The sequence below is a fragment of the Rana temporaria genome, chromosome 11 (assembly GCF_905171775.1).
Source record: "Rana temporaria chromosome 11, aRanTem1.1, whole genome shotgun sequence".
Lineage (NCBI taxonomy): Eukaryota > Metazoa > Chordata > Amphibia > Anura > Ranidae > Rana > Rana temporaria.
The window spans coordinates 160,452,543-160,524,631 of NC_053499.1; the positions used below are offsets into that span (position 1 = coordinate 160,452,543).

General features: G+C 47.4%; 2 protein-coding genes across 2 annotated transcripts; one reads left to right on the top strand and one right to left on the bottom strand.

Annotated features, from left to right (window-relative positions):
- Nucleotides 1–1,249: 1,249 nt before the first annotated feature.
- Nucleotides 1,250–12,169, top strand: LOC120917951 (arylamine N-acetyltransferase, pineal gland isozyme NAT-10-like). The gene is made up of 2 exons (XM_040329590.1): nt 1,250–1,347; nt 10,053–12,169. Exon 2 carries the CDS (start codon nt 10,062–10,064, stop codon nt 10,932–10,934), a length of 873 nt encoding a protein of 290 aa, XP_040185524.1. The 5' UTR covers nt 1,250–1,347; nt 10,053–10,061; the 3' UTR covers nt 10,935–12,169.
- A 15,151-nt stretch (nt 12,170–27,320) lies between these two features.
- On the bottom strand, nt 27,321–50,430 carry MPHOSPH6 (M-phase phosphoprotein 6). Its single transcript, XM_040329591.1, is given in 6 exon segments — nt 27,321–27,855; nt 30,388–30,455; nt 30,457–30,486; nt 31,793–31,883; nt 38,222–38,334; nt 50,212–50,430. Coding segments are annotated over 6 exon segments (495 nt in total). The 5' UTR covers nt 50,260–50,430; the 3' UTR covers nt 27,321–27,710.
- Between the last annotated feature and the right edge of the window lie 21,659 nt (nt 50,431–72,089).

Here is a 72,089-nt window from a genome sequence, read left to right on the forward strand (position 1 = left end):
ACTCAGTAATAGACGGTTTGTTCAGCTATTAAAGGAAAATGGCATTGTCACAGCTTTGGTGTCTGGAGAAAAAAAAAAGAGAGAAAAGGAAAAAGAAAAGTAAAAGAAAAATAAGCAAAGAAAAAAGAATAGAAGAGTAATAAAAGAAAAAAAAGAAAAAAAAGAAAAAAGAAAAGAGAAAAGGAAAACAAAAAAAAAGAAAAGTAGTAAAAAAAGAAGAGAAGACACATAGGTTGGACTTGTGTCTTTTTTTCAACCTCACCTACTATGTTAATATGTAAGAAGGAAAAAATTCAAATAAAAAAAAAGAGAGAAAAGGAAAAGAAAAGAAAAAAAAAGAAGGAAAAGAAAAACAAGAAGAGAAGGAAAAGATAAAAGAAAAGAAGTAAAATAGAAAAAAGTAAAGAGAAGGAAAAGAAAAAATGAGAAAAAGAAAAAGTAAAAGAAGCAAAGAAAAAAGGAAAGAAAATAATAGAGTAGTAAAAGAGAGAGAGAGAAAAAAATAAGAGAAGACACAGAGGTTGGACTTGATGGACTTGTGTCTTTTTTCCAACCTCACCTACTATGTAACTATGTAAGAAGGAAAACATTTAAATAAAAGAAAAGAGAAGAGAAAAGGAAAAGAAAAAAGAAAAAGAAATTGAAAAAAGAAAAGTAGTAAAAAAGAAAAAAAAAGAGAAAGGGAAAAGAAAAAAAGGAAAAAGACGCAAAGAAAAATGAAAAGAAGAGAAGGAAAAGAAAAAAGAAAAAGAAGCAAAGAAAAAAGAAAAGAAAATAATAGCGTAGTAAAAGAGAAAAAAAAAAGACACAGAGGTTGGACTTGTGTCTTTTTTTCAACCTCACCTACTATGTATCTATGCAAGAAGGAAAAAATAAAAATAAGAAAAAAGAAAAAGAAAAGAAAAAAAGATAAGTAGTAAAAGAGAAAAAAAAAGAGAAAGAAAATGAAAAGAAAAAAAAAAGAGAACATGTGAAAAAAAAGAAAAAGAAGCAAAGAAAAAAGTAAAGAAGAGAAGGAAAAGAAAAAAAGAGAAAAAGAAAAGAAAAAAGTAAAAGAAAAAGAAGCAAAGGAAAAAGAAAAGAAAATAATAGAGTAGTAAAAGAAATAATATACAGCTTTTTTTCATATTCTTTATGCACATAAAACCCCAATGCGATCCGCCTCCCACCTGTTATTTATTGTTGTTTATTATGTTTTTACCATACTGCCTCAGTTAATAGGTTGTCAAGACCTGGCGGCTCATGCGCTGCCTCGTGCCAAGTCCTCCAGGTAATCCGAGTGTGGAAAACTTCACAGCACACGGAGCGCAGCCCGGCACGGAGCAACAAATCAGGGACGACAAGCAGGTACCTATACAGCGATGATTAACAATAATCACCATGGCTTGGTATGACACATGCCAATCTCATTTCTTTAATAATATTATAAAAAATATAATAACAACAAATAAAATAAAAATAATTACAGAAATTGACAAACATACAATTATTACATTTAATATTAATTTAAATGCAATTATTAAATCTTACACGATATATATTTGGATAAATGTAACTTTACAATGAAACTCTTATTCATAGAAGACAGTCATGTTTAATCGGATCACCTCACAGGGGGCAAAGGTCGGTAGAGAGGGCAAGAGGGCAATTATTATCATTTATGAGGTCCATGTAACAAGCCTAAAACTTTTTTTTCTCCCACAAATAATTGTATTAAATGAAGGAAGAAGAAAGGTTCCATGAAGAAATGCATTGATTACATTTGCGCATTGTATCTCCGCAGTTTGTAGGTAGACAAGATCCCCTCCCCCCCCGTGTATTTACATTCCTATGTGTGTGTATATGGGGGCTTGGAATTATCTGCGGGGGTTCAAGTGCTTGGGTGTAACTTTATTTTTGGACACTTATGCCGCGTACACACGATCGGAAATTCCGACACGAAAAGTCCGAAGTGACCTTTTATGTCGGAATTTCCAACAGCAAAAATTTGAGAGCTGGTTCTCAATTTTTCCGACAAGAAAAATTCTTGTCGGAAATTTCGACAAGGAGATACTACCCTATGTATTACTCCAAAGAGATACTACCCAATGTATTACTCCAAGGAGATACTGCCCAATGTATTACTCCAAGGAGATACTGCCCAATGTATTACTCCAAGGAGATACTGCCCAATGTGTCACTCCAAGGAGATACTGCCCAATGTATTACTCCAGTGAGATACTGCCCAATGTATTACTCCAAGGAGATACTGCCCAATGTGTCACTCCAAGGAGATACTGCCCAATGTGTTACTCCAAGGAGATACTGCCCAATGTATTACTCCAAAAAGATACTACCCAATGTATTACTCCAAGGAGATACTGCCCAATGTATTACTCCAAGGAGATACTGCCCAATGTGTTACTCCAAGGAGATACTGCCCAATGTATTACTCCAAAAAGATATTGCCCAATGTATTGTCCCAATTAGATACTGCCCAATGTATTACTCCAAAGAGATACTACCCAATGTATTACTCCAAAGAGATACTGCCCAATGTATTACTCCAAAGAGATACTGCCCAATGTATTACTCCAAAGAGATACTGCCCAATGTATTACTCCAGTGAGATACTGCCCAATGTATTACTCCAAGGAGATACTGCCCAATGTATTACTCCAAGGAGATACTACCCAATGTATTACTCCAGTGAGATACTACCCAATGTATTACTCCAAGGAGATACTGCCCAATGTATTACTCCAAGGAGATACTGCCCAATGTATTACTCCAGTGAGATACTACCCAATGTATTACTCCAAGGAGATACTGCCCAATGTGTTACTCCAAAGAGATACTGCCCAATGTATTACTCCAAGGAGAAACTACCCAATGTATTACTCCAAGGAGATACTGCCCAATGTGTTACTCCAAATTGATACTGCCCAATGTATTACTCCAAGGAGATACTGCCCAATGTGTTACTCCAAATTGATACTACCCAATGTGTTACTCCAAGGAGATACTGCCCAATGTGTTACTCCAGTGAGATACTACCCAATGTATTACTCCAAGGAGATACTGCCCAATGTATTACTCCAAGGAGATACTGCCCAATGTATTACTCCAAGGAGATACTGCCCAATGTATTACTCCAAAGAGATACTACCCAATGTATTACTCCAAGGAGATACTGCCCAATGTATTACTCCAGTGAGATACTGCCCAATGTATTACTCCAAAGAGATACTACCCAATGTATTACTCCAAGGAGATACTGTCCAATGTATTACTCCAAGGAGATACTGCCCAATGTATTACTCCAAGGAGATACTGCCCAATGTATTACTCCAAGGAGATACTGCCCAATGTATTACTCCAAGGAGATACTGCCCAATGTATTACTCCAAGGAGATACTGCCCAATGTATTACTCCAAGGAGATGCTGCCCAATGTATTACTCCAAGGAGATACTGCCCAATGTATTACTCCAAAGAGATACTACCCAATGTATTACTCCAAGGAGATACTGCCCAATGTATTACTCCAAGGAGATACTGCCCAATGTATTACTCCTAGGAGATACTGCCCAATGTATTACTCCAAGGAGATACTGCCCAATGTATTACTCCAGTGAGATACTGCCCAATGTATTACTCCAAAGAGATACTACCCAATATATTACTCCAAAAATATACTACCCAATGTATTACTCCAAGGAGATACTGCCCAATGTATTACTCCCATGGTTCTCTTATGAAAGATGCAAACAAGGATAAAACCCCTGTGTCCTATAAACTCAAGGCACATAGTACTTGGCAGGGTTTGTGGATAAACTCAGGGGGTCAAATCAGGTCACCAACCTGGACAAAGCGACACGTCTGTCCGGACTAGTTCCCCAGGAGCTCTATCCTCACAGAACCCGGCACAGCACCAGGAAATCCGGGAGAGTTTGGCGGGGTGGATGAAGTGAGAAGCTGGAAGGCGTCCAATATCATGAATTCAACAAGTAGGAAGGTGAACTCCCTGTACAGTAACATTCCATGTGCAGTACGAAGATCCACGAGGGACGCTCAGGTCAGAATTACGCAGATATCCATCCTTTAGATGTTGTCTGGGGGCCTCAGATGGAAAGGATCTATAATTTTAAATAGTTTTAGGTTTATAACTCTAAAAGTATTTTTTTTTGTATCCTAATACAGATATGTGATTATTATGTTGTGGTTGGTTTTGTTTCCATGTATAGTTTATAATTATATGTTGTATGTAGATGAGGTCAACCCTACATGGTCTTTACCAAGTACCAATATAAGAAGGATCAGATAATTACTAACAATGCTCCCAATTTTCGAGCTTCACTTGCAATTTTCGATTTGTTTCCGAATTTGCAACAACAAATGGCTCCGGAATCGGAGATTCTCATTATCACACGGGGACAGTTCAGCTGGATGATCAATGGACGGGAGGTGCTCCACCATCTCCATTGGGCAGGTTTCCTCTTTTGAAGATTTGTTGGTATCTCAGAAAAATATTTGAGGGTCATGGTAAAGGACAAAAGCAGCAAATCTTGTTCCTGGAGGAAAAGCATTTCCCCCTCTGCCCACAGGAAGGTTTCTCTGCGGTAAGAGCTGTGCATAGACTTCCATAGGAGACCATTCAAGCCAACCTTGTAGATTGTTTCCAAGAAAAGGTTTGTTGTGTTTATAAATGCATAAAATACACCAAGTGCTCTCAATGTAGAAAATGAGGTTAATTATTATATTAGCAATGCGTGAAGGTAAACAATTTATTTTTAGGGTGCCGCTATCTGTTCACTGAGGTGGGAAAGTTATGCGCCTCCATAATGGTAAATGGCAATTTGCATGTGAGCTCAGCAGTATTTATGTGACCATACTAATGTGTATGGAAGCATAGAAATATTATGTGAGCTTACCATTATGTATATGAGCACCGACCACTGACACAGGAGTACCTTTCCTTCCACTGACACAGGAGTACCTTTCCTTCCACTGATACAGGAGTATTGTTCCTCCCACTGACCACTGATATAGGAGTACCTTTCCTTCCACTGACACAGGAGTACCATTCCTTCCACTGACACAGGAGTACCATTCCTTCCACTGACACAGGAGTACCATTCCTTCCACTGACACAGGAGTATCGTTCCTCCCACTGATAGAGGAGTACCATTCCTTCCACTGGCCACTGACACAGGAGTACCATTCCTCCCACTGACCACAGAAGTACCATTCCTTCCACTGACACAGGAGTACCATTTCTTTCACTGACACAGGAGTACCTTTCCTTCCACTGATACAGGAGTATTGTTCCTCCCACTGACCACTGATATAGGAGTACCATTCCTTCCACTGACACAGGAGTACCATTCCTTCCACTGACATAGGAGTACCATTCCTTCCACTGACACAGGAGTACCATTCCTTCCACTGACACAGGAGTACCATTCCTTCCACTGATACAGGAGTATTGTTCCTCCCACTGACCACTGATATAGGAGTACCTTTCCTTCCACTGACACAGGAGTACCATTCCTCCCACTGACCACTGATATGGGAGTACCATTCCTTCCATTGACCACTGACACAGGAGTACCATTCCTCCCACTGACCACAGAAGTACCATTCCTTCCACTGACACAGGAGTATCGTTCCTCCCACTGACTACAGAAGTACCATTCCTTCCACTGACCACAGAAGTACCGTTCCTCCCTCTGACCACAGAAGTACCGTTCCTCCCTCTGACCACAGAAGTACCGTTCCTCCCACTGACCACAGAAGTACCGTTCCTCCCACTGACACAGGAGTACCATTCCTCCCTCTGACCACAGAAGTACCGTTCCTTCCACTGACCACAGAAGTACCATTCCTCCCACTGACACAGAAGTACCATTCCTCCCACTGACCACAGAAGTACCGTTCCTCCCACTGACCACAGAAGTACTTTTCTTCCACTAAACCCCTTTCTAAATAAAATTTGTTCCCATTTAACCCTTTGATTAATCCTTAGTTTACCCTTATTGACCCTAATTAACCCCGTATTCTCCTTTTCCCCTTAACTGTTATTTTTCAGTTTTTCATTTCTATTTGTCCAACCATTAATATTTACATTTTGTTCATTTTCATTTGTTTTGCTTCACAATTTTTAGTTTTTTACATTAAAATCAAGCACAATTGTAGTGCCATTTTATTGGGATAAACGTTTATACTTTTCATATATCGAAACTCTCATCAAAGTAGAGAAAAGTTCTTTGTTTTAGTTTTGTTACTTCTTTTTTTTTGTTAAAGTGTATTTTGTGCGTGTACTCGAGAGAGGAGTTGGGAGTAGGCAGGCCTCCCCCAGAGGCAATCTGCCACCTTTCTCTATGCCCCGGGTGGCAATGGCGGGTGTGTGAGGGGGTCCTCCCACACAGCCCACCCTACCTGCTCCGCTTTGAAGCCCAACGGGGCAGAGGGACTCCCTATTAGGGAGTGAGAGGATCTAGCCCGCTCAACCACCCCGTTAGTCCTTCGCCTCTCTTTTTAGAGACCGCGTGGTCAAAGTGCGTGCACGTTAACCCAAATTCGAGTGCGTGTAAGTGTGGTGGTTTTTGTGGGAGGAGGGTGGGGGGCGTACTAAGCGCAGACTTACCTCGCATAGCACACCCACCGGGAGCCGGGCTGAGACCACCAAACTCAATTCACATTTAGCCGAGACCGGGATCCGAACCCCTAGCTGCAGAGGTGAATGGCTTGTCAGCGCAGTGCCAATCGCGTTGAGCCACCGCAGCTCCTAGTTTTGTTACTTCTAAGGGCCACTGAGTGGTACGTGTCCTCCTCTGACCTTCACTTCGATCCTTCTGACACTCGAGGTTCAGACATAAGTTGTTGCCACACTTAATGCCAAGTAAAATATAAAGGCAATAAACATGGACTTCAGTCTGTTGTATTGATTACTTCAGAGTAGTTCAGGTTGATAATAGAAAACAATCAGTTTGCAGCAGAACTCAGTCAGATGTTAGAAAAGTAGGCAACTGAACCTAATACAAGTAACAAATGGAGCACGGGGTGGGAGCAGCAAAGACAGTAACAGAATCCTCCGTGTGATGGATAATATGGTTCCCAGTCACGATCTTATGTGTAGAGAAAATCACAGGCAAGCAACTTTGCAACAAGCGGCACTCCTCACCCACAGGCACAGCTCCACTGGCAGATCCAGGGGCGTGTGAAACCCGAGGGTCGTGTCCCGATACATGTTGTCAAGATTGCAACCAGATTGATTTTTCTCCAGCCACCTCTGTTCATCCACCCAGCCCGATCGCATCCAGCCGCTCTGCACATTGCCAGCACATACCCTCCCATTGGTTTGTCACATCCAACCCTCTCCGCTGTCTCCAAGCCTCGTCCTCGCAGTGCTGTCCTGATTAGACGTGACGTCCCGACCAGGAAGCGCCCGGCGTACACGAGAGTGGAGCAAAACAACACCGCGGACACACCGCATCCACACCGTCGAGCCTTCCTCTGCTCCGGGGGCCTTCATTCCATCAATACCGCCTGGCCATCCGTTCCCTCCAGACCGGGTAAGATCGTTACAGCACGCCCGTGCGGTTGCCTCTGGGTTTCACACGCCCCTATCTGCCAGTGGAGCTAGCCCTATATATTTTAATGATCTAGCGCTTCCTTTATGGATTCTTTGTTTTGCTCACCATTTTTCACATCTCTCCTGATGTGTCACACCATTCAGCTGCTGATCTAACGTTTGGTAGAATTTTCTATTCACAGCCAATCATTTACTTATCTATGTTATATTTTTTAATCTAATTTCCACCTTTCCAGTCACTAGGCGCCAAAACTTGTTTTGTTGTTTGTTGGACCCCCATTTATTAGATCCACCTTGCTAGTCCCGGGTTGGACCCCCTTTATTGGGTCCACCTTGCTAGTAGCGGGTTGGACCCCCTTTATTAGGTCCTCCTTGCTAGTAGCGGGTTGGACCCCCTTTATTAGGTCCCCCTTGCTAGTAGCGGGTTGGACCCCCTTTATTAGGTTCCCCTTGCTAGTAGTGGGTTGGACTCCCTTTATTAGGTTCCCCTTGCTAGTAGTGGGTTGGACCCCCTTTATTAGGTACACCTTGCTAGTAGCGGGTTAGACCCCATTTATTAGGTGCCCCTTGCTAGTAGCAGGTTGGACCCCCTTTTATTAGGTCCCCCTTGCTAGTAGTGGGTTGGACCCCCTTGCTAGTCCCGGGTTGGACCCCCTTTATTAGGTCCACCTTGCTAGTCCCAGGTTGGACCCCCTTTATTAGGTCCACCTTGCTAGTAGCGGGTTGGACCCCCTGTATTAGGTCCCCCTTGCTAGTAGCGGGTTGGACCCCCTTTATTAGGTCCCCCTTGCTAGTAGCGGGTTGGACCCCCTTTATTAGGTCCACCTTGCTAGTAGCGGGTTGGACCTCGTTTATTAGGTCCCCCTTGCTAGTAGTGCGTTGGACCCCCTTTATTAGGTCCAGCTTGCTAGTAGAGGGTTGGACCCCCTTTATTAGGCCCACCTTGCTAGTCTCGGGTTGGACACCCTTTATTAAGTCCCCCTAGCTAGTAGAGGGTTGGACCCCCTTTATAAGGCCCACCTTGCTAGTCTCGGGTTGGACACCCTTTATTAGGTTCACCTTGCTAGGAGCGGGTTGGACCCCTTTATTAGGGCCCCCTTGCTAGTAGTGAGTTGGACCCCCTTTATTAGGTCCCCCTTGCTAGTAGCGGGTTGGATCCCCTTTATTAGATCCAGCTTGCTAGTCTCAGATTGGACCCCCTTTATTAGGTCCACCTTACTAGTCCCGGGTTGGACCCCATTTATTAGATCCAGCTTGCTAATCCCGGGTTGGACCCCCTTTATTAGGTCCCCCTTGCTAGTAGTTGGTTGGACCCCCTTTATTAGGTCCACCTTGCAATACATTTATTCCATCTGCTTTACTGAATCCCCTTTCATTGCTTCTCCGGGTGAAAGATCTCGGGGTAAAAGATCTCCGAGTGAAAGCTCTCCGGGTAAAAGATCTCCGGGTGAAAGGTCTCCGGGTGAAAGGTCTCCGGGTGAAAGGTCTCCGGGTGAAAGGTCTCCGGGTGAAAGGTCTCCGGGTGAAAGATCTCCGGGTGAAAGATCTCCGGGTGAAAGATCTCCGGGAGAATTAAACGTCTCGCACTTGTAATGAATCTGCAGATTGGCGGCTCCATTGGCTTTGTAATGACGGAATCTGAATACATGCGCCGGCACCTCCTAAGACTTTATTACTTCCAGCGCCGATCCGTTATCACCGAGCGGTGAAGTCATTCCTCCTCGCTGTTTATCTTTCCATCGGTCGCTCTGCTGTGACTTCGCGGCTCCATCCCGCCAATGACATCATTGCAGCCAACGTACCGGATATTAAAAACTTTCCCGACTGCTTCATGAATCACAATAGATGAGATCGGGAAAAATAAAACTCCTCGGGGGGGGGGGGGGGGGGGGGGGGGGGGGGGAGAGATCATTCACTGTGTCTTTTCAGAAACGGAAAGTGGTGACAGGAAGTGGTTTGAATGATGCAGGCCAGGGCTGGACAATGGTGTGTTGAGTCAGTGGGGGGACAACGCCAGATAGGAGGCGAGTTGCTCCTTTTTTTCCTGTTTGTAACTTGCTGTCCTAAACATCAAAATTAAGTCAAAATAGGAGCTCTGCCATTGCGTTCCTCTTACATTTTTATAGAAGGAGTTCACAAAGCACAAGGGGTTAACCACTAGGGGGCGGGGAAGGGGTTAAGTGTGTCCTAGGGAGTGATTCTAACTGTGTGGGGGGGCGGGGCTTACTGTGACATGACACTGATCGCTGCTCCCGATCACAGGGAGCAGATGATCAGTGTCATGTCACTAGGCAGAACAGGGAAATGCCTTGTTCAGGCTGGCCTCTCCCCGTTCAGCAGCTCCGTGACACGATCGCGGGACACCGGCGGATATGGAGTCCGCGGGTCCCGCAGGCACGGATAATGTGGCTTTTAATTATGAATATAAATATTCAAACAATACAACTGGTAAGAAGTATTTTTTGTGTGTGTTTTAGGGTACAAGAATGGACATCGAGAAATACTTCTCCAGGCTGGGATACAAGGGTTCCTGTAAACCGGCCAACAAGGAAACCCTTTGTGAGATAATGTACCACCACCTCATGGCGATCCCCTTCGAGAACCTGAGCGTGCATTGCGGAGAACCCATCTCTCTCGACATAGAAAGCACTTTCCAAAAGCTTGTGATGAAGCAAAGAGGTGGTTGGTGTTCCGAACAAAACCACCTCCTCTTCTGGGCTCTGAAGACGATTGGCTACGACGTGGTCATGCTGGCAGCCCACGTTTACCAGCCCCATCTGGACAAATACAACCCAATCCCTACTCATCTTCTTCTCAAGGTGACAATAGATAGCAAGACGTACATTGCTGACACCGGCTATGGATCTTCTCTTCAACCTTGGCAGCCTCTAGAGTTAACGAGTGGGGTGGACCAGCTGCAAACTCCCGGCATCTTTCGTCTCACGGAAAGCAAGGGAATGTGGTTCTTGGACAAGATAAGAAGAACCCAGATGGTTCCCGATGGATCGTTTTCAGAAACCGAACTGCTTGATAAATCGAGTTATAGGAAGATCCATTATTTTACTCTACAGGAGAAGACTATAGACTGCTTCCTTGAATCCTGCAAGTTCCACCAAACATCTCCACAATCGGCCTTTTTCAACAAGTCCGTGGTTTCTCTCCAATTCAGCCACGGCGTCCGAACGCTCGTCGGCTGGACGTACACGGAAACCAAATACAACTATGGAAAGGACGTGGATCTGGTGGAACTCAAAACTCTACAAAACGATGAAGTGGAAAAAGTTTTAAAAGAGAAGTTCGGCATTGTTTTAGAGTCTCGGCTTGTCGTAGTTAATAAATCTGGCAATTATACAATTTAAAGGCCAAAAGATACTTGCCAATCACCGAACATCAACCATAGATAGTAATTAGTAGGGAAGGGGTCATCACACCCTAAATTCCATCCAATCACTTTCTTGGGAAAGATATGATTGTGCAATTTGGACCAATCAGGAATCCCTCAATGAGAGTGAATAGAAGGACCTAGTATAGATGGAAAGGAGACCTTGACTTGAGGAGAGACCACATCTGACCAGAGAGACATCTGGGGGGACACTTGGGCAGGCACATTTTGGTTTGTTCCCCGACTACGTTTCTGCTTGACCTCAAATATGCAACCACTTGTTACCGACCTTTGGCTTGTTCCTTGACTACGTTTCTGCTTGATCTCAAAGATGCAACCACTTGTTACCGACCTTTGGCTTGTTCCTTGACTACGTTTCGGCTTCATCTTAAGTATTCAACCACTTGTTACCGACCTTTGGTTTGATCCATGACTACACTTCAGCTTGATCTCAAAGATGTAACCACCCGTTACCGACCTTTGGCTTCCTCCTTGACTACGTTTCTGCTTGACCTCAAATATGCAACCACTTGTTACCGACCTTTGGCTTGTTCATTGACTACACTTCTGCTTGACCTCAAATATGCAACCACTTGTTACCAACCTTTGGTTTGTTCCTTGACTACGCTTCCGCTTGATCTTAAAGATGCAACCACTTGTTACCGACCTTTGGTTTGTTCCTTGACTACATATTTGCTTGATCTCAAAGATGCAACCGCTTGTTACTGACCTTTGGCTTGTTCCTTGACTATGCTTCTACTTGATCTCAAAGATGTAACCGCTTGTTACGACCTTTGGTTTGTTCCTTTACTATGCTTCTACTAGATCTTAAAGATGCAACCGCTTGTTACGACCTTTGGTTTGTTCCTTGACTACGCTTCCGCTTGATCTTAAAGATGCAACTGCTTGTTACGACCTTTGGCTTGTTCCTTGACTACTCTTTCGCTTGATCCTTATCTGCTACTGGACCTCAGACTGCTTACCTCCTGGTGGCGCCATCCTGAGTACCATGACCTGGTACTAACACACAGCAAAACCCATCCCCACCATAACGACCTCTGGTGGACACAACGGTTAGTGTTTAGACCCCACACCTCAGATGAGCCGCATTCCTCCACCAAGGTGACCTTGCCTATCCTTCTGGTTGATGGGAGCCTCTCTACTGCTATAGTTACCAGTCCCTGAGCCTGACCGGGACACCGGGCTAATGCAAGAATCATGTAGGTAGATTCAGTAAGAGTTAGGCCGGCTTATCAGTAGATAAGCCGACCTAACTCAGAATCTACGCCGACCTATGTTTAAGCGTATGCTCAAACAGAGATACGCTTAAACATATCTAAGATAAGACGGCTTGCGCCGTCCTATCTTAGGTTGCAATTTTTTGGATGGCCGCTAGGTGGCGCTTCCATTGCGGTCGGCGTAGAATATGTAAATGAGTTGATACGCCGATTCACGAACGTACGCCCGGCCGCCGCAGTAGTTTTACGCCATTTCTGTAAGGCATTAGCAGGCCTAAAGTTATTCCATCTATTGGGTGGAATAACAATGTTAAAGTATGGCCGCCATTCCTGCCGCGAGATTCAAATTTTTTACGTCGTTTGCGTAAGTCGTCCGCGAATCGGGATTTACGTCGTTTACGTCCAAATCAATAGGCCCGTGCGGCGTACTTAGCCGCAATGCACACTGGGATATGTAGGCGCCCGGCGCATGCGTATAAAAAAAAAAAAGTCAAAAACGTGAGGTCAAGCCTCATTACCATAAAAAAAAAAGCCCCCCTCCAACACATTTGAATTCGGCGCCCTTACGCCTGCCCGCTTTAGGCTACGCCGCCGAATATTAGCAGGCAAGTACATTGAGAATCATGTACTTGCCTAGCTAACTTACGGCGGCGTAGCCTAAACACGCTAAGCTACGCCGCCGTATCTATAGGCTTCTCTACCTGAATCTACCTATAAATATTCAGCATTAAATAATGATGATTTTTTAGACTCCGGTTTTGGAATCAAAGTCGTCATTCTTTAATTATGATGACGTTACGGGCTTACTAGAGAAAGGTTCAAATGTAGAAATCCTATAATAGTTTCTAAATTGCTTTGCGTTTGTTTTGTGTCCAGAGTTCAGATGCAACCAATGCTTGACAAATCAATCAAATTAAATTGATGGCGGACAATAATCTACGGTGTCTTTAAATGAAAATAAGAGTGTTTGGAATTGTGGGAAAAGCGTTAAAGTGCGATTACTTGTTAGGAAAGTGAAGCCGTACTTTATGGCGGATGAGTAAAAGTTTGGAACCCCCCCTCTCTCTAATCTCAGGATGTCCTCGGGTCACCGGGGACGATGTATTTATAGCTTCAGGAACAATCGAGGATCGCTGCGAAACTCCGCGCCAAACGTCTTCTAACCCGCTAGATGTTGTCTCGTTGTTTTGACCTTTTTGGAAGGTATCAGACTCAGGAGACGCTCCTCTCGTACTCTAATGGTTCGTACATTGTGTATCTCTTATAAATAAAATCCGGAGGGGTGGGGGATACAACACAGCCGCTTACTCTCCGAGAACAAAATGGTAAAAGTAAGAAGAGATACCGATCCTTTCCATGGAAATTTAAAGCGATTGTAAAAGGTAACATCTAGTAACGGTTTTGCACAGAGCAGCCCAGATCCTCCTCTTCTCTGGTCCCTTACCAGCGCTCCTGGCTCCTCCCCCATTGCAAACCACTTAATATGGGGAGTCGTTGGGTCAATATCTTCAACCCATCAGAAGCTTCAACCACCTCACTTCCGGTTGATTTAAAACTTTAGTAATCAGAGATTTTGATTTTGGACACAGACAACCGAATAGAGTCCGGTACAGGAAGACTGCGCTGTATTGACAGCACAGCGGCTAACGAGGACAAAGTTGTCGCCGCCTCGGAGGCGGGCATCTTTTTGGTAAGTATCGGAACATTGTAAGAATCTCCGCTCATAATATCCTGCACCGGACTCTATTTGTGGTGCCAGTGTTGTGTCCAACCACCAATTCGTCAAAAAACTGGTTGGAGAACTTGACAGAACAGGGGGCACACATGTGGGCTCACTCCCGAGCCACGCTCTGCTTCCATTACACAAAGGGTGGGGCTTGGCCCTGCCCCCCCCACTATGATAGACAGCAGCAGGAGATAATAACTCCCGCTGATGTGTCTGAGCTGCCGCTGTCATGCGTGGCAATGGATTGAGATCACGATGAGGTAAAGTATAAGGCGGGACTGGGGGGAGGGGCTTAAGCTGCACTCAGATTTTTTTATTTTACCTTAGGGCCGGTTCACACCATAGAAACGCAGTTCAGGTGCTTTTCTGCATGTGCGTTTAACCTTGAGGGCCGATTCACACCACAAAAATGCACTGCTGATCCGTTCGATGCGTTTCTGCATGCAATTTTTTTTTAGGGCGTTTTTGATGGGTTCCAGTGTGTTTGATGCGTTCTGGATGCATTCCAGGTGTATTTTTCTTTTTTGTTTGTTTACTATACTATCAATGCATTTTTTATGTGTTTTACAGCGTTCCAGTACAATAAAAATGCAGCAAATTCTACGTTTTTTTCTGGAACTGGAAATTTGGTAATTTTTGCTTCGGTTTCATTTTCATTTTTTTTTCTCTTTTGGGTTAAGATTACAATTTGTATTATTGCATTTTTTGGTTTCACCCCTGTTTTTTGTATTTTGTTTTTTCAGTGCTCTCATTTGCCAGACCAACCATAGATAGGGGCGGTTCTATGTTGCTTTCTGCTCCCTGTCTATTAATTAGCACACCTGGGTTCCTCCTTTGGAGGCCTTAAAAATCACAGTTAGGACTGCAGTTACACAGAGTGCCGTGACGTGGCCTGCAGCTTCCCAGACATTTGCAAATGACTGCAACTGAACCTCTGTTTTAATTACATACAGTTAGACAGACTAATTTGGTTTTGTGCTTCTTTGGTTTGGTATTTTTGAGCCTGGTCTTTATGGTAAGAATTTTTACATTTGCCATTATATATATATATTTATACTTAATCGCATATTGCTAATCGCATCTCATTTAAAGTCCCAACCGTCCATATTTTATCCTTACAGGGATGGAGGCCTGTGGTGACCCAAACCACATGCCTCATATAAAGTCCCAACCCCATTTTTTACAAGATTACAATTTGTATTTAGAAAATTTGTAAAATCGGAAAATTGGAAATGAAAAAATGTGTCATTTCATAAATTAAAAAATTTGTGAAATCAAAAATTCGTAACTGCGTAAAATTATAAAATTCAAACATACGAAAATAAGAAACAAAATCCGAAAATTCAAAATAATAACAATAACTAAATATTAAAATTATAAGTATAGGTTTCAAATGTGGCTGTTAGTGAACGTTTCGAATACAAATTTATCTGGTTACAAATTATCCAAAATAACGAATGCCGTATCTAAACGACTGGAATGGAAGGAATAAATAATAAAACGTTTTTATTATTAATTTGTTACATTCTATTCGTTTAGATACGGCATTCGTTATTTTGGATAATTTGTAACTTCGGATAAATTTGAAAAAAAATTCCAATATAATATAATTTAAGAGTTAGTTAGTTATTTCAGATTTTTGAATTTTCAAAATTTATGAATTTACAAAAATGTTCTACTTTTTGAATTTCCAATTTACGAATTACAAATTTATGAATTCACTATTTTTAGAAATTAAAAATTTAGTAAATTAAAAAAATTCTAAATTCCAAAATGGGAAATTTTTTAATTTACAAATATTTGAATTTTTCGAATTTGTCAAAATTCATTAAAAAGAAACAAATTCGGAACAAAGCGAATTGCACATGTCTACCGATTAGGGCACTTGCACACTGGAGGCGCTGGGGTGTCAGCGGTAAAGCGGCACTATTTTTAGCAGTGCTTCACCGTCGTTTTAGCGGGGGGCTTTAAAGTGGAGGTTCACCCTAAAAACACATTTTTAACATTAGAGGCAGCATAGTAAGGGCATATACTTTCGGCAGGTTTTTTTTTTTCTCCGTACTTACCTTTATATTCTGATTTTGTCCAGGGCTTCCGCGTTCTGATGACTCCGGGACTGGGCGTTCCTATCCCAGCCTTAGGGTTCCGATGACCCCGGGACTGGGCGTTCCTATCCCTGCCTCAGGGTTCCAATGACTGCAGGACTGGGCGTTCCTATCCCAGCCTCAGGGTTCCGATGACTGTGGGAATGGGCGTTCCTATCCCAGCCTCAGGGTTCCGATGACTCCGGGACTGGGCGTTCCTATCCCAGCCTCAGGGTTCCGATGACTGCGGGACTGGGCATTCCTATCCTTCGGTTCAATGATTGACGGCTTCTGAAACAGGTCCCCTGTCGCACAACGCGCGTCACCAGATTTCCGGAAACAGCCGAGCTGCGAGTCGGCACTATACTGCGCCTGCGGTGTAGAGCTGACTGCGCAGGCGCCGTATAGTGCCGACTCGCATGCTTGGCTATTTCCCGACATCTGGTGACGCGCGTTGTGCGACAGGTCACCTGTTTCACAAGCCGTCAATCATCGAACGCAAGGATAGGAACGCCCAGTCCCGCAGTCATCAGAACCCCTGGACAAAAACAGAATATAAAAGGTAAGTACGGAGAAAAAAAAAATAACCCGCCGAAAGTAAATGTCCTTACTATGCTGGCTCTGCTAGATGTAATATTAAAAAAACATTTTTGGGGGTGAACCCCCGCTAGCAGCCGAAAAAGGGTTAAAAGCACCCACAAAGCGCCGCTGCATCGGTTTCAATGGGCAGGGGCACTTTAGCGCCTCGAAGATGCTGCTTGCAGGACTTTTTTTCACTGTCCTGCCAGCGCAGCGCCGCCGGTTGGAAAACACTCGGGCTTTCCCATTGGAGTGAGAGGAGCTTTATGGTCGCTTTGCAGGCATTATTTTTAGTGCTATAGCGCCTGTAAAGCTCCTCAGTGTGAAAGCAGCTTTAGCGTCTCACTTCGGCATCTTCTCAGAAGATGTGACATTTTGTTCATAATTTGCACTTTATCGCCGTCCTCGTCTTTCACCGTATTGATTGCAGACGGTCGGCAGCTTTCCCGGGACAGAGAGCCGAATATCTTTGCCCCCCCCGGGAGAATTGTGAATGGGAGACCCCGGGGTCAGGAGAGGAATAATCGGATTGTCATAGAAGGCGATGAGAAGGGATTATACGAGCCGGACACATTAATCCCGGAGCGAAGATGACACCTTCCTATAAAGGGATTAGCGCTACACGGAATCCGATCCCGCCAGACGCACGTTTACAGCGAGAAAAAGTCTGTTAACACTAAATGGATCCTTTAAAATATTCAACGTTTTCCCGTGAAATGCGTCTCGCGAAATACAGATTGTCTTATAAATACTGGATGGGAACAGGAACCCAAATTCAATCTTCAAATCCCATTCATTTTTTAAAAGCTTTAAAAGGAAAAACTCCACTTTGTTGCAAAAAAAAACCCCCTCCCCCTCTCTATATAAATCCAGGAACTGATAGCATTGCAGCTCATCTGTCCTCAGATGTGGCGGCTGCATTTGTTTTATTTTTGCCTTATTTTCATTTGGTAAATCTGCTATTAATACCCTTCATATCTCAGGGTGACAAATGTACTGAGCAGCATTGTGACCCCAAGAAAGGGAGTGTGACAGGATACTGTGCAGGCCAATGACCACAATAATAACCCCCAGCATTGGTCTTGGTGAATTTAATAAAAACCCTGGGGCACAAATCCTCCCACTGACACCAATGATGGGGCACAAATCCTCCCACTGACACCAATGATGGGGCACAATTCCTCCCACTGACACCAATGGTGGGGGACTATTCCTCCCACTGACACCAATGATGGGGGACTATTCCTCCCACTGACACCAATGATGGGGGACTATTCCTCCCACTGAAACCAATGATGGGACACTATTCCTCCCACTGAAACCAATGATGGAGCACAATTCCTCCCACTGACACCAATGATGGGACACTATTCCTCCCACTGACACCAATGATGGGGGACTATTCCTCCCACTGACACCAATGATGGGACACTATTCCTCCCACTGACATCAATGATGGGACACTATTCCTCCCACCGACACCAATGATGGGACACTATTCCTCCCACCGACACCAATGATGGGACACTATTCCTCCCACCGACACCAATGATGGGGCACAATTCCTCCCACCGACACCAATGACGGGACGCCATTCCTCCCACCGACACCAATGACGGGGCACAATTCCTCCCACCGACACCAATGACGGGGCACAATTCCTCCCACCGACACCAATGACGGGGCACAATTCCTCCCACCGACACCAATGACGGGGCACAATTCCTCCCACCGACACCAATGACGGGACGCCATTCCTCCCACCGACACCAATGACGGGGCGCCATTCCTCCCACCGACACCAATGACGGGACGCCATTCCTCCCACCGACACCAATGACGGGACGCCATTCCTCCCACCGACACCAATGACGGGACGCCATTCCTCCCACCGACACCAATGACGGGACGCCATTCCTCCCACCGACACCAATGACGGGACGCCATTCCTCCCACCGACACCAATGACGGGACGCCATTCCTCCCACCGACACCAATGACGGGACGCCATTCCTCCCACCGACACCAATGACGGGACGCCATTCCTCCCACCGACACCAATGACGGGACGCCATTCCTCCCACCGACACCAATGACGGGACGCCATTCCTCCCACCGACACCAATGACGGGACGCCATTCCTCCCACCGACACCAATGACGGGACGCCATTCCTCCCACCGACACCAATGACGGGACGCCATTCCTCCCACCGACACCAATGACGGGACGCCATTCCTCCCACCGACACCAATGACGGGACGCCATTCCTCCCACCGACACCAATGACGGGACGCCATTCCTCCCACCGACACCAATGACGGGACGCCATTCCTCCCACCGACACCAATGACGGGACGCCATTCCTCCCACCGACACCAATGACGGGACGCCATTCCTCCCACCGACACCAATGACGGGACGCCATTCCTCCCACCGACACCAATGACGGGACGCCATTCCTCCCACCGACACCAATGACGGGACGCCATTCCTCCCACCGACACCAATGACGGGACGCCATTCCTCCCACCGACACCAATGACGGGACGCCATTCCTCCCACCGACACCAATGACGGGACGCCATTCCTCCCACCGACACCAATGACGGGACGCCATTCCTCCCACCGACACCAATGACGGGACGCCATTCCTCCCACCGACACCAATGACGGGACGCCATTCCCCCCACTGATACCAATGATGGGGCACTATCCCTCCCACTGACACCAATGATGGGGCACTATTCCTCCCACTGACACCAATGATGGGGGACAAATAAGAGAGGAGAGGGACATTGCTCGAAATCCGGGACAGTCCCTCAAAATCCAGTCAGACCATAATGAGGGACAAATGAGGAAGAAAGAGGGACATTGCTCAACATCTGGGACAGTCCCTCAAAATGAGGGACAAATGAGGAAAGTGGGACATTGCTCGAAATCCAGCACAGTCCCTCGAAATTCGGGACAGTCGGGAGATATGAAACAAGCATCTCCATTGAAAACTTCCCCTCTATTCTTGTTCTGAGGACAGTCTCCCTCCCCCCGGGGGACACCAACTGCAATAAGAACCTAATAGAGTTCTATTCTATCCACAACTAAAAAGATTTGTCTTTAGATACACCAAGTTTTTTCTACATATCGTATGTCCCACGCTTGTAGATACGACTTCCTGCTCCTATGTATAGACGTGTTTTTTTTTTGCACGTGTTAATAAAGCTATTGGATCACTTTCAGCCCACTGAATCGGAAGCCCCGCCCCCCCCAGCACGTTTATAGATGGATTCATCACGTGAGGACCAGAAAACCTCATTGTGCGTCACGTTAGGCTTTGACACGTTCCAGATGGTTTCACTTCTCCGTGTTCGGGCTTAATAGAACAATTTCAGGATTTTGCCGATTTCAGCGTTTTCTTCTTCCGCTTCTTTTTTTTTTTCTTAAGCGATATAAAAAAAAAAATTTTTGCAAGAAAGCTTTAACTCAGCATCTAGATGAACTGTCCCAATACCGGCAACTCAAAGACGGGAGGGATGGCGGGATTTTATGCGCTTCTGGGTCAATATTTCATATAATTTTTACTCTTCAGCAGAAAATAAAAGCGATATCACATTCGGGAAGAAGGGGGTCTTCTACGACTCGGAGGCGAGGAATCTCGTGTGCAGAGAAGGACCTGCATTATCAAAACACAAAGTGGGGGGCCGGTGATCTAATATACACCAGATTACCAAAAGTATTGGGACGCCGGCCTTTACACGCACATTAACTTTAATGGCATCCCAGTCTTACTCTGTAGGGTTCAATATTGAGTTGGCTCCGCCCTTTGCAGCTATAACACCTTCACCTGTATTCTATGCATCAGGGTGAAAAAACATCCGACGATTAGCGGCCCCCCATCCAGTTTACTTACCTGAGCCCTCAAAAAGTCCTGTGTTGTGAACACGCCGTCTTCTCGGCTCATTCATTGGATGATTGATGATAGCAGCGCAGCCATTGGCTCCCGCCACTGTCAATCAAATCAATGACGCGGCGCACCGGGGCCGAGCGATAAAGTCGGTGGCTATAGCCGCCGACTATCACGGGAGCACACCCGCAAGCTAACCCCCTTGGGAGAGCGCTTCCCAGAACGGGGGTTTGCTGATGCGGGGAGAAGCCGAGAACCGCCAAGGGGTCCCCCCAGCCCCCCCGTTTACTTACCTGAGCCCTCGAAAGTCCCGGTCGTGAACGCGCTGGCTTCTTGGCTTATTCATTGGATGATTGATAACAGTGCAGCCATTGGCTGTCAATCAAATCAATGACGCGGGGCTGAGTAAAACAGTCGGTGGCTATAGCCGCGTACTGCATCACTGGTGCGCACCCGCAAGCTAACCCCCTTGGGAGAGCGCTTCCCAGAACGGGGGTTAGCTGATGTGGAGAGGAGCCGCGAAAGCCGCCGTGGGACTCCAGAAGAGGAGGATCGGGGCCACTCTGTGCAAAACAAACTGCACAGTGGAGTAAAGTACGACACCTTTAGTGTCACTTTAAAAGGGAAAGTTCCGCTTTAAACACAAAATTACATAAAAGTGGAAATTGAGTTTGAAATAAAATGTTTCAAAACAATAAAAAAAACAATAAAAAAAACAATAAAAAAAAACCAAATCTGACTTCATCTTTAGCGTGCTTGGGGAAATTTCCGACCAGGTGTGTGCATTACAATCCGATATCATAAAGAAGCCACTTGTAGGAGGTTCAGATGTTCTCATCATCTCCCAGCGTTACCCCACCTGAAACAAAGGCGCCCGTCAGAACAATAGACCGATATCAGCGCAACAAAGAACTCGCAATTAGATCCTCGCCTGCCAATCATCCCGGCACTTCACTCTGCCAAGCAGTCGCTCGCTTTTGTAGAACGTCGCATCGGTTACTAAATACAGTTCATTCCCGAAAGCTCATCATTAAAACTTTCTAAAAAAAAAAAAAAACTCCAGAACAAAAAAAAAAAAAAAAAAAAAGCGAGAGACAAAAGCCGAACACATTTATTGTTTCATAAAAAAATAAAAAAAGAAGTGTCTATCTGTTCTAAAGGGAGAATGTCGCTGTTATTAGGCTCATAAGAGAAGGAGCCGCTAGCTTGCCGCGTGCCTGAGAAAATAATATAAAAATATGAATTTATTGTGTGCAATTACCGTATTTATCGGGGTAAAGCACGCACCCCAAACCTAGAAGGGAATTTTAAGAAAAAATAAAATAAAAATACTTACAGTTTGAATGCCCCTCGTCGGTGTCTTGCCCGGTGTCCATCGGCGGCCTTGTCCGGTTCGGCGTCCGTCTGCGGCCTTGGTGGGGTCCTCCCCGCTTCTCACGCGATGTCTGAGTGCCGCCGTCAACATATACCGAGTGCAGTACACTCGGCTAGGATCGGCCACGCTCGGCTCCTCTCGCATAAAGGCTAGGAGGTGGGACAGGGCGCGACTGCGAGCGGAGCAGAGCATGGCCAAGTGTACTGCGTTCGGTATATGTCGGCGCTCAGACAGAGCGGATCGGCGTATAACGCGCACACGATTTCCCCCTGATTTTAAGGGGAAAAAAGTGCGCGTTATACGCCGGTAAATACTATAATAGAGGTTTACAATAGAGATCAGGAGACAAGAAATTGAATAGGTTTTGAGGGAGTTCGGAGGTGTTCGAACTTATGCGGTAAAAAAAAAAAATAATAATAATAAAAAAAAAAAAAAAAAAATAGAACCAGTCCGTGGCGGCTGGTGCTCAAAATTTTTGGGGGTGCGCAAACTAAATGGAAAAAAAACCCTATCAATTGCCGCCACTGTGCCCACCAAACCCAGCCACTGTGCCCGCCAAATGCAGCCACTGAGCCCATAAATTGCTGCTACTGTGCATCCCCCTGCCTGGCACATACCTGTCTCGTGGGGCAGCAGGGCACGGTGGCGATGTCCTCCACGCTCCTCGATGTCTTCTCTTCCCAACCTCCGCTATGATTGGACGCCCGATAGGCAGCATCCAATCACAGCGCCTGTCATTTCAACCAATCGGGTGACAGGTAACAGACCCGATTCAGTGTTAGGAAAGCGATTCAGTCACTTTCCTAATACAATGCTGATTGAACAGTGAGCGCCCAGCATGGCGCCCGCTGTTCACCATTTTGGACGAGATTTGGGGACTTTGTAGACCCCTGATGTCTCCATAAAGAAGACCTGTCATGCACTATTCCTTTTACAAGGGATGTTTACATTGCGTGCAATAGGAAAAAAAGGAACAGATACAAATGTAAAAAGGGAAACGTGTAAAAATATATATATATTTTTTTTAAAGTGTCCCCATCCTCTTGTGCTTTCATTGCAGAACGAACACATACGCAGGTCGCGCCCGCATATGTAAACGGCGTTTAAACCAAAACATGTGAGGTATCACCGCAAACATTACAGCGAGAGCAATAATTCTAGCGCAAGACCTCCTCTAACTCTAAACTGGTGAGGTGAAGCCGATGAAGGTTCTTATGTACCAGAGTTTGGCGCCATTTCATGAGTGTGCGCAATTTTAAAAGTGCGACATGTTGGGTATCTATTTACTCGGCATAACATCATCCTGCACATCATGCAAAGAAATTGGGGAAGATTTTTTTTTTTTTAAATTACATTTAAAAAAAAAAATAGCAACAACTGCCATTTTATACCCTAGGGTCTCATTCATTCATTCATTCATACATACCAACATATATATATATTTATAAGTAATTTTCTAATTGGCTTGGGTGGCACGTGGTTAAAGCAAGAGTTCACCCGAAAAAAAATTAACATTAGATTGAGGCTCATTTTGTCAAGGGGAATCGGCTACATTCGGAAAATCGTGACGCACTTTATGCAACCGTCTGAAGCCTGTCAATCAAATAGGAACGCCCAGTCCCACAGCCCATACCCGGAAGCGGTGGAGAAGATCGCTCTCTAAAACGGTAAGTACAGCTTCGATTTTTAAAAAAACACCCGATTCCCCTTCACAAAATGAGCCTCAATCTAATGTTAAAAATTGAGGGCCAGATTCTCAAAGGCATTACGACGGCGCAACACCATTAGCGCGTCGTAACACCTCATCTGGCCCCGGGTATCTATGCGACTGATTCTCAGAATCAGTTGCGCATAGGTACCCATTAGATCTGACACGCTGTCAGATCTTAAAAGTAATTTTTTTTCCCGCCGCTAGGTGTCGCATCGCTGCTTTTCCCCGTCGTCTATGCAAATTAGGTAAGTACGGCGATTCCCGAACATACGCGAGGTCGACGCAGCGAATTAACGTCGTTTGCGTAGTGTACCCGACGCGCAAGGTTGCCCCTGCCAATTAGCAAGCGCAACCAATGTTAACGATGGCCGTCGTTCCCGCGTCGAATTAAAAAAAAATTACGTTGTTTGCGTAAGACGTCCGTGAATGGCGCTGGACGCCATTTACGTATACATCTAGGCAAATGACGTCGGGGCGACGTCATTTAGCGCAATGCACGTCGGGTAATTTACCCGACGGAGCATGCGCAGTACGCTCTGCGCGGGAGCGCGCCTAATTTAAATGGTGCCCTCCCCATTTGAATTGGGCGGGCTAGCGACGAGCAATCTAACGCTACACCGCCGCAAGTTTACAGGTAAGTGTTCTGAGAATCAGGATGTAAACCTGTAGACCTGCGGCGGTGTAATGTAGATCTCATATATTACGCTGCCCAGGAGCAGCGCGAATGTATGAGAATCTGGCCCTAAGTTTTCAGGTGAACCTCCACTTTAAGAAAAACTGTCCATTTTGGTTTTCGGCCAGGTGCATCCTAAATTTTCAGTCCAGAATTTTAATTTAAAAAAAATATATATATATACATACATACACACACACACACACACACACACACACACACACACAGAAACAAGTAAACCGACAGGAAATGTGATACGTGAAGTTATAAACAAAACAGACAACTTTTCTTGAAAAAATATCTTTTTTATGAGATGAAATGAGCTCATTACACTCCGCACATACAACGGGCTTTTAAATAAAATTATTTTAAAAAAAGCGCAGACATTTTTTTTCCCCCAACATTCATTATGAAATGCCCCAAGACTGATGAAGCCGTTTGGTGAACATTTAAAAAAATGACAAATAATCTTTCACTTTGTATTATGTGAACACATTCTCAAAATACACAGGCTTCTGTGAATGGGCAGCAGAGAGGACGGGGGCGGGCATAGCCGTGTGCCTCTCTCCTCTGAGATCTTGGAGTGTCCAGCAGAGGAATAAACTTGTCAGATATAAAAAAAAAACAGAAATAAGCCCAGGGGATATCATGCACCTCCTTGGACATAAAGTGGAGTTCCACTCATTTTTTCAGTTTATTAAAAGTCAGCAGTTACAAAAAAGTGTAGCTGGTGACTTGTAATAAAAACACACACTCGCCTGTCCCACCATCCAGCCATGCTTCCGCCTGAACCCTTGGTTCCTCTCCCCCGCCTCTCCTCTGTGGGCATCCGGCTGTGTGAACACTGCGCATGCACGATTCGTGTTGCACTGTCCCGAATGGTGCAGGGAGAGGGAAGAAAAGTCATCGCCTAGGTGGCAGTGGGAGTTGGGTACTGGTAAAAACTGGGTCCCCCCCCAACAAATGACATGCCAAAATGGGGCATGCCAGGGGGTTAGGACTCAGAAAAAGCTAAAGTTCCACTTCCGTTTTAACTCTGTGTGCCTTCATTCTTTTTTTTTTTTTTTACAAAAGTGGCTGGATTTCCAGAATTCCGCTTTAAATTTTTTAAAGTGTCGAAACGATGCCCATTCACAGAAGCCTCTGTATTTTGTGAATGCCCGATGCCCATTCACAGAAGCCTCTGTATTTTGTGAATGCCCCATGTCCATTCACAGAAGCCTCTGTATTTTGTGAATGAGTTTACATACTATAAAGGCTTCTGTGAATGAGCAGGAGGAGGGGGGAGGGGTGAAGCATAGCAATTTCAGCTTCTACAGTTGGAGCTCCGGAAGTTATCTTTTTGGAGCACAACAAACTTGTCAGATGAAAACAGAGATAAATCCAGAAGGCGGCAGGCACCCCGTTAGACTTGACTCATGGTATGCTAGCGGTTTTTACAAAGTAACTGAATTCTTGGATATCAGCTTTAACATATGACAGTGATAAAGATCGTTATAAAAAGTCTCTCCCCTCTTGTAGGGTGCACACAAGTGGTACTTCAGCCTTCCTGAAAGTATATGTAAAGGTTTGCGTTTTAAAACAAACAGGTCATACTTGCCTTCTCTGTGCAGTTGGTTTTGCAGGGTGGCCCAGATCCTCCTCCTCTGGGGTCCCTTCCGTGGTGCTCCTGCTCGTCTCGAGTGCCCCGTTGGAGAGCCGCTCTCCCTCAGGACACTCACGTGGGCACGCTCCCGCTGCTGCGTCTATTGACACAGACAGCAGGACACGGCTTCCGCATCATTGGATTCGATTGACAGCAGCCTGAGCCAATGGCTGCGCTGCTACCAATCAGGACCCCAGACACCGGCTGGAGCTAGTGTGCTTGTCCCCGGTGCTGGAAAGACCGGGTACAGGCAAGTAAAGGAGGGGGGGCTGCTGCATCACAGGAGGTTTTTCACCTTAATACCTTGAATGAGAGACCTGAGGGGTGTTGTAGGTCTGCCCCCGGCACCGCAACCAGCTACACATTGTAGGTCTGCCCCCGGCACCGCAACCAGCTACACATTGTAGGTCTGCACCAGGCACCGCAACCAGCTACACAGGGCAGAGGCCGCAGCCGGCACCGCAACCAGCTACACATTGTAGGTCTGCACCCGGCACCGCAACCAGCTACACAGGGAAGAGGCCGCAGCCGGCACCGCAACCAGCTACACATTGTAGGTCTGCACCCGGCAACGCAACCAGCTACACAGGGCAGAGGCCGCACCGCAACCAGCTACACAGGGCAGAGGCCGCAGCCGGCACCGCAACCAGCTACACATTGTAGGTCTGCACCCGGCACCGCAACCAGCTACACAGGGAAGAGGCCGCAGCCGGCACCGCAACCAGCTACACATTGTAGGTCTGCACCCGGCAACGCAACCAGCTACACAGGGCAGAGGCCGCACCGCAACCAGCTACACAGGGCAGAGGCCGCAGCCGGCACCGCAACCAGCTACACATTGTAGGTCTGCACCCGGCACCGCAACCAGCTACACAGGGCAGAGGCCGCAGCCGGCACCGCAACCAGCTACACATTGTAGGTCTGCACCCGGCACCGCAACCAGCTACACAGGGCGGAGGCCGCAGCCGGCACCGCAACCAGCTACACATTGTAGGTCTGCACCCGGCACCGCAACCAGCTACACAGGGCGGAGGCCGCAGCCAGGTTCTCCACCATTTAATGTCGATCAGGCAAAGCCCAACTTAGACTTCCATAGACACCCATTCTATCAGAGGGCAGTTCTATGCTTTACCATCTCAAAGAAATAAAAACATTTCATTTAGGAAAATATTTCTTCTATACATTCCGACATAATATTATCTTTGTATTTTTATAAATCAGAAAAGAAAAAAAAAAGTTCTGCAAGACAAAAAAATGCTAAAATAAAGGGTAACACGCCATGCTAAAAAGGGTCCTTACACTCAGTTCACACCATAACTTATTTTTTTGGCAGGCCCGCGTTTGCACGGACATGGCAGACATTCAAATGAATGGGCCGCGGTGTCTGCGTTTCCGCGAAAAAAACGTGCATGTACCTTTTAAAAAAAAACAGAGCCGTAGGGAAAGCACGTGGTCTCAGACCATGCAATATCCCTGCACCCACGCTGGGGGGGGGGGTTTACCATTCAGAATGAACAGCATTTGGCGGTGGGAACAGATGATGCGACTTCCTCCATCATTTCAGTCATCCAATGAGAATTCAGAGTTATGAAGCAATTCCACAATCAGCCAACGGTCTCTGCGTCTTCCACAACCACTCCCCAAATGGGCGGCGGCCAAACCGGTATTTAAGGCATCAAGATCCTGGAAGGTTTTCCAAAATAACTTTTTTTTTTTTTTACAATCATAAAAATAAAACCCCCCCAACCCAATAAAAATCCCTCCAGGAAATAAAATAATTATTGATCATACAATCTTAGAGAAGCGTCTCTTGGCACAGAGTTCAGTCCTGAGGTTTCATGAAGCCTTTCTTCACTTTGCTGCTTCTTATATTACAATTTTCATCTTCAACTTCAACTTCTTTTATAGCTTTGTGGTCTCTCTTCTTTGCAAATTTCTTTTTGATCGTTCCCACCAACGACTCGTACCTGCGGAGGGGAGAAAAAAAAAAAATACAGGGGGAGGTTAGCTCGTCAAGGGCCCAACAAGACGCCCACAAAACCTACAAGAAAAAACGAAGGCACCACGTACGAAAATGGCGCGTTCACTCGTCTCTTTAACCCCTTCCAGACCGCCGCACGACTATAAATGTCGGCACTTTGAAGAGGGACATCTGTTATGGCAGCAGCTAGCTACCATAACCCCGGTATCCATCTCTTTAGGCGGCGGTCCGGTTTACGATAATGGTGGTCTCTGTGGCGGAGTCGCTGCAAGATCACCATTATAGGCAGCGGGAGAGGGCCCCCTCCCGCGCCCTCTGCCGCTTATGCCGTCTCCCCTTTGGTATGGAGACGAGTGAGGGGGGGAAGATGCTCCCCACCTGTCTCCATACCACAGCAGGGCGGAAGCATCACTTCCGCCCATAGTTCTTAAAAGGGCCATTTTTTTGGTTATTTTTTTTTTAAATTACTTTTTTTTTTATTGCATTTTAGTGTAAATATGAGATGTGAGGTCTTTTTGACCCCCAGATCTCACATATAAGAGGACCTGTCATGCTTTTTTTCTATTACAAGGGATGTTTACATTCCCTTTAATAGGAATAAAACTGACACCATTTAAAAAAAAAAAAAAAAAAAAAAAAAAAAAAAAAAAAAAAAAAAACATAAAAAATAAAAATAAAAGAAGGTAAAATAAATTAGAAAAAGCGTTTTTTTTTAAATGTCCCGTCGAGCTCGCGCGCAGAAGCAAACGCATACGTGAGCAGCGCCCGCATTTGAAAATGTGTTCAAACCACACATGTGAGGCATCGCTGCGATCGTTAGAGCGAGAGCAATAATTCTAGCCCTAGACCTCCTCTAACTCAAAACATGCAACCTGTAGAATTTTTTTAAACGTCGCCTATGGAGATTAAGGGTAAAAGATTGTCGCCATTCCACGAGCGGGGGCAATTTTGAAGCGTGACATGTTAGGTATCAATTTACTCGGCATAACATTATCTATCACCATATAAAAAAAAAAAAATTGGGCAAGTATTTCTTTGCTAAAAAAAAGTGTGCTTGTGAGACCGCTGCGCAAATATAGTGGGACAAAAAGTATTGCAATGACCGCCATTTCATTCGCTAGGGTGTATAAGGTTGGGGGGGTTCAAAGTAATTTTCTAGCAAAAAAAAATTAATAAAAAAAACAACATATCTGAAAAAGAGGCTCGGCCCTTAAGTGGTTAACCCCTTCAATGCCTGACATTTTTTAAAAGGGGAAAGTAAAAAAAATATATATTATATAATACATTTTTTTTAAATGTACATTCTTTTTTTTTTTTAAACAAACGCTCAAAAAAATACCACCAGAAGAGGCTCCATTTGTGAAGGGGGGGGGGGGGGGGGGGGGGGGGGGGTCGTGACTTTTTTTTTTGGATACAGCGTTGCAAACGCAGAATTGACAGTTGAAGTAACGCAGTGCTGTATTTAAAAAAATGACCTGTCATGAAGGGGGGGGGGGGGTGTAAATCTTCAGGAGCCAATGTGGTTAAAGGGGTTTCCAGCCATTTTTTGAGTTTATTAAAAGTCAGCAGCTACAAAAAGTGTAGCTGCTGGCTTTTAATAAACTGACACTTACCTGCTCCACGGCTCCCGCTCCTCGCCCCCCCTCGCAGGCCGGCGTCTTCATTCTTACTGTGGGCACCCGGCAGTGACAGCTTTCGGCTTCACAGCTGGGCACCCACTGCGCATCCTTGAGCGGCGCCGTCCGATTGGACAGGCGCTCGCCTACAGGGAGGGGCTGTGAAAAGGCGATTAAGCTAAGCGATTAAGCCTTTCCAGCCCCTCGGCGGAAGGAGGAAGTGGGACAGGAAGTGCCCTTCTCCTGAAGCCCCCACTCCCCCCCCCCAAAAAAATGACATGCCAAATGTGGCATGTAAGGGGGCGAGGAGTGGGTTAAGCGGAGGTCCATTTTTAGGGTGGAACTCCTCTTTAAAGGTAGCACAGCTACTGACCCCTACTGGCCATCAGATGGTACTGCACCCCACATAAGCCACCCTCCTTTCTTTAGGCAGTTTGAATGGATTGCAAAGAAAGAAGATGAAAAAAGTGATAACTGGTTACATTTAGTAACAGTGAGAACTCCTCAGTATAAAGACCTCACACCCGGTTCCCTCATTACACTGAAGTATTGCTTCCAATAAACCTCCGAGTAGTTATAAATGGCTACAACTGTCTTACAGATGAGTTCCTTTCACCGGATTTACAAACACTACTCTATCACAGCGCTCCCATGTGGCAGCTCTCTTCCCAGCATGCCTTTCTGTGGACGGAATCCCAGTGATCTATAGTGAGCGTTGCTGAATATGATAATTATGTAGCATATGGCTGTCCCCCCCCCCCCCCCCCCCTCACACTACGGCCTTGGAAAGTATTCCTGGGAAGATGGATTGTGGTGATAATGGATTCTGCAGAGAATGTATATATATTAATGATAAGCTCTCTTCTAATTTCCTGACCAGCAAGTGGGAAGATAAATCTCACCTGCGAGCCATTTCTTCATCTGACACATCGGCTTCCATTTTACTCTCGTCAAGGTCCTCGTCTGTCCCCCCGGGGGGAGTTCATCTCCACCATCAGCTTCTGCCAATCCAAAGAGAGCAAAGAGTATCAGTATCAGCCGACAGCTTGTATCAATAAGAGGATTTACACTATTAATAGGAGGTTATACTGTGTGTGTGTGTGTGTGTGTGTGTGTGTGTGTGTGTAATGTATATATTACACACACACCAGTGTTTCTCAACGCCAGTCTTCAAGGCGCCCCAACAGGTCATGTTTTCAGGATTTCCCTCAGATGAAACGGCTGTGGTAATTACTAAAGACAGTGAAACTGATCAAATCACCTGTGCAAAATAATGGAAAGCCTGAAAACATGACCTGTTGGGGCGCCTTGAGGACTGGAGTTGAGAAACATTGATATAGGCTCAGTGGTTAGCACTTCTATCTGGCAGCACTGAGGTCATTGGTTCAAATCCCAAACGTGACACCACCTGCATGGAGTTTGCACGTTCTCCTTATGCCTGTGTGCGTTTCCTCCCACACTCCAAAGATGATGTTCTAGAAGGGCGGTTATGGATGTCCTGCCAGAACCACGGCCCCCGGGGAACCCATCTGGCGCACTCTGATCGCCGTGTCCTTTAGATGCAGCTGATCACAAGTCATGGATAAAAAAGGGCCAATCACAGCGGCCTTTTACCATGTGATCAGTTGCACAGAGCAGCCCGGAGCCTCCTTTTCTTGGATCCCCCGATGGGGTTCCAGGCACCTTGCTCTACCGAATGCCCCCATGAAAAGACACTTTCTATGGGGGGGGGGCGTGCATACGTGCTCGTTTTTTTTTTAGCCCCACTCTCTGTATCCATAAGACAGAGCACAGCTCGGCCTGCCCCCAGCCCCCTCCTCACTGGCTGTGACTGACAGCAGTGGGAGCCAATGGGTGAGAGGGATGGTGTACACTGACTATTTTTTACCCGCATGCATGGAATGCAACCTTCAGCCTTTACAAACCCCTTCCATATACCCAGCGAAATGACTGGCCTCAAGTTATACACAGATGAAAGAAAGCTTCCTACATAAGTTCTATCCGTTTATCTGCAGCATTCTCCTCTACATCCGTTTAACATGCAAAATTTAAAAAGCTTGTCTGATATGTCAGAAGAGAAAAAAAAGGGAAGGGGGGCAGAGAAGCTGAAATTACACTAATGGAAAGAGAGAGAAGGGAGGAGGGACAGGTGGGAGGAGGGACAGGTGGGAGGAGGGACAGGGAGGGAGGAGGGACAGGTAAGTTTCCTTTCTATAATAGACCCATCTTGTATAAAGTGCCCATATGGCTGCAGTAGGGTCTGTAGGTTCCACCGTAGAGGAATAGTTTCCATCATTCAGGACTCACCTCAACCTCCGGGTTAAAGCCTTTAAAGGACATCCGTCCATACGTGAAATCTATACAGGGATGGAGGCTTCTTTCTTCAATAATAAAATTCCTAAAAAATAAATATATATAAAAAATCATTCAATGTAGACACAATTTTATCTACCCAGGCAAGCTACATCTCTATGGGTGCCACTCCATGCCCTGCCTGAAATCCAGGGTGCTCTATATTATCCAAATAGTGACCAAAGCTTGCATGGACACAATATTACCCAACTCCCTAATGGCCACTAGGACCTTTTTTACCTAGACAGCTGTCTCTGCCGCCCCTCTGAAACGCGTTGGGTGGTGGATCACTTTTTCAGAAGCAGCCTAAAGCCTTTTTACAAGAATCCGGAAGATCCTCTGGAATGCGCATTTTCTCTCCTGGCAGGCAGTTGTGGCACAAAAACCACCGACTTCAGTGGCAAACGACTCTCGCCAAAACAAAAAGGAGAAAGGGAAGTGCCGACTCTCACCCAGGAAAATCCTTTTATTTGAATAGTTAAAATAAATGAACTATATTGTGCTCACATAGTTACATAGTAGGCGAGGTTGAGAAAAAAAAAAAAGACACAAGTCCAACCTCTGTGTGAGACGGATATTTTTTTTCAGGGTGGATACCGAAAGTTAATATCAAGTGCCGATATTCTGTACATCACCGTCACCTGCCACGCAGATGCAGCTGGTCACTACTTCTGCCAGCCTCTCCCGAGCCGTGTCCAAGCGGGTAAACTTCCACATGGGCGGGCGGTGAGAGAGGACGCAACCATCTCTGCTCGCCCGCAGAGAACAGCCTTCACAGCCCTGCTGCTGTAAGGGCGGAACTGCGATGAGGCCAGGCGGGCAGCGAGATGAGGACATCATCTCTCTGCTGCCCACCATACCGCTGACAGATTGGCAGAGACTGCAGCGAGCGCCACACAGGGACAGGGGGCAGGCCTGGGTCTGACCAATATCAGCACGTTTCTGACCGATACTGATAATGTGAATATTGGCCGCTCCGATAATCGCTCAATGCCTAGCCCTATACGCGGTCCACTACCAAACCCCACCCACAGTCCACTCCTGAACCCCAGTCCCGAACCCAAACCCCGGCCACACTCCCAAACCCCAGGCCCCAAAACTCAAACCCCAGGCCCCAAAACCCGCCCACAGTCCACTCCTGAACCCCGTCCCACTCCCAAACCCAGGGCCCCACTCCCAAACCCCACTCCCAAACCCAGGGCCCCAAAACCCGCCCACAGTCCACTCCTGAACCCCGTCCCAAACCCCCGGGCCCCACTCCCAAACCCCACTCCCAAACCCCCGGGCCCCACTCCCGGGCCCCACTCCCAAACCCCGGGCCCCACTCCCAAACCCCACTCCCAAACCCCGGGCCCCACTCCCAAACTCTGAGCAAAGGGCACCCTGGCATGTAATGCACTTCTGAACCCTCCATTCTGCACATAGTGCAACCCAATTACAAGCGGCCCTTTGGAGGGCAACCATACTGCTGATGCAGCCCACAATGAATGAGTGCAAGCTCCCTGCTCTAGAACAATGGATCACTGCCAGGGCCTAGTTCTCCACCGCTATGCCTGTATGAAAAGTTGAATCCTCAGACAGGTAAGTTGCGCTCTCACTTCACAGCTCGATGTACAATGCTGTCTGGACGCCACAATTCCCATAAAGAAGAATTACAGCCAATTACACATCACAGTTTGTATGAATATATAGAGATTGAATAGAAGTTTCCTCCCCCTTGTATTATGTAGCGGAAGGTCATCCTGCTGTAAGATCTCCCACAATAGAAGATAACATTACAACACGCTGTTCAGCGAGAACTCCGAATCCGCCAGAAATATATTCATAGGAATCGCATTATTCCCGTCTCAGACATAAAGGGAGAGGTTTTAAAATACTTCTTCTATTCATGAGGATGTTATAAATGTTTACATATATTAGCCAAGTCTGCAGGGCTGACATTTTGAAAACGAAAAAAATAAAAAAAGATGTTTTTAGTTTAATGAAAAGCAGGAAAAATATAAGATCCCTTTCTTGCCTTCGCCTGGAAGGGTACAGGGGGGTCACCTCATACAAAGCGCTGAGAGTAAATGTCTATAAATGGAATAACACGGGTCCGATTACTATATAAACAGAATATACAGCTGTGCCGCGTCTTCCCCATATACACCATCTGCCTCTAAATATATACCGTATATACCCGAGTATAAGCTGAGTTTTTCAGCACATTTTTTGGTGCTAAAATGGCCCCCCTCGAGTCACCTTTTTGCGCCTGATCTCTCGGACTTTGGGGACCCGGTACCGGCCGGCCGTAGGTTCCCTGGACCCCAAACTTGGCACACACGTTTCCCCACTCTTCACTTTACAAGTGTGCGAAGTTTGTTGTCCGGAGGACCTATGCCTGGCTCACGCTGCTGTCAATCACATTTAAAGCGGGGGTTCACCCTATAAACCCCCAAAAAAAAAAAAAAATGTTTTGTTCTACCATAACATCAGGCATTGTAGCGCGAGCTACAGTATGCCTGTCCCGATTTTTTTATCCCCGTACTCACCGTGTACTCGTACATCGAAGATACCGACTCTCCTCGGGGAATGGGCGTGCCTATGGAGACGGAGGATGATTGACGGCTCTGGCGCGTCACGCTTCTCCGGAAATAGCCGAAATAGGCTTGGCTCTTTACGGCGCCTGCGCATAGCCTGTGCGCAGGCGCCGTGAAGAGCCGAGACCTACTCCGGCTGTCTTCGGGGAGAGTGACGTGCCAGAGTCGGCCGTCAATCATCCTCCCTCTCCATAGGCACGCCCATTCCCCGCGGGAGCCGAAATCTATAATGTACGATTACACTGTGAGTCCGGGGTTAAAAAAAAATCGGGACAGGCATACTGTAGCTCGCGCTACAATGCCTGTCTCGATGGTAAAATCGTATCACTGAGGGTGAACTACCGCTTTAATGACGCAGTGGGGCCTGGCCGAGTGATACAGTCGGCGGGGGTGTATCACGGGAGCGCGCACGCAAGCACTCAACACCATGCTCGCATTAAGGTCCTTGCCGGGGGGAACCGAGACAGCTGCCGAGGGACCCCAGAAGACCAGGTTCGGGGCCACTCTGTGCAAAACGAGCTGCACAGTGGAGATAAGTATAACATGTTTGTTATTTAACCACTTAAGGACCACCTCCTGCACATATAAATCGGCAGAATGGCACGGCTGGGCACAAGCACGTGCAGGTACGTCCTCTTTAAGTGTCCAGCCGTGGGGCGTGCGCCCGCGACCCAGTTCGAAGCTCCGTGACCCGAACGCCGCTGGAGTCCCGCGATTGGTCCCCGGAGCTGAAGAACGGGGAGAGGTGAGTGTAAACACAGCTTCCCCGTTCTTCACTGTGGCTTGTCACTGATCGTGTGTTCCCTTTTATAGGGACACACAATCAATGACGTCACACCTACAGCCACACCCCCCTACAGCTAGAAACACAAATGAGGTCACACTTAAACCCTTCAGCGTCCCTTTGTGGTTAACTCCCAAACTGCAATTATCATTTTCACAGTAAACAATGCATTTTTTGCTGTGAAAATGACAATGGTCCCAAAAATGTGTCAAAATTTTCCAAAGTGTTCGCCATAATGTCGCAATCACGGAAAAATAAATAATATATATATATATCTGATCGCCGCCATTAGTAGTAAAAAAAAAAAAAAAAAAAAAGATTTATAAAAATGCAATAAAAACGAATCACCTATTTTGTAAACGCGATAAATTTTGCGCAAACCAATCGAGACGCTTATTGCGATTTTTTTTTTTACCAAAAATAGGTAGAAGAACACGTATCGCCTAAACTGAGGAAAAAAATTTTTTTTTTATATATATATATTTTGGGGGATATTTATTACAGCAAAAAGTAAAATATTGCATTTTTTTCAAAACTGTCGCTATATTTTTGTTTATAGTGCAAAAAATAAAAACCGCAGAGGTGATCAAATACCACCAAAAGAAAGCTCTATTTGTAGGAAAAAAGGACGCCAATTTTGTTTGGGAGCCACGTCGCACGACCGCGCAATTGTCAGTTAGAGCGACGCAGTGCCGAATCGCAAAAACTGGCCTGGTCCTTTAGCTGCCTAAAAGTCCGGGTCTTAAGTGGTTAAAAAAATAAAAATAAAAAAAAAACACAACACACTTTAGTGATCCTTTAATCGAAGGAAAAAAATGTTTATATATATAAATGAAAAGAATGCAGAATAGTCGCCATCTCAGGGTGAGGGTGCCGGCCAATCAGACAGGAAACCTGCACACCTTCACCTCTGAGTAACAAAACTGTGTTACTGTATCAAAAACGTATCCAATTAACTGAAAACAGCAAAATGACCCATTTCAAAAAGTGGATAATACAATCAATACATAAAAAAATAAAAAAGGGGGGGGGGGGGGGGGGGGGGGGGGGGGGGAACGCGTTGCCATCTCACGAACCGTTTAAGTGGCAGTTAATATTCCGGCGACTCTTCACCTTTAAAAACCGGCTGCTGCGATGGGAGATCAATGGAAGAAAGTATTTAAGAATTCCAAATCCCGGCTTCAAAATCTATAATAATAAAGAGAAGGGGGGAGGGGCCCTTTTGCCTTCTGCTCGCCGCGCTGACTGTAAATTAGAGATGTCAGCGAGTGCCGGTGGAGGGCTGAACGCACAGATTTCCAATTATTATGGGTTGCAGCCTTCTGCATTTAAAAACCCATTTCTAATACAAAGCCAATAAATAATGTGCTCGAGATCTGAGTGTGCAAAAAGCCTAGAAGGAAAAAAAAGAAAAAAAAAAAGGCAAGCGGCCGATTCCATTGGCAGAAGGGACCCTGTGCCCCGCCCCTCAGCCTATTCTTTGCAGCATTACAGGTCAAGACCTCATTATATGGATAATAGGACAACTGTCATAATGCAGCCTGTACATTTTTGGTGTTTTACTTACAGTGCCGGATCTTCGGAGCCCGTGCCGGAAGCGGTGGTATGCCCATGCATGCCATTGTTTTTGGCACAGGCTCTGAAGCCAGACATCATCGTGGCTCCGACCAATCACAAACCCAGAAGACAGACAGGTCTGTCCTCCCAGGGCTTCATTCCAAGGTGAGGATTTCATAATGTGATGCAAACTAGCACATTATGACATTGCTTTGCAGCTTTTTTTTTTTTTTTTTTTTTGAACATTGGTGGTTTACAACCGCTTTAAAAACCCAACCAAAAATATATATATATTTATTTTTTTATATATAATGTTCTGAAGCATGTGGCATGTTTTGGCTGATTGGGTTGATAATTACACTGCATATATTTACCAACTGCTGCCAGAAGGTGGACTAAGAAAGCTGCCGAAAAGCAGAGAGATCAGATTCCACACACTACTGAAAGACCACCGAGGAGGGAGAAACCATCTAACTCTTCAATTATACAGACTAGCAAAACCATGAAGGAAATGCTGAGATTAGAATAATACTGAGGCACACCGTATTAAATGTTTATCTGTAAATTAAGATGATGCTGCGGGGGTACGCTGGGGGACACGGCCACTAGATGAAGCTGTGGGGGTATGCTGGGGGGGGCACGGCCACTAGATGGAGCTGCGGGTACGCCGCCACTAGATGGAGCTGCGGGTACGCCGAGGGGGGAGGGGGAACGCCGCCACTAGATGGAGCTGCGGGGACGCCGCCACTAGATGGAGCTGCGGGTACGCCAGGGGGGGCGCCGCCACTAGATGGAGCTGCGGGGACGCCGCCACTAGATGGAGCTGCGGGGACGCCGCCACTAGATGGAGCTGCGGGGACGCCGCCACTAGATGGAGCTGCGGGGACGCCGAGGGGGGACGCCGCCACTAGATGGAGCTGCGGGTACGCCGAGGGGGGACGCCGCCACTAGATGGAGCTGCGGGGACGCCTAGGGGGGGGGGACGCCGCCACTAGATGGAGCTGCGGGTACGCCGAGGGGGGACGCCGCCACTAGATGGAGCTGCGGGTACGCCGAGGGAGGGCGCCGCCACTAGATGGAGCTGCGGGTACGCCGGGGGGTGCCGCCACTAGATGGAGCTGCGGGTATGCCGGGGGGGGGGGGTGCCGCCACTAGATGGAGCTGCGGGTACGCTGGTGAAAGGGTATAGCCAGAAGAAGTTTGGTCTCTAAATTTGCAGCCAAACCTCCTAGAGGTGGGAGATGTCGGGAAATAGAACCCCGCCTCCTCTTTCCCCTGTAATACAAGGCAGATATAAATAGGGACTCGCAGGTATAAATAGGGACTCGCAGACATAAATAGGGACTCGCAGGTATAAATAGGGACTCGCAGACATAAATAGGGACTCGCAGACATAAATAGGGACTCGCAGGTATAAATAGGGACTCGCAGGTATAAATAGGGACTCGCTCCTTTAACACTTACTCCTTCTCCTTGAGCTCGGGCAGGTCCAGGAACCAATGCTCATCGCTGATGATCTTCTTCTCTTCCGTCTCCATCTGCCTCCTGGTTTCTGGGTCAAGGCTCCTCTGCATAAACTACAGAGAGAGAGGGGGAGAGAGAGATGTGCGGGAGTTAATGTATTCCCTCAGAGGACACAGTTTATGCGTAATGCAGAACTAAAAAAGCTGAATTATGAAAAATAGAGAATTTTCCGATGCCGAGACGCTGGAAATCGGCATAAAGCAAATGAGCGATGAAATCTAAATGCGGAATAAAAAAGTTAAAAACTTCTCCATTACACAAAAAACTTCAGAGAATCTTCAACTTGTTTAAATTTATATATATATTTTTTTAATTAAAGGCAGGCACCCCCTAGAACACGGTATTTGCGCGGCAGTTTTTCCAAGCACATTTTTTTGGGGGGGAAAACAATAATACTTCTGTTATATTACCAATTGTGAAATGATGCGTTATAGCAGCACCCCCCAGTGGTGAAATAAAATCTACTTGGGACAACAGCATTCCCCCCAGCAGAGAAATATACCCTACTTATGTAACAGCACCCCCCAGTGGTGGAAAATACCCTACTTATGTGACAACAGACCCCCCCCCCCAGTGGTGTAATAAACCCTACTTATGTGACAACAGCACCCCTAGTGATAAAATATACCCCCTACTTATGGGACAACAGACCCCCCCCCCCCCCAGTGGTGAGTAGACCCTACTTATGGGACAACAGACCCCCCCCCCAGTGGTGAGTAGACCCTACTTATGGGACAACAGACCCCCCCCCAGTGGTGAGTAGACCCTACTTATGGACAACAGACCCCCCCCCCCAGTGGTGAGTAGACCCTACTTATGGGACAACAGACCCCCCCCCCAGTGGTGAGTAGACCCTACTTATGGGACAACAGACCCCCCAGTGGTGAGTAGACCCTACTTATGGGACAACAGACCCCCCAGTGGTGAGTAGACCCTACTTATGGGACAACAGACCCCCCCAGTGGTGAGCAGACCCTACTTATGGGACAACAGACCCCCCAGTGATGAGTAGACCCTACTTATGGGACGACACCCCCCCCCCCCGTGGTGAGTAGACCCTACTTATGGGACAACAGACCTCCCAGTGATGAGTAGACCCTACTTATGGGACGACACCCCCCCCCCCCAGTGGTGAGTAGACCCTACTTATGGGACAACAGACCCCCCCCCCCCAGTGGTGAGTAGACCCTACTTATGGGACGACACCCCCCCCCCCCCCCCGTGGTGAGTAGACCCTACTTATGGGACAACAGACCCCCCCCCAGTGGTGAGCAGACCCTACTTAAGGGACAACAGACCCCCCCCCAGTGGTGAGCAGACCCTACTTATGGGACAACAGACCCCCCAGTGATGAGTAGAACCCTACTTATGGGACGACACCCCCCCCCCCCGTGGTGAGTAGACCCTACTTATGGGACAACAGACCTCCCAGTGATGAGTAGACCCTACTTATGGGACGACACCCCCCCCCCCCAGTGGTGAGTAGACCCTACTTATGGGACAACAGACCCCCCCCCCCAGTGGTGAGTAGACCCTACTTATGGGACGACACCCCCCCCCCCCGTGGTGAGTAGACCCTACTTATGGGACAACAGACCCCCCCCCAGTGGTGAGTAGACCCTACTTATGGGACAACAGACCCCCCCCCAGTGGTGAGTAGACCCTACTTATGGGACAACAGACCCCCCCCCCCAGTGGTGAGTAGACCCTACTTATGGGACAACAGCCCCCCCCCCCCCAGTGGTGAGTAGACCCTACTTATGGGACAACAGACCCCCCAGTGGTGAGTAGACCCTACTTATGGGACGACACCCCCCCCGTGGTGAGTAGACCCTACTTATGGGACAACAGACCCCCCAGTGATGAGTAGACCCTACTTATGGGACGACCCCCCCCCCCCCCCCGTGGTGAGTAGACCCTACTTATGGGACAACAGACCTCCCAGTGATGAGTAGACCCTACTTATGGGACGACACCCCCCCCCCCCCCCGTGGTGAGTAGACCCTACTTATGGGACAACAGACCCCCCCCCCCCCCAGTGGTGAGTAGACCCTACTTATGGGACAACAGACCCCCCCCCCAGTGGTGAGCAGACCCTACTTATGGGACAACAGACTCCCCCCCCCCCCCAGTGGTGAGCAGACCCTACTTATGGGACAACAGACTCCCCCCCCCCCCAGTGGTGAGCAGACCCTACTTATGGGACAACAGACTCCCCCCCCCCCCCAGTGGTGAGCAGACCCTACTTATGGGACAACAGACCCCCCCCCCCAGTGGTGAGTAGACCCTACTTATGGGACAACAGACCCCCCCCCAGTGATGAGTAGACCCTACTTATGGGACAACAGACCCCCCCCCCCCAGTGGTGAGTAGACCCTACTTATGGGACAACAGACCCCCCCAGTGGTGAGTAGACCCTACTTATGGGACAACAGACCCCCCCCCAGTGGTGAGTAGACCCTACTTATGGGACAACGGACCCCCCCCCAGTGGTGAGTAGACCCTACTTATGGGACAACAGACCCCCCCCCAGTGGTGAGTAGACCCTACTTATGGGACAACAGACCCCCCCCCAGTGGTGAGTAGACCCTACTTATGGGACAACAGCCCCCCCCCCCAGTGGTGAGTAGACCCTACTTATGGGACAACAGACCCCCCCCCCCAGTGGTGAGTAGACCCTACTTATGGGACAACAGACCCCCCCCCAGTGGTGAGTAGACCCTACTTATGGGACAACAGACCCCCCCCCAGTGGTGAGTAGACCCTACTTATGGGACAACAGACCCCCCCCCAGTGGTGAGTAGACCCTACTTATGGGACAACAGACCCCCCCAGTGGTGAGTAGACCCTACTTATGGGACAACAGACCCCCCCAGTGGTGAGTAGACCCTACTTATGGGACAACAGACCCCCCCAGTGGTGAGTAGACCCTACTTATGGGACAACAGACCCCCCCAGTGGTGAGTAGACCCTACTTATAGGGCAACAGCACCCCCAGTGGTGGAATATGCCCTACTTATATGACAACAGCACCCCCCAGTGGTAAACTAAACCCTACTTATGTAACAGCACCCCCAGTGGTGAAATATGTCCTACTTATGTGACAACACCCCCTTATAGGCCTGAAAACCTGTTGCACTTCAGTAGATTATCCATGTGGAAGTATTGCACTCCATCACATATAGCAAACCTACAAATGACTCCAGATTCCATAAATCACTGTTGACATTTTCCCTCCATTAGCGCGGAACCTGCCGCGTTTTCCGGGCGGCCTCTCTTACCATTATGTCGTCTCACAACAGCAGGGGGAAGAGTCATTTAACCAAAACGGTCACATAAGTGTTACTCGATGGCTGAATTAAGTAGAGTTATTTATTCCGAAGTGCGGAGAGTCATTGCAGGGAATTTTTTCTGCCCACTTACTACATTCTGGTAAAAGGCGGAATAAGAGGGTGCGGTGCCCCCCCCCTCCCTACTTATTAGCTTTCCATTAGACCTTCCTAGCCCCCCTTTTAGTGCATGACTGGAGGATGAAGTGTTTTGCTTGAAGGAGATGTAATGCGGGTCACTAGCTGCCGCGTCTCATCGCCGCGCTCCGGTATAATCCATCCCGCTACATGACATGCACTTACATCACAACGCAGCTCCCCGTTGTGTTTAATAGGATTGTAGAGAAGTCTGCAAACTCCCCGCATGGCAAGAAGCAAATTCTACGGAATAATCCACTCGCTGCAGCAGAGAGATCGTATCGCGGGCTGCGGCCTTCCATCGAGGTGTCAGGACTCAGCCACCAGGAGCCATGGATTCACACTTCCACCATTGTTTAATAGGTTAACCACTTAGGTGGTTTTACCCCCCTTCACAGCTAGGCCATTTTTTGCCATTTAGCACTGCGCTACTTGTGTGGTCACGCAACACTGGACAACAAATTACATTTACAGTATGGAAAATTATTTGGTTCCCTGCAGATTTTGTACATTTGCTCACTCAAAGAAATGAAGGTTTTATAATTTTATATGAGAGACAGAATATCAACTAACAAAAAAAAAACGATACAAATGGAGTTGCAGTTCAGTGAGTAAAATAAGTATTTGCTCCCCTTAGTAGTTGGTGGGGAAACCCTTGTTGGGAAGCACAGAGGTCAGACGTTTCTCGTAGTCGGTGATCAGGTCTCCACACATCTCAGGAGGGATTTTGCTTCTCTCGCCTTTACAGATCGTCACTAAGGGCCAGATTCTCAAAAGATACGCAGTTGTATCTCTGAGTCCGCTCGTCGTATTTCTGCGCCTGATTCATAGAATCAGTTACGCATAGATAACCATTAGATCCGACAGGCGTAAGGCTCTTAAATGCATTTTTTTTTCGCCGCTAGGTGTCGCCTACGTCGTTTTCCTGATCGAGTATGCAAATTAGCAAAATACGCGAATTCCCGAACGTACGCCCGACCGACACAGTGAAGTTACAATGTTTACGTAAGATTTGCGACGCGTAAAGTTGCCCCTGGGTATATGAGGCGCAGTCAATGTTAAGTATGGCCGTCGTTCCCGCGTCGAAATTTGAAAATTTACGTTGTTTGCGCAAGTCGTCCGTGAATGGCGCTAGACGCCATTTACGTTAACGTCAAAACCAATGATGTCCTTGCGACGTCATTTAGCGCAATGCACGTCGGTGCGCAGTACGTTCGGCGCGGGAACGCGCCTAATTTAAATGATCCACACCCCCTACCCGGATCATTTGAATTAGGCGAGCTTGCACCGGAGGATTTACGTTACGCCGGCGCAACTTTACAGGCAAGTGCTTTGTGAATCAAGCACTTGCCCGTAAAACTTGCGGCGGCAAAGATGCGGCGATCTACCAGAATCTGGCCCTAAATCTTTAAGGCAGGCATGTCCAAAGTCCGGCCCACAGGCCAATCGCGGCTCGCGTTCTGGTTTTGAACCGCCCACCGGGTTATTTAGACATATATATCTTTTCTGGCCCCCGACGATCTCCCACAAAAGAAGTATATGCCTTGGAACGGGACGAGCGCCGCCGCCCTACACACACACACACACACACACACAGGAGAATTTCCTGTTTACGGGCGGCCTCTGTAAGTAAGGAAGTCCCATGCTGCCATTGGACGACTGTTCAGTCCATCAAAGGAGGCGGGACTTTCTATTAAGGAGGCCGCTGTGTAAACAGGAGATTCTCCAGTAATAATTTTTGGCGCTCGCGAGTCCATTCCTGGCAAATGGCGGGGGGCTTCATGCCTGGCAAATGGCGGGGGGCTTCATGCCTGGCAAATGGCGGGGGGGCTTCATGCCTGGCAAATGGCGGGGGGGCTTCATGCCTGGCAAATGGGGGGGGGGCTTCATGCCTGGCAAATGGCGGGGGGGCTTCATGCCTGGCAAATGGCGGGGGGGCTTCATGCCTGGCAAATGGCGGGGGGGCTTCATGCCTGGCAAATGGCGGGGGGGCTTCATGCCTGGCAAATGGCGGGGGGGCTTCATGCCTGGCAAATGGCGGGGGGGCTTCATGCCTGGCAAATGGCGGGGGGCTTCATGCCTGGCAAAAGGCGGGTCTGCAGATGGACACTGACCCTTATTTTGCCTCACTGTTCTTTATTCAATTTTTTTTTTCTGAAACTTCCTGCGAGCGATTTTTTTTTTTTTATTCAGCACACAGCAGAATTGAATATGAAAGCGGTTTTGGACCAACAATCTCAGAAATGAGCGACAGCCTGACTTGTGAATGACAGAATGAGGAGGTGGACAACACCGCCGGGAGCGTTACAGACGAAGCCTCCTGCAATGTCATAGATTGATATGTCAGCAACATTACGATCCTTTGCAGCGGCCGTGGATGACAGCGAGTACCGTTTGGCCAGGAAAAAAGGTTTTATTTAAAGCGCAAACAGCCGGTGTCGCTGAGGAACGGCGGCGTTTTCCGGGCTCCGTCCCCGCCCTCTTGTAGTCATTTCTCCCCTCTTCCAGGACATAATGCTGAGTGATGGCGCGGCGGGGAAGAGCCGTATCTGGACTCGCTGCAGATTGCGCCATTCATCTCTTCCGGGGAGACCTGACCGCGGCCTTCCCGTAAAACACCGGGCACAGCGTGGGGGCCAAATCTCACTTATCTTTATGCTTCATAAAGTGCCCATAAATCTCAGGAATCGATCATAAGCAGCGCAGATAAGTATGCGAGAGGCGGCAAGCCGCACATGGTTTATATACTTCAATATCTGTTCAGTGTTTACAGATATATACGGGGGTGGAAAATAACGATCGCCTCCCCTGCCGATTGTGTAAGTTTACATAGAAATGAAGAGTCTATAATTTTTCTCATAGGTGTATTTTATATGATAGAGACAGAATATCAACCAAAAATCCAGAGAAATCACATGACACAAATGTTATAAATGGAGGAAAATAAGAATTTTACCCCCTTAGTAGTTGGTGGAGGTCCCTTGTTGGGAGCACAGAGGTCGGACATTTCTTGTAGTTGGGGGAGGTTCCTTAGTAGTTGGGGGAGGGTTCTTAGTAGTTGGTGGAGGTCCCTTGTTGGGAAGCACAGAGGTCAGACGTTTCTTGTAGTTGGTGATCAGGTCTTCACACATGTCAGGAGGGATTTTGGTCTCCACTCTTCTTTACAGATCTTCTCTAAATCCTGAAGGTTTCTTGGTTGTCTTTTGGTAACTCAAAGTTTCAGCTCCTCCATAAATTTTCTATAGGATTAAGGTCTGGAGACTGGCTAGGCCACTCCATGACTTTAATGTGCTTCTTTTTGAGCCCCTATTTTGTTGCCTTGGCAGTATGTTTTGGGTCATTGTCATGCTGGAAGACCCATCCATGACCCATCTTCATGGAAAAAAGGTTAGCATCCAAGATTTTACAATCCATGGCCCCGCCCATTGGCCCCTCAATGCGACAAAGTCGGCCTGGACCTTTATCAGAGAAACAGCCCCAAAGCATCATGTTTCCCACTCCGTGTGACTGTAGGGATGGCGTTTAGTGTCAGTCAGTATTTTTCTTCCTCCAAACACGGCGAGTCGAGTTGATGCCAAAGGGCTCAATTTTGGTCTCATCTGACCCCAGAACTTTCTCCCGATCCTCCTCTGAATCATTTAGATGTTCATTGGGAGATTTCAGACGTTCTGTACATGGAGGGGACCTTGCGGGCGCTGCAGGATTTCAATCCATGGCGGTGTAGTGTGTTACCAATGGTTTGTTTGGTGACTGTGGTCCCAACTGCCTTGAGATCCTTCACAAGCTCCTCCCATGTAGTTCTGGGCGGATCCCTCACTTTTCTCATGACCATCCTCACCCCATGAGGAGAAATCTTCCATGGTGCTCCAGACGGAGGACGATCGATGGATATTTTGTATTCTTTGCATTTGTGAATAATAATCACTTCAACACTCGTCTCCTTCTCACAGAGCTTCTTGCGGAGGGTCTTGTAGCCCATTCCAGCCTTGTGCCGATCTCCGATCTTCTCCCCGACGTCCTCTGACAGATCTTTGGTCTCCCCCATGATGGTGAGATGTGATTGGAGGAAAGAGATTCTGTGGACAGGTGTCTTTTATACACATAACGAGTTGTCATTAGAAGAACCTTTGTACAGGACCAATCTGTGTACCACATGAGCGCCCCCTGGAGCCAGTCTGTGGTGGGAGAAATATTGTTGGTTGGTAGGGGGATCAAATACAAACATACCGCCAAGGCAACAAAAGAGTGGCTCAAGAAGAAGCACATTAAGGTCATGGAGTGGCCTAGCCAGTCTCCAGACCTTAATCCAGGGTTTGACAAATTTGCTTGGAATCTAGGAGCCAGCAACGCGTCCCGCCAAGGCCGCGCGCAGAAGCGAATGCATACGTGAGCAGCGCCCACATATGAAAGCGGCGTTCAAACCACACATGTGAGGTATGGCTGTGATTGGTAGAGTGAGAGCAATAATTCTATCCCTAGTCCTCCTCTGTAACTCAAAACATGCAACCTGTAGAATTTTTTAAACGTCGCCTATGGAGATTCTAAAGGGTAAAAATTTGTCGCCATTCCAAAAAAAAAAATTGGGCTAACTTTACTGGTGTCTTATTTATTTTTTACCAAATAAGTGCGCAAATACGGTCAGACAGAAAGTTTTGTCACAACCTCCATTTTATTCTCTAGGGGGTTAGAATAAAAAATATATATAAAATATTTGGGGGTTCTAATTAGAGGGAAGGAGATGGCAGTGAAAACAGACAGGGGAAGCTTCATTAGCATTGCTGGTTGTCTTGTCATGCCAAGGGCCACCAGAAGATGGTGCCAGATCACAGAAGGACGCATAGGCCTGCAGAAGGCCGCGGCCTCAATTACCGGCCGGCGCGGCCTCAATTACCGGCCGGCGCGGCCTCAATTACCGGCCGGCGCGGCCTCAATTACGTAATCAGGCGGCAGAGGAGCACGGAGTCACGGTAATTGAGGCCGTGGCTTTACCTTCTGCAGGCCTCTGCTTCCTTCCCCAGGTTGCTAATTCTAGTCGCAATTGCAACCTGGCGCCTGGATTTCGTCGAACCCTGCCTTAATCAAATCGAAAATTTATGGAGGGAGCTAAAACTTCGAGTTGCCAAAGGTCAGTAGAGCTGCACGATTCTGGTCAAAATGAGAATCACGATTCTTTTTCTTAGACTAAAGATCACGATTCTCAAAAACTAAATGCCAGAACCCCCCCCCCCCCAAATAAATAAACCTGTGATTTATCTGAATATGAATATATAAAAAACAGACCAGTGATATGTCTATAATGTTAAAAACCATATAACTCCTATGAAAAAAGCAGAATCAAACTTTGAATAGGAGTTATATGGTCTTTAACATTATAGACATATCACTGGTCTCTTTTTTATACATCAGAAGCAGTACCGCCGGCAACCACTGGGTGGCGCATGGATACACACTACAGTTGTACAGATCTGCAAGAGAAGCCCAGGCATCCATCCAGTGGCGCAGGCTGCTGACATTGGTTTCCGATATCGGCGCCATTTGCGTTCCACGCTGGTTACGTGGTACCGGCCGTGAAACAGAAGAATCGCGGGTCATCCCGCGGGAAGGGAGAATCGAGATCGCGATTAATCGTGCAGCTCTAAAAGACAGCCAAGAAACTTTAAGGATTTAGAGAAGATCTGTAAAGAAGAGTGGAGACCAAAACCCCTCCTGAGATGTGTGGAGACCTGATCACCGACTACAAGAAACGTCTGACCTCTGTGCTTCCACCTCCCCCAACTACTAAGGGGATCAAATACTTATTTTACTCACTGAACTGCAACTCCATTTATGAGTATCATGTGTGATTTTTCCGGATTTTTGGTTGATATTCTGTCTCCATCATATAAAATACACCCATGATAAAAAATTATAGACCCTTCATTTCTCTGTAAGGGGGGGCAAAACGTACACAATTTGCAGGGGAGACGATCGTTATCCCCCCCCCCCCCTCCTTTAAAAATAACTATGGCCGTATTTCTATAATCCGGTTCTCTATACATAGAAAAGTCTATTATGCCCCCGCTGCCCTACTCGTTATCCGGCTTCTGCCCTGATTGTGCGGGTGACAGGTACACTTGAAAAAGACTTCACTAATTGCACTATAGGCAGAAAGAAATCTGACAAATATCTGACACTTGAGTTATTTTATTTTATATTTTTTCTCCCCAAACACCATCTGGTGCGGGAACATGCACTGCCTGCGCGTGGAAATGCATTGTAATTGGGGGGCCTGTCATCAGGAAATTGGCTTGACTTTAAACCGTAATAATTGGATTTCAATGCCGATCTCCCACTCGTAGGGAAGAAAAGAGCGAACTCCATCAAAGGGTTAGGAAAAGTGGTTCTCCGCTCTAATGAGCGCTGCGGCGCGTTCTCAGCCCACATAAAGCGGGTCAGAAAAACAAAAACAAAAAAAAAACAACTTGACGACCAGACGCTGTTCCTGAACTTGATTGCTTTGTAGCCGGGCCCAGCGGAGAGCCTCTCACCTCCGCCGACGTGCGACAACCGCACTTCTTCCGATACAAAAGGTTCAAAGACAAAAGATTACAAATAAAAATCGTAATGTCTCTACTTATCCAAATCAAAACGTTTACCTCGGCCGGAGGAAGAAGATTGCGGAGGAAATAAATCCGTCGCCACCTTCATCATTACCACTCGGGTCCATCCTCGTACCTCCGAATCAGACGGCTCACCCGAGCCAATCATGTCCGGCACATGGAGGACGCCGAGTACCCCGCACCTCGGTCAGACGTGTCATACACTTTATGCCGATTGTCACTGAAATCAACTGCAGATGATATGTAGCAGAACGGGGCCCCAGGGGGACCCTGCACTGCCCTTCAACCTTTCGGCTGCCAAAGATGCTTTTGCACAAAAAAAAAAAAAAAATGGCCTGAAGATTGCATAAAATTCTCATAAAAGGATATATTTTCTAAAAGAAGACACCCCAGAGCACACGTGTCAGACACATGACCCGCAGGCCGAATCCAGCCCGCCACACCATTTCATGTGGCCCTCACTATCAGGGGGAGGGGTGGAGGTGAGATGTGGACAGCCTTTGAAAGACCTGCACCATGAACTCACCTGAACCCCTGAGCCCCGCACAGTGCACATGGAGCACCCATGAAACCTGCACCCTGTAGATGGCCAGATCCTGCACACACACCGCAACCCCTGAACACCGCAAACCCAGCACCCCCCTGAACATCATACGCTGCACACGCCGCAACCCCCTGAACACAACGCACCCCGGGCAAGAGCTGAACATCATACATGTCAATTCCAAGTCAGAAGGGGAGGAGAGTGGGCGTGTGTCCACCTTTCTCCCTCCCCTTTACCCAGGAAGCACCCGATATGCCATCATTGGCGTCGGCGGGAGGAGCAGTGACCCCATCATTGGTGTCGGTGGGAGGAATAGTGTCCCATCATTGGTGTCAGTGGGAGGAATAGTGTCCCATCATTGGTGTCAGTGGGAGGAATAGTGTCCCATCATTGGTGTCAGTGGGAGGAATAGTGTCCCATCATTGGTGTCAGTGAGAGGAATAGTGTCCCATCATTGGTGTCAGTGGGAGGAATAGTGTCCCATCATTGGTGTCAGTGGGAGGAATAGTGTCCCATCATTGGTGTCAGTGGGAGGAATAGTGTCCCATGATTGGTGTCAGTGGGAGGAATAGTGTCCCATCATTGGTGTCAGTGGGAGAAGGTACCTAATAAAATTAGTTGCACCCCCCCCCCCCCCCCCATAAAAAATAAAAAAAAGTGCATCAAAGTGGAACTTTCCTTTTAGGTGAAACTGCCAATGAGGAGCCGGATCACTATTTATCAAACACCTGTGAAAAGTGACGTGTAGATCATTTTTCAGAGGAGCGGCGCCCCCCCCCCCCCCAATGCAAATGAACCCCTCCCCCACCAAAGAGATGTCACATCAGCGTCCGGTGGGGAATGTGTGCAAGAATTGCGCGTTTTCCCACAACGTACAAAAAAATAAAAACACACACCCCATAATGCAACGCCAGTAATTCGTGTTCGCCAAAACGCACTGCAGTGCAATACATTTGCGGTTTTGTTTGGCGCGGTTCTGAACACGTTGCACATATTTTTTACGTTTCACCTAAACGCAACACAGAGGAAAAAAAAACACACACCGCACTTCCTGGTATACAGGGAGACGCGTCACAACGCACACCTCGATGACCGCGCCTGCGCAGCGCTCAGGGCCTGAAAACGCTCCCTTGCGCGTTTTTGGTGCCTTAACGGGCGACGCAGCGCGTTTAGCGCTCTACTGAGGTCCTGCCTGCTACAACATCCCCTGTGCAGGGAGGAATGCTGGGAGTTGTAGTTCTACAGACCACGTGACTAAAGTAGCCTGACTGACCCCCCCTCCCCTCTCTACAACCCAACATGGCGGCCCCCGGCTCTCACCTTCATCCGCAGCAGGTTCTTGGAAAGCTTTCCGACTTCGGCGGCCATGGCGGAAACTTCACACGTGTCAGAGACTCAGCACCGAGAAAACCGACCGAGGAGATCCGCTACGTGCAACACAAACACACCGGCTTCACAGGAAGGAGCACCAATCAGCGAGGAGACGTCAAGCACGCCGGGCGACGCAGGCTGAGTAATCGCTGCCCGTCCTCATGGATCGCCGAGCACCACGTGACCGACACAGAGCGGCTGTTACTGTCTCCTAGCAACAGTGCACAGGCTGATCACCATTATTATTATTATTATTTCTTCTATTGTCAATAAAAAGCTCCTTTATAGACTTACATCCCACATTACATCCCCTATTACTTCTGTTACATACCATTATATCATCTTATTATGTGCTGCTATGAAGAGGAAGTTGTGCTGTTGCTATTGACAACCATCTCTGACTTTTTTCAAAACATTAACCACTTCCCACCCAGGCTAAGTCTGGCCATACACTATACGAAAAATCAGCCAAAATTCGGTCATTTAGACAGTTAACTTCTTCACCCCCGGGAAGATTTGGCTGCTCAATGACCAGGCCATTTTTAGCGGTACGGCACTGCGTCGCTTTAACTGACAATTGCGTGGTCGTGCAACACTGTACCCAAACAGCGTCCTTTCCCCCCCCCACAATTAGAGCTTTCTTTTGGTGGTATTTGATCACCTCTGCGGTTTTTATTTTTTGTGCTATAAACAAAAATGACTGACAATTTTGAAAAAAAAAAAATCAGCATATACTGACAGTACTGTGTGCAGGGAGACTTCCGGGTTCGGCCGCACCCGGAACCCGGAATCGTGACCGTCCACGTTACTTTTTCAAATCATCCTATGAGAAATTGGCGTGGACAGTCACGATACGCGTGAGGATAGAGAGCCGTGGTGATGTCTCTTCCGGGTGCGGCCGAACCCGGAAGTCTTCCTGCACACAGTACTGTCAGTATATGCGGAATTACCTCAATGTGAGTGTTTGACCATTAATAAAAGTTTGTTTTTTGCCCTCTCTTTCCTGTATGTGTCTGTCTGAGCATTTAACCAGGAGGTGTGACCATAAAGAGAAAGTGAGCAGGGATTGTTTTTTATGAGGAATACAACAGAAAGGCTTATTATTTTGCCTCTTAAGGCCCCTTTCACATGTGCGGACCATATATCCGCTTTTTCATCCATCCATTTGCGGATGAAAAAGGGACATACATTGGTCCCTATGTGATTGCGGGTGTCAGCGAATAAGCATCCGCTGACACCCATAATCACCCGCCTCCGCAAAGTTTTGATTTTGCGGACGGAAGAAAACCCTATTTTTTCTTCTGTCTGCGGATCGGATCAGATGAACACGGACACACGGTGACAGGGCGGTCCCTGCACAGTGTGCGGGGACCGCCCTGTCAGCCGCTGGCTTAGCGGGGATATACAGAGCGATCCACGCTGAGCTAACAGACACACGGAGGCGGATCATAACTGATCCGCCCCGTGTAAAAGGGCCCTTAACCACTTAAGGACCCCTTCACGCCGATATACGTTGGCAGAATGGCACGGCTGGGCACAAGCACGTACCTGTACATGTCTCTTTAAGGCCCAGCCGTGGGGTCCTTAAAGGTCCGGTCCAAGAGACCCGATCGCCGCCAGTGTCCCGCGATCGGTCACCGGATCTGAAGAACGGGGAGAGGTGAGTGTAAACACACCTTCCCTGTTCTTCATTGTGGCAGTGTCAGTGATCGTCTGTTCCCTGATATAGGGAAAGGCGATCAATGACATCACACGTCCAGCCCCGCCCCCCTACAGTTTGAAATGCATATAAGGTCACACTTAACCCCTTCAGCGCCCCCTAGTGGTTAACTCCTAAACTGCAATTGTCATTTTCACAGTAATCAATGCATTTTTATAGCACTTTTGCTGTAAAAATGACAATGGTCCCGAAAATGTGTCCGCCATAATGTCGCAGTCACGAAAAAAATCGCCGTCTTTACTAGTAAAAAAAAAAAATATTAATAAAAATGCCATACAACTATCCCCTATTTTGTAAACGCTATAAATTTAGCGCAAACCAATCGATAAACGCTTATTGCGTTTTTTTTACCAAAAATATGTAGAAGAATACGTATCGGCCTAAACTGAGGAAAAAAAAATGTTTTTTATATCTTTTTTGGGGAATATTTATTATAGCAAAAAGTAAAAAATATTGAATTTTTTTCAAAATTGTCGCTCTATTTTTGTTTATAGTGCAAAAAATAAAAACTGAAGAGGTGCTCAAATAGTTACTAGGCTTTTCCTCCTCTGGTGCTGCAGTTTAGGAGCGTAGGGAGGGGGACCTCCTCTTTCTCCTTTTCACTTAGTAATGCGGGAAACAATGGTCATTGTGGGAAAGTCCCGCACAATCCGTGCCAGTTGGGAGGTATGTCTTCTACATATTTTGGGTTAAAAAATCGCAATAAGTGTATATTGATTGTTTTTTTTTCCACACAAAAGTTATAGCATCTACAAAATAGGGAATAGATTTATGGAATTTTTATTATCAATTTTCTTTTTTTTACTAGTAATAGCAGTGATCAGCGATTTTTAGCGGGACTGTGACATTTCAGCAGACACATTGGACACTTTTTCGGGACCAGTGACATTTATACAGTGATCAGAGCTAAAATTAGCCACTGATTAATGTAGAAATGTCACTGGCAGGGAAGGGTTTTAACACTCAGGCCTCGTACACAGGATGGGACATGTCCGATGAAAACGGTCCGCGGACCGTTTTCATCGGACATGTCCGCTGGCGGATTTTGGTCTGATGGCTGTACACACCATCAGACCAAATTTCCCGCGGACAGCGAACGCGGTGATGTGGCCACGCCGTCACCGCGACGATGATGCAGCGACGTGCGCGACCCTGGAAGGTCAATACTTCCACGCATGCGTTGAATCACTTCGACGCATGCGAGGGCTTTGTCCGGTGTCGTACAGACGATGAGTCGTACAGACGACCAAACATGTCCGACGGACAGGCTTCCAGCGGACATGTTTCTTAGCATGCTAAGAAACATTTGTCCGCTGGAAACCTGTCCGATTCGCCGGAAAATTGTCCGGTCGGCCGTACACACGACCGAACATGTCCACGGAAACTGGTCAGCGGACCAGTTTCAGCAGACATGCTCGGTCGTGTGTACGAGGCCTAAGGGGGCGATCACAGGGTTGAAAGTGTTTTTTCGAGAGGTGCTTTCTAACTGTGGGGAGGAGGGGACTGCCTGGAGGAGGAGAGAGATCGCTGTTCCTGATCACTAGGAACAGCAGATCTCTCCCTCCTCCCCTGTCAAAACGGGGATCTGTTTGTTTACAGTAAAACTGCCTTACCAGACCTAGCAGCCTAATTAGGAGGGCGCTACACCAAGGAGCCAGTGTCCGGCCCCAAAACTAGGGTGACCAGACATCCCCGGTTTCAGGGGACAATCCAGTGGTTGAGGACACTGTCCCCGGACCAAGTCTGTCCCTGGTTTTGTCCCCAGATTGGATTTAATAGGGGGCAGGGGCAATTTCAAAGACAGTCAGTGCAGAATTAAAAATTAATTAAGAATTATACACCCCCGCTCCGCCGTGCCTACTAGCATAGGGGGGTTGTATTTTTCCCATTATCTGTGCCCCCTTTCTGATGACCATGTGCTGGTCGGAGCGGAGGGAATATTTCTTCAGTTTCGGGCGCATGCCCATTCAGCTTCGCTCGCATGTTCTTCTGCCTTGGCTCAAATCCCGGCCAGCCGCCTGCCTATCTCCTTGCCTTCCCTGGCGGAGTGATCTTCCTCCGCTCCCCACCCAGTAGTAGCCGGGGGCCCGAAGAGTAAGACGTGAGAGGCTGTGAGGCGCGGCGGCGACGGGCAGAGAGACGCTGATTGCTGCCATTACTAGTAAAGAAAAAATATGTCCCCGGATTTCATTTTAAAAATCTGGTCACCTTACCCTAAACGAGTCCTCCAGTTAGTACTCGGATTATTGAATCCGAATGACGGATCTGTGCAGTTTAGTGGAGCCTAATTAGCTTATAGTGGAGCTCCACCATCTACTACTTAGCAGCAGGTAATAGGAGGCCAATATAAAGGCAGACAGAGCTAATGTTTAATAATACATTTAAGGATTTTTTAATGGCCACGAGATTGCATTAAATTGTGGACCTTTTTGCTTTTTTCCTTTATTATTTATTATTATTATGTGAACATTTACATAAGTGTGATATTTTATGCACAGCACCCGCCATGACATATTTTATTACTTCAACTTTTCTAAAAGCCACATAAAATGCTTGAGTTTAAACCCCCCCCGCAATCGCCATTTGACATCAGTATATTGTGTGGCGGCAGAAATGTAATAATGTGAAATGACTGTTATTCTCCAGTTTTAGTTAAAAGGAAGGTCAGGCAGCGTTTTACTGTAAAAAAAAAAAAACGAAGAGAACAATTTGCTCGGAAAAAAATAATAATTGAGGTTTACAACATCTTCTTAAACAGAATCTACTTCCAGATCATTCATTATAACAGAAATCTTCCAAAATGATTACATTTAACTTATTTTATTTACCTGTAAAATCCTCCCTTGTGAGGACATCCAAAAGTCCATAAATCACGCAGAAAAAACTATGTATTGTATCAAAAGGTTGGGTCCTCTGTGCTAGCTTGTCAACGCGTTTCACAGTGTTAATTGCTTCCTCAGGACATACTGGGTAGGGGCTGCTTAGCCTTGAAAACCAGGTATGGGGATTTATATTTACCTGATCTGTGCAATAGAATTGCACAGAGCCGCCCCTTCGCTCCTATTCTGGGGTCACCGTGCAGGTGCTGGCTGTCCACTCCTCCTATTTGTGCAGGTGCCCCCATAGCAAGCCATGTGTTATGGGGACACTCATAGGGGCGCACTCCTGAGTCCATAGATGCATACAACGTGGCTCAGACATGCCCCACCCCCATCCGCTTAACAGGTTTGACTGACAGCAGAAGGAGCCAATGGTTCTCTCTGCTGCCTGAGTCTCCTCTGAGACTAGGAAGGGGGGAGAGAAGAACTGCAGCCCGGCACATCGCTGGATCAAGACAGGACTCAGGTAAGTGTTTGGGGGGGGGGGGGGGGGTACAACAAGTGGTAGAACATTTTTTACCTTAATGTAGGGGATGCACTAGCGCAGTCGTCTCCAAACTGCGGTACGGCCCGGATACGGCCTTTTGTTTGCTTTTATGTGACCCAAGGGGCAATATTTTATCCACAGATACCAACAATAGGGAACAATTCCTTCCAATGACACCAAAAGTAAGGCACAATTCCTCCCAGTGACAACAATCAAGGGCTACAATTCCTCCCATTGACACCATCAGTGGGGCCCAATGACATCACTGATGGGGCACAATTACACCCAATTACACCAACGATGGGGCCAATAGACACCAAAGATCTGGCACAACTCCCCCCAAAGACACCAACAATGGGGAACAATTCCTCCATATGAAAATGATGGGGCACAATTCCTCTCAATGACACCAACAATGAGGCCCAATGACATTAATGATGGGGCACAATTCCAGCCAATTACACAAACGATGGGGCCAACAGGCACCAATGATCTGGCAAAATGCCTCCCAATGACACCAACAATGGGGAACAATTCCTCCCAGTGACAACAATCATGGGTCACAATCAGGGCCGTCTTAATAGCATCATGGGCCCCTGGGAAAAGTAATGCTCTGGTATCCCTACAATGATGACAGGTAATATAGACTTCTTGGGATGGCCTGGGTGGGGCCATACAGGAAGAGGAAGTGATAAAAAGGGAACCAGAACAAGGTCAGGCCTCTAATGAACAGATGGAAACAGGTAAGCTGAGAGACTACTGCATATTCATGACAAGGGCACAGCTTGGGGCAGGACAGCTTGGGGCGGCACAGCTTGGGGCGGCACAGCACAGGGCAGCACAGCTTGGGGCGGCACAGCTTGGGGCGGCACAGCACAGGGCAGCACAGCACAGGGCAGCACAGCTTGGGGCGGCACAGCTTGGGGCGGCAAAGCACAGGGCAGCACAGCTTGGGGCGGCACAGACCAGAAGTGACCCTTGTGGAAGTGGTCAGATTCCTACTAAAGTTACAGAGGTCGTACATTTTTTTTTTTTAAAGTGCGGAAATCATAAAGGTGCTAATTTTCCTCTATTGCTGCCAGGCTTTGATTTAAAAAGGTCCGGTGACAAGTTAAATATCACGACCCTTAAGAGTCACCTAGGCCGCTCAATTGCCTTGTTTAGTGCAGGTGGGTACCACCTTCGTCCTCGAGTAGCTATTGACAGCCAGCACTTTGCAGAAACAAAGCGCCATCCTTCAGTACACTGTGTTTCCTCCGAAGCTTTTTAACTTTCCACTTTACTAAATGAAAAATGAATCTGTCATCGCGAAAACAAGGGGAGAAATAACATGAAAGCCGGAGACTGAACTCGGCGCGACAAGAACATGTACAGCAAGATGAATGTCTAATTGAGTTAAGCCCAGCAACACCATTTAAATCACAACACACACTCCCGTCCTTGTGCGCGGTTTTCCTTGAGTTCGTTCCTGCTTTTTTTTTATTTTATTTTTTTATTGTTTCTATAAATGAATGTAGAATATAGTTTGTCCCTGAGTTTTTTTTTTACGTTGGTGGAGGTTTTCATCAACAGAGCTGCTTAGCGGTATTATATCACCCCTGTGGATGTGAAACAAATTGAAAGCGTGCGCACGTATTTCACATCTCTGCATACTAAACATCATTCACATTGGCCCACCGCTGCCTGGATTCCATTACGGAACCACTTATCGCCAGGCATGGTTTATAGTGCGTCCTGGTGCAATGTTATGCCGAAACCTAGGGACCCATCCAGAGTATCCAGCAGTGGTGTGTGTGGATGGATACTGTAAACCAGGCATGTCCAAAGTCCGGCCCGGGGGCCAAATGTGGCCCCCCTGTTGATTCAATATGGCCCCCTGGGGATTTGGATATATACATTGTTTGTGACCCCCAGGGCCACAAAAGATATATACTGTATTTATTGGCGCTGCCTTGGAGGGGACAGGGAGGGGGCAGGACGAGCGCTGTCAGATTACATGAAGAGAATCTCCTGTTTACTCAGCAGCGTCTCTATTGGAAGTCCCGTCTCCTGGGATGCCATTGGACGACTGTTCTGTCTATCATAGGAGGCGGGACTTTGTATTAAAGAGGCCACAGGGTAAACAAGAGATTCTCCTGTTTGTAATCTGTTGGCACTCGTCCCGCCCCCTCCCTCTGCCCTCAGAGGCTGCAGATGGGCATCGTTCAGGCTGCACTGATGGAAATGGTAAGGCTCAGTTCATGGCACATGTGAGGCTGCATTTATGGCACATGTGAGGCTGCATTGGTTGCAATGGTAAGGCTGCATTCAAGGCACATGTAAGGCTGCATTCATGGCACATGTAAGGCTGCATTCAGTCACATGTGAGGCTGCATTTATGGCACATGTGAGGCTGCATTTATGGCACATGTGAGGCTGCATTGGTAAGGCTGCATTGGTTGCAATGGTAAGGCTGCATTGGTGGCAATGGTAAGGCTGCATTCATGGCAATGGTGAGGCTGCATTCATGGCAATGGTAAGCCTGTGCGTGTTATACGCCGATAAATACGGTATATCCAAATAACACGCCCAAGCTCATCTCTTCACCACACACAGCCACAAAGGCAAGATAATTCTTGGTGGGCCGTGTATTAGTTGCTCAGACCAACACACTTAGATCGAATTTTAATGGTTCAAAGAATGTCAGGCAAAATAGTCGGCCCTCGCGCATGTTCACTTCATCAAATCTGGCCCTCTTTGAAAAAAGTTTGGACACCCCTGCTGTAAACCTAATGAGAAAAATATATGGCTATAAATCCCCTGTGTCACCAGAGGTAGATATGGGCTCACATCAAGCCCAGGGCTGTTTTTAAGGTATAGGGCAAAAGGGGCAGCTGCTGAATCGCAAAAAAAAATGGCCCGGTCATTGGGCAGCCAAATCCTCCAGGGGTGAAGTGGTTAAAATGGCACCCGCGTCCGCCGGGGCCCCCACGCGATCGAACGTAATGTGATGATCCCACTTACCTTATCGGCAATGAGCGCTGACATTTCAGACGTCGGGAATATGTCTCTGTAATAAATACAACCACATCAACATAATGAACAATTTGAGCAGAACTTAATTCTGCGGAATAATAATCTTTATTCTGGCGCCATTATGAGACGCCTGGTCGGGGGCTTTCGCAGAGTTTTAATTTCAGTTACAATAAATAACGTCTCGCATTAGGCTGGTGGAAGATAAAGGTGAAATTCATTCGCTATCCTCGCGCTATAATGGAAATATTAACTACTTTGTTCTAGAGTCGCTTTCCAATTAGTTTCTGGTGAAATGATGTTCTTCTTCTTTAATACAGATACAATAGCTCATTGTATGAAGGATTTCCGATACAAACTGGAGGAAAAAAAATAACAACGACCAGCTAAAGTGGATCTCTAGGCAAAACCTTTTTGGTAAGTTATGGAGAACGTTGGGAATGGCTTCCTCTTTGGCTCAACCCGCAATCCTGGATCGAATGCAGTCGCCGCTGTGCCCTCTCACCACCCTTGATAGGAGCTCCAACTGACAGTGTAGCTATGGTAGCAGTCCTGGATCGAATGAATTCGCCACTGTGCCTTCTCACCGCCCTTGATAGGAGCTCCAGCTGACAGTGTGGATATGGCAGCAGTCCTGGATCGAATGCAGTCGCCGCTGTGCCCTCTCACTGCCCTTGATAGGAGCTCCAGCTGGCAGTGTAGATATGGCAAAAGTCCTGGATCGAATGCAGTCGCCGCTGTGCCCTCTCACCACCCTTGATAGGAGCTCCAGCTGACAGTGTGGATATGGCAGCAGTCCTGGATCGAATGCAGTCGCCGCTGTGCCCTCTTACCGCCCTTGATAGGAGCTCCAGCTGACAGTGTAGATATGGCAAAAGTCCTGGATCGAATGCAGTCGCCACTGTGCCCTCTCACTGCCCTTGATAGGAGCTCCAGCTGACAGTGTGGATATGGCAGCAGTCCTGGATCGAATGCAGTCGCCGCTGTGCCCTCTCACTGCCCTTGATAGGAGCTCCAGCTGACAGTGTGGATATGGCAGCAGTCCTGGATCGAATGCAGTCGCCGATGTGCCCTCTCACTGGCCAAGATAGGAGCTCCAGCTGACAGTGTGGATATGGCAGCAGTCCTGGATCAGATGCAGGCGCCGCTGTGCCCTCTCACCGCCCTTGATAGGAGCCCCAGCTGACAGTGTGGATATGGCAGCTGTCCTGGATCAAATACAGTTGACGCTGTGCCCTCCCACCACCCTTGATAGGAGCTCCAGCTGACAGTGTAGATATGGCAGCAGTCCTGGATCAAATGCAGTTGTCACTGTGCCCTCCCACCACCCTTGATAGGAGCTCCAGCTGACAGTGTAGATATGGCAGCTGGATCTCCTATCAAGGGCGGTGAAAAGGCACAGTGGCGACTGCATTCGATCTAGGACTGCTACCATAGCTAGACTGCCAGCTGGAGCTCCTATCAAGGGTGGTGAGAGGGCACATCGGCGACTGCATTCGATCCAGAACTGCTGCCATAGCTACACTGCCAGTTGGAGCTCCTATCAAGGGCGGTGACAGGGCACAGTGGCGAATTCATTCGACCCAGGATTGCTACCATAGCTACACTGTCAGTTGGAGCTCCTATCAAGGACGGTGAGAGGGCACAGCGGTGACTGCATTCGATCCAGGACTGCTACCATATCTACACTGTCAGCTGGAGCTCCTATCAGGGGCGGTGAGGGGGCACATTGGCGACTGCATTCGATCCAGGACTGCTGCCATACCCACACTGTCAGCTGGAGCTCCTATCAAGGGCGGTGAGAGGGCACAGCGATGACTGCATTAGATCCAGGACTGCTACCATAGCTACACTGTCAGCTGGAGCTCCTATCAAGGGTGGTGGGAGGATTTTGGTGCACAGTACTGTGGTGGGGAGATGTAATTGATAAGCTCTGATTTATTTAGTGCATATCTATTATTGATCATAAATGAAAGGGCATTGCACAATAGCCTGCGCACTGTATAACCGGAGATGCCCCAAAAACATCATTTTTTATTTCAGATTGTTTTTTTTTGTTGCACAAACCTGTAAATTCCCGTTATTCGTATTTCTGCTGGACGCATTTCACTGAACAAAGTGGATTTAAATAGATGACTCCCCCCCCCCCCCTCCGTCTACCGGCCTTGTGCGCTAATTACTGTGAAACCAACAATTTTGTTGGTGCCGGCTGGTGCAGGTTAAAGTAGCAAGAGAATAAATATACCGTAGCTCCATAATTGGTGGTGCGCGATACGGCGTACGTTTAAAACCTTTCATTATACTGAATGGCGAGAAGGTGTCACCAGCAAATAAATCACGCTATTATTTTCTGTATTCTGTCAGCCAGTTAATCAGAGTGCGGCTGCATGAAACTCACAGAGCCAGGTATTTATACTGATTATAAATTATAGTATTTACATTCTTATTGTGATATCAAAATTGCAGGCCGAGGTCAATGGCTCCGGGAGGCGGGAGGGAAGCCGCGCTCATTCCTACGCCAAGGAAAAAGTGGAAACGGAATCATCTATTTAAAGAGTTATCAAGGAATGGAATGAATAGACAGCGGTCACGGCCATGACACCTCGGTGTACCCACCCCCCCTCCCCCGCTATTAACTGTTGATCTTTCATTAACAGATGCCTCATCATTCTACAATACCACAAGCATGGACTGTCTTATACATGGACTTTCTTATGCATGGACTTTCTTATGCATGGACTTTCTTATACATGGACTGTTTTATGCATGGACTGTCTTATGCATGGACTTTCTTATACATGGACTTTCTTATTCATGGACTTTCTTATACATGGACTTTCTTATGCATGGACTTTCTTATGCATGGACTTTCTTATGCATGGACTTTCTTATGCATGGACTTTCTTATGCATGGACTTTCTTATGCATGGACTTTCTTATGCATGGACTTTCTTATACATGGACTGTCTTATGCATGGACTTTCTTATGCATGGACTTTCTTATGCATGGACTTTCTTATGCTTGGACTTTCTTATGCATGGACTTTCTTATGCTTGGACTTTCTTATGCATGGACTTTCTTATACATGGACTTTCTTATGCATGGACTTTCTTATGCATGGACTTTCTTATGCATGGACTTTCTTATGCTTGGACTTTCTTATGCATGGACTTTCTTATACATGGACTTTCTTATACATGGACTTTCTTATGCATGGACTTTCTTATGCATGGACTTTCTTATACATGGACTTTCTAATGCATGGACTTTCTTATGCATGGACTTTCTTATGCATGGACTTTCTTATGCATGGACTTTCTTATACATGGACTGTCTTATGCATGGACTTTCTTATGCATGGACTTTCTTATGCATGGACTTTCTTATGCATGGACTTTCTTATACATGGACTGTCTTATGCATGGACTTTCTTATGCATGGACTTTCTTATGCATGGACTTTCTTATTCCTGGACTTTCTTATGCATGGACTTTCTTATGCATGGACTTTCTTATGCATGGACTTTCTTATGCATGGACTTTCTTATTCATGGACTTTCTTATGCATGGACTTTCTTATGCATGGACTTTCTTATGCATGGACTTTCTTATGCATGGACTTTCTTATGCATGGACTTTCTTATGCATGGACTGTCTTATGCATGGACTGTCTTATACATGGACTGTCTTATGCATGGACTTTCTTATGCATGGACTTTCTTATACATGGACTGTCTTATACATGGACTGTCTTATACATGGACTTTCTTATGCATGGGCTTTCTTATGCATGGACTCTCTTATGCATGGACTCTCTTATGCATGGACTCTCTTATGCATGGACTTTCTTATGCATGGACTTTCTTATGCATGGACTTTCTTATGCATGGACTGTCTTATGCATGGACTTTCTTATGCATGGACTATGTCAGGTGTGGCCAACCAGTGGCCCGGGGGCCACATGTGGCCCGCTAAGCCCTCTGATGTGGCCTCCAGCTCTGGAATGGCGGGTTGGCAAGCAAAGATCGCAAGTTGCCAACCCGCCATACCACAGCATCAGTGTTGTGATAGGAAGCTGGTGGTAGAGGAAGATAGCGGCTGCGGAGCAGAGCACCATAAGCCAATGCTTCCTCTACAGTGCCGTCTTTTGCTACAGGCGGAGTCTATGGCAAAGTTCAGCCAACCGGCAGGATAGACACAACTGCACTCGCGGTATGGGTAAGGTCTTAGGCCCTTTTCACACGATCAGCCCGACCAAATGGGACCCTCAATTCACCTCTACAGAGATGTCTGTTTACGCCCACCTACCTCCAATCCGAAAAACATTTGTCCCCTTCCATCTGGGCAGATCGGAGGGCCTATAGAGTAGCTGTGACCTCTCATCCGTCCGCTCCGCTCATTGTGGCCCGCAACTGGTTACCAAGTTGCTTAAGTGGCCCTCACTCTTCAAAAGGTTGGGCACCCCTGGACTATGTTATGCATTGACTTTCTTACTCACCGACCTTCTTATGCATAGACTTTCTTATGCATAGACTTTCTTTTGCATGGACTTTCTTACTCACAGACTTTCTTATCCATGGACTTCTTATGCATGGACTTTTTTAAGCATGGACGTTCTTATTCATGGACTTTCTTTTGCATGGACTATGTTATGTATGGACTTTCTTACTCACAGACTTTCTTATTCATGGACTTCTTATGCATGGACTTTCTTATGCATGGACTTCTTATGCATGGACTTTCTTAAGAAACGCATGGACTTTTTTATGCTTTTACTTTCTTATGCATGGACTTTCTTATGCATGGACTTTCTTATGCATGGACTTCTTATGCATGGACTTTCTTATGCATGGACTTCTTATGCATGTACTTCTTATGCATGGACTTTCTTATGCATGGACTTTCTTATGCATGGACTTTCTTTTATGCTTTTACTTTCTTATGCATGGACTTCTTATGCATGGACTTCTTATGCATGGACTTCTTATGCATGGACTTCTTATGCATGGACTTTCTTATGCATGGACTTTCTTATGCATGGACTTTCTTATGCATGGACTTTCTTTTATGCTTTTACTTTCTTATGCATGGACTTCTTATGCATGGACTTCTTATGCATGGACTTCTCATGCATGGACTTCTTATGCATGGACTTCTTATGCATGGACTTTTTTATGCATGGACTTTCTTATTCATGGACTTTCTTATACATGGACTTTCTTATTCATGGACTTTCTTATTCCTGGACTTTCTTATGCATGGACTTTCTATGTAGAGATGGGGGGTCAATAAGACCTCACACCTCTCCTCCAGGCTGGAAAGCATGAGATCGGAAAAAAAAAATCACTGATCTCATGCTGACAGATCGCGGCTTTTTTTTAATTCCGGGGTACCCGGGCGTGATGTCATAACGTGCCTCCGACGGTCATAGAGAATCTCTATCCTCGTCATCCGGCGCCCGCCCGATTCGTTCTCGGGGGCCCCCAATGGCACGGGAGAGCCCGGAGCAGCACCGGATGGTGGTGGGAGGGGGAGGACTTCCCCCTCAAGTCGCCTAAAAGAACGATCAAGGGGCGGAAACCGCTATGATCGTTCTTATGGTGCGCAGAATCGCCGTCTGAAAAGGATATCTGAATGATGCCTGCAGCTGCCCCCCATCATTCAAATATCCCTCCTGAAAGTCCAAGACGTCATATGATGTCCAGCAGGAGGGAAGTGGTTAAAAAAAATCTTCTTTTGATACTGCAGAAATAGCCCCGCCCACCACAGCCCAGAGGCGATTTAGTTCGCATGTGCCGCGCTATATAAGTTTTTCATTCATTCATTCATTCACAGCACACAATAATAGACGGCGCTGATATCTTGCGGATGCTTTCAGCACAAACTTTTTTCCTGAAGAGCTATCCTCGCGGTTGAAAGTATTTTTTCATTACAGATAATGGGACGATGAGATGAAAAATGATCTCAGCCATTCATTATCTTCAAAGCCTCGGGTCGGATTTGGTGATTTAAAGGGAATGTCAGCGCCGGTGTCTCGCCGGGCGGGAGGTCCATTTTCCAATCACCGCTAAAGTGGCTGTTAGTGTCGTGTACCTATTCTTGTAGATACGAGTCGCACAAAGCTGTTAATTGTACGGTGGAGCTCGGTGCTAACACCATCGGGTCTTGGCTTTTGTCTCCCGAGTTCTTAAGGCCGGAAGAAATCTGCGGAAGCAAAAACAAAAAGATTTATAAAAAGGCCGGAGGTAAGTATGACATGTTTGTTATTTAAAAAAAAAAAAATTCCTTTACAACTCCTTTAACCCTCTTGGGCATGGAGGTCACCGGAGCTTCACAGGTTGCCACTGGAGTCCTCTTCCCCTCCTCCACTGAGCCAATGAGGAGAGAGAGGGGGCGGGGCAGGGAGCGGGGCCGGGCCACGGCTTTGTGTCTGAATGGACACACAAAGCAACAGCAATCTGTTGGGGCCAGGAGCACTGAAGAGCAGAGATGTTTTATGGCCTAGGCCAACAAGGCCCAGGCCTAGGGCGGCACTTTTTGCGGGGGGCAGCGAAAAAGCCCACCCTGTCCTCCTGTGCTCATCCCACCCTGTCCCCCTGTCCTCATCCTACCCTGTCCCCCTGTGCTCATCCCACCCTGTCCCCCTGTCCTCATCCTATCCTGTCCCCCTGTGCTCATCCCACCCTGTCCCCCCGTGCTCATCCCACCCTGTCCCCCTGTCCTCATCCCACCCTGTCCCCCTGTCCTCATCCTACCCTGTCCCCCTGTGCTCATCCCACCCTGTCCCCCTGTGCTCATCCCACCCTGTCCTCATCCCACCCTGTCCCCCTGTCCTCATCCCACCCTGTCCCCCTGTCCTCATCCCACCCTTTCCCCCTGTGCTCATCCCACCCTGTCCCCCTGTCCTCATCCCACCCTTTCCCCCTGTGCTCATCCCACCCTGTCCCCCTGTGCTCATCCCACCCTGCCCCCCTGTGCTCATCCCACCCTGTCCCCCTGTGCTCATCCCACCCTGTCCCCCTGTCCTCATCCCACCCTCCCTCTGTCCTCATCCCATGAAAATGACAGGACGGGTCTTAAAAAGGAAGGGGTGCATCATATATAAAGTAGGGGGTGCGCGAGTTTCACCAGGCCTAGGGCAGCACAAAACCTAAATACACCCCTGCTGAAGAGGGACCTGAGAAGAGGAGGATCCGGGCTGCTCTGTGCTTATCTACGACACAGAGCAGGTAAGTGTAACATGTTTGTAATATTTCGAAACAAAAGAGAAAAACGAGACTTTAGTATCAATTTCAGGTTTGACACTAAAACCTGGAAGCTGATTGGTTTCTATGCAGAGCTGCAAGTAAATCAACTCCAATATTACTTCTTCCCGGAGCTCAGTCTTATAAAATACGCCACAAAGTGTCTTAAATGGAAAAATAAAAAATAATAATTTCAGTTAAATAAATAAAAAATCCCCTGTACTGTAATGTAATGTAATGTAATGGGGTTGATGGAGGCAAATTGAAGGCCTCGCTGTATAATGGACGGCAACACAGAGAATTAAATCCTACAGAAACAGTATTTGAGGTTTTATGTGACGGTTCTCACACCGGCGGCGCGGTTATTTCTCCGGACTTTGTGATGCAATGACATCTGTTCTAGTGGTGAAATGGAAATGTTTAAATGTAAAGTGGGTTTTGTTGCCCCCCCCCCCCCCACTGTTCTCCTGTACCGGCTAATAGCAAAAAAATTGAGAAGCTGATCTGAAAAGTAGCATTTTAAAGAATCTGAACTGGCCTGGCACCAATCTGGGCCTTGCCACGCTCCGCTGCGTTAATGTAATCCCCTGCCAGGCGACGCCGAACTTTTCAAATCAAACTTTTCAGAAGAAGGTAACCGGGATTTGTTTTTTATTCTAAACTTTGCCTTAAAGGGAGAATGCAGTGTGTGTACTTATTAGGCCTTGTACACACGGGCAAACATGTACGATGAAAACGGTCCGCTGGACCGTTTTCAGCGTACATGTCTGCCCGGGGATTTCTGTATGGTGGCTGTACTCACCATCATACAGAAATCCGCGCGTACTCGATACGCGGCGACGAGGCCGTGCCGTCGCCGCGACGATGACGCAGCGACGTGCGCGGCCCTGCCAGTTCAATGCTTCCATGCATGCGTCAAAGTCATTTGACGCATTCGAGGGATGGCGGCCGCTCGGACATGTACGGTAGGTCTGTACAGACGACCGAACATGTCCGACGGACAGAATTCCAGCGGGCTGTTTCTAAACAAGTTTGGAAATATTTGCCCGCTGGAGAAAGGCCCGGCGGGCAAATGTATGCTGGAATCCTGTCCGCTCGGCTGTACAGACGACCGAACATGTCTGCTGAAACTGGTCCGCAGACCTGTTTCAGCAGACATGTTCGGTCGTCTGTACGGGGCCTTAAAGTGATATTATTTTTTTTTTTTATAAAATAACAAACATGTTATAGGCGTGCACGCAGGGTGTGCCAGGTGTGTCTGGGCACACCTGAATCACTCTGTGCTGCACTGATTTCCCCCCCTGCTTGGCTGCTGAAGAAAGAGACTCTGCAATCTCTGTATCAAAACTGAGACGTCAGGGGTCGGTTTAGACCCCTGGTATTTCACCAAAGCCCTCCAATGGGGCTTGTAAAAGATTATAAAAAAATTATAATAAATAATTTTCAAAAAAAAATTAAAAATTGTAAAAAGTACAATTAAAAAAAAAAAAAAATGATTGCAAAACAAATTGTAAAAAGTAAAAAAAAATAGACACAGTGAGGCATGGGCACAGTGAGGCAAAGTGAGGCACAGTAAGGCATGGACACATTGAAGCGTGGGCACAGTGAAGCATGGGCACAGTGAAGCATGGGCACAGTGAGTCAAAGTGAGGCACAGTGAGGCAAAGTGAGGCACAGTGAGGCATGGACACATTGAAGCATGGGCACAGTGAGGCATGGACACATTGAAGCATGGGCACAGTGAAGCATGGGCACAGTGAGGCACAGTGAGGCATGGACACAGTGAAGCATGGGCACAGTGAGGCATGGGCACAGTGAGGCAAAGTGAGGCACAGTGAGGCATGGACACAGTGAAGCATGGGCACAGTGAAGCATGGGCACAGTGAGGCATGGACACAGTGAGGCACACACACAGTGAGGCATGGACACAGTGAGGCATGGGCAAAGTGAGGCATGGGCACAGTGAGGCACGGATACAGTAAGGCATGGACACAGTGAAGCATGGGCACAGTGAGGCATGGGCACAGTGAGGCATGGGCACAGTGAAGCATGGGCACAGTGAGGCATGGACACAGTGAAGCATGGGCTCAGTGAGGCATGGACACAGTGAGGCACGGACACAGTGAGGCATGGACACAGTGAGGCATACACATAGACAAAGTGAGGCACATTGAGGCATGCAGATGGACACTCTAGGCTTTTACTCGAGTCAATACGTTTTCCCAGTTTTTTTGTGGTAAAATTAGGTGCCTCTGCTTATACTCGAGTATATACGGTATTAAACAACAATTCTAAAATTATTCAAATTTGATTTTTTTTTATTCATTATTTCTGAGTCGTTTAAATTCGATACTATAACAATTCGGAAATTTGGATACATCCGAATTTCCCCAAAAATTAAATTTGTCCGAATTTAAATTCGGAGCGAAACGCACCGCACATGTATAATGTAGATCAGGGGGGCCGGACGCATGGATGGAGGGGGGCGGAGCCCTTGCACCCTCTATGGATGACACTTCTCACCGATCACCAGACACAACGATGGCGGCGCGCTCTTCCCATAGCGGCATACAAACTCCAGTATAAGATCCCGGCCTCCTCTCTACATTTCCAGACCCTGCGCGGGACGCAAAGAGTTAGTTAGCAAATCATGCCGCCATTTCCATTCCAAGTGTCTGCGGAGAGCGGCTCCAGCCAATGTTCTCTGCCTTTCCCCCGGTGCCCGGCTAGAATTTAGTGCTGATTAAACTCGCTGCAGTTCCATGTTGGATGAATAAAAAATGTTCGGCGCACAGGGAGAGCTGGCAAATTCCCATTTTCTGATGTCATAAACGGGAGATATTCAGCATTAAAATTTCAAAACGGCAGCAGTAAAAACGAACACCTATAGATTACCCCGGCACGGGGGCCGCCGCACTTCCCGCAGCCGCCTCCCACCGCCTCTCATTCGTCTGGCGTGAGCCCAGACACTGCGTCCGGGGGGGAGGGGAGGGGACGCCCGGGCTGACAGGCGAGATAGATTTTGTGTACGACGTTCCCGAGCTGCCCGGTATAAACTTTCTCCCGGAGTTTAATGCGGCATTAGCAAATAGCAAACGCAGCGAGATGGCGATCGGAAGAGGAAATAATTGGGGGGGTCGCTGCAAAAAAAAAAATATGAGAGGACAGAGCAAAGCAATTTATACGGGCCGGGAACGGCGGGCTAAAGTCATCGCAAACGCGACACGCGGGTGTCAAAATTCTGCAGAGCTTTAAAGTTTGCTGCGTCCGAGCGTGACTGCGTTTGGAAATTGCGCTGATCTAAACCTAATACAGCCAGGAGGCCGTTATGTCGTCGGCTATGATAGATGATGTGTGTTGAGGAAGTCTATGGGGCACTAATATCAAACACATTTACCGAATATACCCGAGTATAAGCCGACCCGAATATAAGCCGAGGCACCTAATTTTACCACAAAAAAAAATGGGAAAACGTATTGACTCGAGTATAAGCCTAGGGCGTCCATCTGCATGCCTCACTGTGCCTCACTGTGTCCATGTGCATGCCTCACTGTGCCCATGCCTCACTGTGTCCATGCCTCGCTTTGTCCATGCCTTACTGTGCCCATGCCTCACCGTGATCATGCCTCACTGTGCTCATGCCTCACTGTGCCCATGGCTCACTGTGCCCATGCCTCACTGTGCCCATGCCTCACTGTGTCCATGACTAGACTGATGTTTAACATGGGAGTCTATGGAAGGGGTGCCCAGCTTTAAAAAATCGGTGCTCCCCAGCTGTAGGTCCCTCATTCAACAAACTTTGCACACTTGTAGAGGAGAAATGGGGCTACAATGTGTGCCAAGTTCTGGGTACAGGGGACCTACGACCGGCCAGTACCGGGCCCCCAAATTCACCGGAGAAATTACCATTTAACATGGGAGTCTATGGAAGGGGTGCCCAGTTTGAAAAATCAGTGCTTCCCGGCCGTAGGTCCCCCGGACAACCAACTTTGCACACTTGAAGAGGAAGAGTGGGGCTACATGTGTGCCAAGTTCTGGGTACAGGGGACCTACGACCGGCCAGTACCGGGCCCCCAAATTCACCGGAGAAATTACCATTTAACATGGGAGTCTATGGAAGGGGTGCCCAGTTTGAAAAATCAGTGCTTCCCGGCCGTAGGTCCCCCGGACAACAAACTTTGCACACTTGTAGAGGAAGAGTGGGGCTACATGCGTGCCAAGTTCTGAGTCCAGAGGACCTACAACCGGCCGGTACCAGGTCCCCAAATTCACTGGAGAAATGACAGTTTAACATGGGAGTCTATGGAAGGGGTGCCCGGTTTGAAAAATCCTTGCTCCCCGGGCTGTAGGTCCCCCAGAAAACAAACTTTGCACACTTGTAGAGGAAGAGTGGGGCTACATGCATGCCAAGTTCTGAGTCCAGGGGACCTACGACCGGCTAGTACTGGGTCCCCAAATTCACCCAGAGAAATTACCGTTTAACATGGGAGTCTATGGAGGGGTGCCCGGGTTTGAAAAATCCTTGCTCCCCAGCCGTAGGTCCCCCGGACAACAAACTTTGCACACTTGTAGAGGAAGAGTGGGGCTACATGCGTGCCACGTTTGTACAGGGCATTAGTGGAAATTATGCTCTCTTCGGTCTGTGCTGAGGCAGGAGGAATTTTTGCATAAACTGAGGAAAGCAAATTTATAGTCGGCTCTTTTCACTTCAGTGTACTTCCAATCCATTCACACAAATAAGATTACATTTCCACCATTACCCGCGGAGATTGTCGTTCACAATATTCTCCGCTCTTCTTTTACCATAAATCAAACATCCCGGATGAGAAACCAATAAGGGACCAGTTCCCAGCGCAAATGTAACACTTTAAAGAGACGTTGAAGTGAAAATAATAAAAAAAAAAAAAATTGCCGTCAAGCGTTTCTAATGTGTGCGGCTCGTCTCTTTCATCTTCATGGAAGTCAGTCCACAATCCGGCCCCCCTGAAAGCCTAAAGGACAGTAAACTGGCGGGTTTGTTTGAAAAGTTTGGAGACCCCTGGCAGGGGCGTAACTAGAAATCACAGGGCCCCATAGCAAAATGTTGTATGGGGCCCCCCAGAGCCGCCCTAGTGTCAATGCAGCGTGACCTGTGCCCCATACAGCGTGACCGGTTCCCCATACAGCGTGACCTGTGCCCAATGCAGCATGACCTGTGCCCCATACAGCGTGACCTGTGCACCATACAGCGTGACCTGTGCCCCATACAGCGTGACCTGTGCCCTATACAGCATGACCTGTGCCCCATGCAGCGTGACCTGTGCCCAAGACCTGTGCCCCATACAGCGTTGCCCGTGCCCAATACAGCCTGGCCTGCCTGTTCCCAATACAGCCTGGCCTGCCTGTGCCCAATACAGCCTGGCCTGCCTGTGCCCCATACAGCGTGACCTGTGCCCAATACAGCATTGCCTGTGCCCAATGCGGCATGACCTGTGCCCAATACAGCGTTGCCTATGCCCAATACAGCCTGGCCTGCCTGTGCCCAATACAGTCTGAACTGCCTGTTCCCCATACAGCGTGACCTGTGCCCAATACAGCATTGCCTGTGCCCAATACAGCCTGGCCTGCCTGTGCCCAATACAGCCTCACCTGTGCAGAGGAAGAGGCAAGCCGGCCGGATCAGCAGAGAGCGGGATTGCCCGCTGTAATAGCTTTCATTTGAATTTCCCGTCTTCCCGGGGCTCATCGTCACATAGCCCCACCTCTTAGCCCAGCGCCTTTGATGACGTCACATGTCCGACACTGGACCGGCGTTCTGTCGATCAAAGGTGCCGGACCAAGAGGTGGAGCTATGTGACATGAGCCCCGGGAACACTGGAAGTTCTAATGAAAGCTATTACAGCGGGCAATTCCGCGCTCTGCTGATACGGACAGCCCGCCTCTTCCTCTCCTCTCTCTTCCCCTGGCCGGGAGACCATGCCGGCGATGCTCTTATCCTCACCGGGCCCCCCTGATCCTCACTCAGCTGCGGGCCCCATAGCGCCCGCGTGGGTCGCTATGGCGGTAGTTCCGCCACTGACCCCTGGGTAAGACTATGAAAATAGAGGATGTTAGGACAGTGTCTATCTGACTCCATCTTTATTTCTGTAACTTCCATTGGACTTTAACAACCTCAGCCCTTGCAGTTGGAAAGATAGTGGACCAAGCGTGGGCTACACTGTTATCTCAATGGGGTGAGGGTCCCGGGTATCAAATATTACTGCCTATAAATTTTCTTTGCTGTGGAACAAAAAAAGACCTTTTGTTTCCAGTATTTGGAGGAGGAGGTAAGATTTGCAGGCTCAATAATAGAACTCCAAAAACTTATTTAGCAATGTGTGCCTTGGGGGTCCCTACTGAATATGAGATTATTACTTTCTTAGAGCTATGAGCCGTAATAATAAATAATATATTAGAATACGTCTGCATGTGATGATCAATGGAATGGTCAGAGGAAGTTCCTCCAC

What these genes read in the sequence shown, in the direction of transcription:
- LOC120917951 (XM_040329590.1), top strand. Translation starts at nt 10,062, where the DNA reads ATGGACATCGAGAAATACTTCTCCAGGCTGGGATACAAGGGTTCCTGT.